Raw genomic sequence first — 72,089 nt, 5'->3', positions numbered from 1 at the left:
TTTTTATGAAATATCACCATTAGAGAAAAATTTATAAAAATGTAATGTAAGTTACTTAAAAATGATGTGGTATAATGAATCTCATTTAAAGTAAAATAAGAACATTAATAAGTTGCTTATAAAAATCATCATTGGAGATGAATACATATAAATAAAATGACACCCTATACCTAGGAATACTCTCCCTTTTATATGTATTGTAACAAAATGTAAGAAATATTTACTATATATATACATTGTTATTTTGAGCGAACCATTATATTTTATAATATATAAATGAAGTAATTGGAATTATTATAAAAACATTATATCGCACTTTTGGCCCATCTAATTTCGTTAGTTTGTAATTTTGATCCTTCTATTTTAAAATTAGAGATATTTAATTTTTCTAATTTAAAAAAAATGAAATTTGTCCTCGCGTCAAATTGACATTTGTTAATGATTAATTTTAACATTTATTCATACTTAAGTGATATAATATTTAATAATATAATATTTGAAAATATAAAAAAAAACTAAAAAACATGAAAATAAGATTTATTAATAAAATAAATATTAATTATTCGTGAAAATATATATAAACAAAGATAATTTTGTATGTTATTTTTAATTTTCATCTATATACATCACATCACTTAAGTAATGACAAATCACTAAACAAAATTAAAATTTAATGTTCAATAAATATGAAATTGACGGTAAGACCTGTAACGACCCACCATGGCCGTCACACTACGAACACTACACACTACTAAAATATATATACTAAAATAGTATAATAAAATATTTACAACATAAGTTGTTAATCAAGTAACCAACGTCAACCAATTATATACAACAAAATATACTACTATAAGGTAGCCTACAAAAAAAATCTATCTCCAGACACCTCCTGTAGCCTCTAGCAGCTATCTCCAGGCTATCCCTGCCCTGCTCCCATACAACGTATAATCATCGCAGTCCAAACCACATGGAAACATGCAAAGGTAAGATAGAGACAATAAACAACTCATAATAATTTAATATGCAACATAACAACTATATAATCATCTTCGCATTCGACACATGAGGCAAACAACATATATACTATACATCTTAACATCATTTCAACTTACAATATAACAACACTATCATCATCCTCAACAAGATCAACATACAACACAATCACAGCTTAACAACACAACAACAAATATACAACTCATATCAACAACAAATCAACTCATCAACAACTTATGCGTCGTCACACATTTCAACTCGAAGATCTCCAATAACTGAGGTTTGAGCAGTCTAGGTGGCATAAACCCTACCGAATCCAACGTTTGACCTATCTCAACCAGGTCAGGTATAGAACAACGTTAGGAACTCCAAAGAGAACCAGGTATAGACAATAATAGGCGATTTCTCAGGTGTGCCACTTAGACTCGGAGGTCCAGTACTACTGTCAGGACAGAAGGGTTTGGGTATGAGCCTACCACGGCCTTGGCTAGCATCACCAATCCACATATGGAGTTAGCCCACCCACTGTCCTCCAAGTACCACGCACCCTCCAGTACCTAGTCAAAGACTACATCTCTAACTAGATACCTTACTCAAATTGGTCATTCAACCATGACATGGATCGACTACTTCCATGTCGCCCACACAGTACTAAGGGATTCAACTTTAAAACAACTTTCAACTTATCACCTTAGTACTATGTATCTCAACATAGAACATATATCTTCACCATATGTCCCTAACTTTCTAACTTTACAACAATAGACATCTGGCCGCTTGTAATCGGTATAGCTCGGCCTGGCCCCTATACTGTGATCGCTTTATACACATGTGCCTCGACCTTGCCCACACACGGGATCAACTAAGTTTTAGAAGAGAACAACACAACGTCCACTCCAAGGGACAACTTCCCAAGGAGGGTTTTCAACAAATTGGGCTCTCAGAGTACCACAACTATCTCAATCCGCACAATGGGATGAGCAATTTCAAAAATATCTTCTTTAGTCCTAGTGATCAACAACTTATCATCACAGCTTAATCAACTTACAACTCGACTCAACAACTTAAACAACGTATAACTTTTCAACTCATCATCTTAATCAACTTTCAACTTAAACAACATGGTATATCAGCATAACAACTCATCAACGTTATTTAACAACACATTTTAACAACACAACATCTCATTTCAACTTTAAACAGCACAATCAACTCAATCATCATAAAATAATATATTTTCAACACATGGCACAACATACAACTTTATAGCAACATACAACTCCTCTCTAACAACTTAACAATATTATCATCATGCACTTCACAATATATACATGTCCACACATAACATATAGCAACTTTATCAACTTAATTTCAACTAGCTTCAACAATATCATAGATCAACACACAACTTGTAAACAACTTCACAACTTAACTACAACATGCATCTCATTTACATTCCATTTTCATCATGAAAGCATCACCAACAACATCATTAATAAATATTTAATCATATATTAGCAACACACAATATTTTCATCACATAACACAACTCATACTAATCAACCTAAGTACCCAAATGAGTTCCCAACTAACATACAACCAACAACTTTACAATCTAGCTTCCCTTACCTGAAGATTGGCTCAAAATAGTCTAGAACTGAGAAGAAGCGGAATCCCCTTTCCGAAGCTCAACCCGGGACTTCAATCCACCCAAAGCAAGCTTCCTAATACAGAGTCTTTCTCTCTAAAACTTCTCTCTAAAAACCCTGCATTTTCCTCAACTGCCCACCACCTCTATTTATAGAAGTCTGAATTGGCCAGAACGGCCCGTTCCAAATCCGGAACGGCCCGTTCTGGGCTCCTTCATTATGTGTAAAATTCACATGCAGAACAGTCCGTTCTGGCATGTTTAGAACGACCCGTTCTAAAATCGGAACGGCCCGTTCTAGAGGAAAATTTAACTCACAATGACCATTTTGGAACGGCCCATTCCAGTCCAAGCTTCATAGGCCTATTTAGTAGCTTGGAACGGCCCGTTCCAGTTTGGGAACGACCCGTTCTAGACTACTAAATCACCCTTGTTTTAGTAGTTTGGAACGACCTGTTCCAAATTCGGAACGCCCCGTTTCAGTCTACTAACTACGTTACAAGACCAAAATTTCTTATTTTTAAAAATAAAGGAACTAAATGTCTCTATTTTAAAATAGAAAAAACAAAAATCGCAAATTGAAAAAAATAGAGAAAAAAAGGGTGAAATTTAGCTTTATAGAAATTTGTAAAATAATATGAGGATAATTTAGTCCAAATATATATAAATTTAATGTTTTCTTTAATCTTGTGTGTAGAAGAACCAAAGTTTTAAAACAGATGGAGTATCATTAAAAATGTAATAAATAAATACATATTTTAAAATACATACATTATATTTATAATTCTTAACAAATAAATTATATTTTAATATGAAATTATTTTAATTACTGATATTTTAAAATATTAAAATTCAATTTAAAATTAAAAAATAAATAAAATAAAAAATGAGAGATTAAAAAAAAATCTTTTAAAAACACTAACATTTAAAAAAAAATCCGTTCAAGATATTACTTTAATTTATAAATACACATGGACTTTCCTAAGAAAGGAAATAAAGAGAAAAAAAATTCATCAAAAAATTTAGAAGAAAATTATGTTATTTTAGGAAGAAGAAAAAAAGTATGATAAAATTATATTTAAAAATTTCTTGAAATTTTTTTTATGTTTCCAAAAAACCTTACAACAATTTTTTTATCATATATTTTAATTAAAAATAACATTTTGCTTTGAAATACAGTGAGCACAAACAAACTGAGGGTTTGTGACAAGTTGAAATTTTCAATTTATATGCAATGAGAAAAATTGATTGAAAGTGCGAAACCTATAAGCTTCTTTACAATTATAGTGTTCCTTATTTTGATTCTGCATTAATTCTTCTATTTTGATCATTCTTCTATTTTTTAATTTTAATAATTTAAAATTTATTCTATTAATATATATATATATATATATAATTAAAAATACTCTCCGGGAAAATCTACAAAATAAATAATTTTCATCTGTAGTGAATTTGAATTATTATTCTTTTCTCCATATTCACTATTCATTATTCATTAGTACGTTTTTATTTCCTTTTATTTTTAATAACCACCTAAATCTTCATCTACTCCACCCACTTTATTGAAAACCTGTTAACTAAAATATAGTTTGCCATCTATTTAATACACCTAATCCTGTAATACCAAACACGTCATAATGATAAGATGGTGATTGGCGTGAGACTTTGAGTTGAGAGTAGTCATAATGGAACACTTTTAAACGACAATGAATAAAAGTGGATCTTGTGGTGCTTAAATAGTGTTCTGGTCAAAGGGTGGACTAGGATTTCTTCTTAGGTTAAGTTTTAGAGTCAGAGCATTCAAAAGTATAATCTGTCTCCTTAGCCTTAGGATTTTAGGTTTTATATTTTCTTATTCATGGGCCTCATAGGCCCCGTAAACGCGGGGATTTCCTTAACCGTTTTTATTTCGAAGATATTTGGCAAACGCATGAATGTTAGATCAGGCCCTGACCGACTAGGTCCATCCCAAGGGTCCAGTCGGGTATTGGCTGAGTGGGCTCTTATAGGCAAGAGGGATCGGAATTGGGCCGATCTAGCATACGTAGAGATGGCCAGTCGGACATAGACCGAGTGACCCTTAAAAGGGAGGGGGGGTCGGTCGAGGTTGTAGTCGGCCTACCGCAGGTAGAAAGGTCAGGTCGGATTCTGACCTAGACGGTCCACTTGCCTTCCATCCCTGAGCCTATAAGGCGAGAGGGCTTGAGGCCTAGCTCTCATGGTTCGTATCAGAAATGAACCGAGATGTTCCGACCTGGATGGTCCAAATAGTATTTTCGCTCATTCTAAATATAAGGAAAAAAATAGTAACTTTATGTTTGTTAGTTTTAATTTAATGTTTCAATCTTTAAAACACTTTATTATATAATTGATATTATATTTTTAATAATTTTTTTTTCTTAATACAAGTTCTAGAAAATAATAGTATAAGACTATTTTTTTTAAAAATAAGATTACCGCAATTAAATGATATTAGTTAACTTTCTCAATCCGTTAAATTACTTTTCTTTTGTTGTTTCTTATATTAAAAATAGGAGAGAGAGCTTTCATGACATATTTTTGATAAAGATAGGAACTTTCGTGACATATAACTAAATGAAATTATTTTTTTTATAAATTTAAAAATTTAAATATATATATTAGTTAAAATTATGGACAATTAGTGGTCTTGGACCACCTAATAATTCCTCTTTTTAAATCCTACATTTGTGTTAGGGTTAGAAATTAACTTGGGATTATCCTACTCTAGTTTTGAATACAAGTAAAAAGGCAAAAAAAAAAAATTATTATAATCTTCTTTGAGATTTGTCAAAATGACACTAATTTCTATTTTATTAGTTAATAACAATCTTTTTTATTTTATAATTTAGCTTTCATATGTCATCCATTTTCATAATATTAATTTATTTAAATATTAAAACTCATTCTCTTACTATTTGAATTTTTCTCTATGGTTGAAAAAGTTTACAAGATCATTAGTGCATATTTCTACTATTGACTTTATTTTATTGTGACATAGTAAAAATATAAAATGGGTGTCATTTATTGGTGAACAACACATACACAACTGATTAATTATTGATAAGTGTCAAATTTGTCTAATAAAAATATTGAATTAGGACACTTATCTAGCATAATTTTTTGAATAGAGTGATAAAATCATGGCAAATATAAATGGAATAAAAAAGAGCCTTTAATTGAAGTGATTGTATGGAGTGATGATTTTTATGATCAAAATTTCCCTTTTGTTTTGTAGATTTCTGGAGATTGGAACAAGAAGAAGTTTCTAGAAGCAAACGGCTCAGCCCTTTTAAAGGGCTGAGCGCTTTAAAGGTATCAAGCAACCTAAGTGGAGCAGAGACAAAAGGGCTCAGCACCTCAAAAGGGCTGAGCGATTTGGCCACTGAAGAAGGAGCAATATTGGCCTCTAAGGTATTTAACGAATTTAAAGGGCTCGGCCCTTTGAAATACTTAAGGATGAAGGAGTTTCCCAGGTACTCAACAAATTAAAAGGCTCAGCCCTTTGAATTTCTTCATGATGAAGAATTCTCCAATCTGCTCAGTGTTTCCCAGGTGTTATGCGGTTTCTTCTCTCTCCTGCCCGCTCTGTTTTAATTCCAGCACATATAAAAGGATCGAAAGAGAAAAAAAGAGACATTAAAGGTTTTATGAAAGGAGAACACAGGGAGACACACCAAACACAACACCTTGGAGCTCGTGGGAACAAAGTTCTTAGGATCAATCTCTTTCTTCTACCCTTCTTCTTGTTATTTTCATCTTGTGATTTCTTCTACTATGGAGAGCTAAAACTCTTTGGTTGGGATTAAATGTAATCATCAAACTCCTGTGTATTCCCTTTTGATTCATATATATATTACATCTATTATTCAGTGTTAGTGATTCAGATTCTATTTTTAATGCTTTGTTAAACTGATCATTTATCGTTGATCTTAGATTTAGATTTCGGTTGGGAAACATTTTTTGAGTCTAGTTTTGAAATGAATCACCTATTAGTTTTAAAAGCTAGGAATGGTTTCAGAACTGATAGTTGTAATAAGTTCTGATTCTTATAATGTGAGACATTTAACTGGATGAAGTGAGGAATCATTCATTGAGTTAAATATCTTAGAATTTCTAATGTCAAGGAATTGGTTTAGAATGAATATGGAGAACTCAATGGCAATGAATAATAAAATTATTTGCAAGAATCCTAACTGCTTAATATATTTGCGTTCCTTAAGTTTAATTTGGTTTTGGCCTACTTAAGTTTAGTTTACTGTTCATATCAAATATTTAATATTTGTGAACATTCAAAAATTAGATTTAACAAGTAACAATTTAGTATAATAGAAATCAAGTTCTACTTCACAAGTCCCTGAGGATCGACAACCTTTTACTATACTATAGAGGCTTGGGTGCGCTTGCTTAGAATTCCAACAAGTTTCTTGGTGTCGTTGTCGGGAACTTGTGTCAAGATAGTTTGTGATTTCTATTATTCTTGTTGTAGCTTGTTTGTATATATTTGTTTTTATTTTCTTTTCGTTATATATTCTTTACTTTGCTATTCTAACTTTTTTGTTTGAGTTACTCCTTGTATAGGTAAAACTCCTGCTGAGCATTTACTATTTGTCCAGAAATCAAGAAAATAGTTGGGAAAAATAACTGCAGAAAGTGTGACACCCTTTATCCCAATATACATATATAATAATTATAAAACCATCTTCTTGGGTTAAATAAAATCTTTAGAATTAAAACAATGGTTCCACTAACATAATAGTAGAGAATTCACATTCGTAAACTTAAATCATGGTCAAATGCAAAAATTTATAAGAAAATGAAACATGAGTTTTTCCAAAACAAAATAACATTAATGAAATCCTAAACTAAGCCTAGCTACGCCTCGATCACTACAAGAAATGACGATTTTACGATAGTTATATGACCTACATTGCGACGGTTAAAACTGTCGCAAAGACACAATTACGACGGTTCACCAACCGTCGCAGAAATGTCCGTCACGAGAGAATTTTGCGACGGTTACTGAAACCGTTGCACAAACCGTCACAAAATTGGAATTGCGACCCTTACAGCACCTGTCGCACCAACTGCCTCTAAATCAGTCGCTAAATATTTTTATTTTATTTTATTAAATTTTTTAGACGTCTCAAATTCGGTTGTTATTCTTCTCAAGGATTCTATTTCATAATACTTCACTTTTTAGCATGTTTTGTCCTTACTTACACAATTTCTGGGAAACTTCCCAGAAAGTCACCCATCCCTGTATTACTCCAAGTCAAGCACACTTAACTGTGGAGTTCTGATGAGATAAGCTACAGAAAAACATATACATGTTGTCAGTATAAGTAGTACAAATTAATTCATTTAAGTTATTCTCAACTATACAATCTCATACTTATACTATTTTTGGATCCCTCTCATTTCGGTGTGTCTGAATCGTTATAAATATATAATAATTATATTACTAATAATAATTATATTATATTTAATTAATCTTTATTTATATATATACTTACTTTTATAATTAACAATCTACTTATTTCTATTTAAAATTAATATTATGATATAATTTAAATTATTTATTATAAATTTAAAAGTTTAAATAATAATTTATATATTTTAAAATGAGAAAGGTTATAATATTACTGGTGTAACTTTTACTAAGTATTACACCGCTTAATAATCTTATATTAAATGTGAATTTTGTAAATCAACCGTTGGATTGAAAGTTCATATCACTTTATATGTTTATATCAAATTTTGTTAAAATTGAACAACTTGAAGATAATCAAAGTGTTCATATTTTAGTATATTTTGAAATATATATATATATATATATATATATATATATATATTACGTCATTTTTTTTACAAGAATGAAGTATCAAATCATCTTGAATTAATATAAAATTTTGTATATATGATCTAAGAGTAAAAACCTTTCAATCTAACGATTGAATTTATAAAATTCACATTTAATATAAAGTTATTGAGCGGTGTAAGTAAAAGTTACACTGGTATTATTATAACCTTTCTCTTTTAAAATATTATTTTATAAATTAAATTTTAACATTTTAAATAAATTATTAATTAACTTAATTTATTTATTCATCTTAAATCTAAGATATAAAATTCAAAAAATGTATTTATCCTTGTTTTATTTTCTAATCAATTTTTTCTATATTAATTATTAGTAAAATTTAATAACTTTTAATTTAATAATTGGATTGATAAAATTTAACTTATACCAAGCAGAGTAACTTTATTAAGAGTTACTTTGTGAGTCATTTGATTTCTCCTCCTCTCTCTCTCTCTCTCTCTCTCTATATATATATATATATATATATATATATATATATAATTTTTTTTATGATAATTGTGTATCTTATATTAAAAAAAATATATATAAAATTGTTAATAAAATATAAGTTTATTAAGATAATATAATACTTCCAAAAGAAAAATATTACTTTTGGTCTAATCTACTATTAAATGTATTTTTAAGCCTAAATTTTAACAAATTTTACCGTAATTTTTGAACAAAATAATATTTATTTTGTACCAAAAATAACTTTTAAATTCTAATTAATTAAGTTATATATATATATATATATATATATATATATATATATATGTATGTGTGTGTGTGTGTATTATATTCAAACCTAGAAGTGATTTTTAAGTTATTATTTGTGAAAAGATAATTAATTTATCAAATATCTCATATTTAATTAACTATTAAAATAATAAATTTCATAAATTATTTATTATTTTTTCAATATTCTCGATTTAATCCACAATTAAGATGTATTATTAATTTCACTAACACATAAAAAAAATGTAACATATATATATTTTTTTAATTTTTAGCTTCCTAGGATTAACATAAAACTTTTTTATTCTAAATAATTTAAAAGATAGAGAAATAAAATTAATATAGTATATTAAAATATTTTTTCCTTTTTAACATTTCTAAATATAATTACATGTCATTATTATTTTATTTTTTATTTTTTATTGAAAGTAAAATTATATAATTTTGGAGTGTGCATGACTTTGTATGAATTTTTATTTTAATTTTTGTCTTGTAAATTGCGACGGTTAGGAGGAACCATCGCAATGTTGGAAAATTTTGCGAGGGTTTCTCCCAACCGTCGCAATGTTTGAAAATTTTGTGACGGTTTTGAGAAAAACCGTCGTAATGTTGTAAAATTTTGCGACGATTGGGAGAAACCGTCGTAATGTTAGAAAATTTTGTGACGATTTTGGGAGAAACCGTCGTAATTTTAAAAATTTTGCGACGGTTGGTAGAAACCGTCGTATGAAGGGTCGCAATATCAAAGCGACGACGGTTTCAGGATAACCGTCGCAATTTGTCTATCGCAATTCATCATTTTTCTTGTAGTAGATGTCACATATCCTATCAAAGTATACAACAAATATGAATTTTAGGGACTAAAATATAGTGACGAAAGTAAAACTTGTCACTAAAAATATATTTTTTTTGACTAAATTTTATTTCGCCACTAGTATTATTTATAATAGTGACAAAAAATAAGTCATCACTACAATTCTAGTAATAGTGACCAAAATATGTTTGTCACAAAAAAAAAATTGACATTAATGTCTACAAAGTTTACTTTTTATTTTAAAATCGTCACTAATATATTTTACTAAACATAAAAAATATATTTGTGACAAAAAAAATGACTTTATCATATGTATTATAATCCATGTTCAGTGATTATACTATTGAAGTTATCATTTATTTTTAATTATAGACAAATTATTCATTATTCATCATTTAAAATTTGAAGTATTTGTGTCTATTAATTCTTATATATATTAAATACGAACCTTTATATGAGAGTGTTTTAGGGGCTTTTATTATCTAATTTAGTTTTATTAATCATAATTATTTATAAATTAAATATTAATATTTTAAAATAAATTATTAATAAATAAAAATAAATATTTTGTTACAATAAAAATTATTTATCATAATTTTAAGATATTATTTATATATTTAAAAATATTATATAATTTATTGTAAATTTTAATCAAGTCCTATATATTAAACATGAACCTCTAGAATATTTTAAAGATTTCTCTTCGACGAGAGAACTTTTATGCATTCTTTTAACTTCTTGTCTAATTCAATTTTTCTTTATTCTAATCATTTATGAATTAAATTTTAATATTTTTAAAATAAATTATCAATAAATAAAAATAATATTGTGATATAATATAAATTATTTATCATAAATTTTAAATATAATTTATATATATTGTATATTTTATTTGTTATAAAATTTAGTGCATATAATAAGTATTTAACATGTGCATTACACATGCCAAAATACTAGTAATAATTAATTATAAATATTTAATATTAGTGTATTAGTAAATTATTAAAATCAAATCCGAGCAGTTAGTTTGACATGAGAAACATTTGGTGGTGAATTTTTCAACACTATAAAACAACTAATCTTAAAAATGGTGGAAAAAAAATTGAATTGACTCGATTAATAAAATCATAAAATTAAAACATATGCAAAAATTTGTTTAAATTAGTCTCTTTTCACTCATATTATCCCACAAGCGCCAAAAAATAATTTCACCAATTATTGATCTCTATTACTCCTCTTTGTACCTCTATAATAATTAAATAAAAATTAAATAAGTAACTAATGTTTGATGGTTCAATTGGTATTGTAGTTGATTTTTAAGCTTCAAGGTCTTAAGTTCAAGTCTCAGGATATATAAATATATTATTTTTTTAATCTTTTAATAATAAAAGGATATAATAGTCTACTAGATGTGGAGACCAACTAATTACTTAAAGAGGTATCCCTTTTATATATACTAGTGGAATCAAGGCACTTCGTGCCTCTGTTAAAAATAAAATAATAAAAGTATATTGATCTAATTGGTATTATGCTTAATCTATTTGTAAGGCTCAAAGCTAGGGATAACAAATATACCCGTACCCGCGGGTAATACCCGAACCTGTCCTGACTTTGATGGGGAATACCCGGTTTGACCGGCTATGGGTACGGGTACGGGTATGTACTTACCCGTCCCGTACCCGTCCCCGTTTTCATTTTTAATTTAATACCCACTTTCAATTTAATTATATTAAAGAATTTTAATATTTTTTTATGTGTGATTATTTATTATAATATGAGATAGAGAAATAACCTAATTATAGTTATAATATAATAAAAAAATATTTTAAAAATATCATATTTTTTTTATAAAAATAAAAAATAAAAAAAATTGATGGGTACGGGTATACCCGATACCTGACGGGAATGGGGATGAGGATGAAAATCACATACCTGACGGGTATGGGTACGAGGACGGGGATGAGTTTGACTCGCGGGGACGGTTAAGGATAAGCTTAGGCTATCTCTTAACTTATATAATCCCACTAAGGTCTCAGGAGCTCGGAGATCTTTTATTAAGAATTCCCCTTGTCCAGGCATAAAGCGAAAGCCTATCGACATCATATAACTGCTAGCATTTTCGGTTAAATTCTTAATAGGGTTATGTATATCAAGAAATGGTGCTTTAGTCATTTCAATAACATACCGAGTAAACGTCGATGGATTAGTACGAATCTTAAATCTTTCTAAAATAGTAGCAGTAGGAGTAAGAGATGAAATAAAACTAATATTATTTAAGCTTGCGCCACTAGAACTGCTAGAGCTAGAACTGCTATCATTCAAAGAAAGATTACGTAATCTATCAGTTATAGTAAATACATCGTAGTTCTTCTCAACTATAGCTACAACTTCATGATAGGATGGTTTATTTAATGCATACATAGCTGAACTCTTGGCCATTAAGCATGATATTGAATTAGCTTGGAACCTGGGTTACTGTAAAATGGTGTGTGAATCTGACTATTTAGAAGTTGTGGAAGCAATCATTCATTCTACTTTGGCCTCCATGGCTTTCCCTTCCGTGCGAGATCTCTTGATAGATATTTGCCTTCTTCTTTCTAGGACGTGGCAAACTCGACTTTTATGTATTCCTCGTGAAACTAACATTGTTGCAGACCCACTGTTGCAGACCACTTAGTAACTTTTGGAAGTCACAATGTGACACGTGAATTTATTGTGCCACTGCCATTTGTTATGGAGACTTTCTTGCATGATTTGTCGGCCCCAATCTAGCTGTTATTCTTTATGGGCAATTCCTTATACTACCAAAAAAAAAAGAGATGAATTTCTTAATTTTTTTTTGTATTTTCATGAATTAATCCTTTTTGGAATGCCCTCAGTTAAAAAAATAAATAAAATCATAGAAATCCTACTCTAAGGTTTATTCATTCCACACATGTGGGTCATTAAACTTAATATATATATATATATATATATATATATATATATATATATATATTTAAGTGAAAACCTATCGAAACAAATAGTTTCTTTTTCTTCACACATAAAATCTTGTTGGGATCAAATACAAGTATCAAGACAATATGACCGTCATTTCCCCTACTAATTAGGAAAATCTAATAACTTCTATACTAAAAAGCGCCTTTTGAAAACCATCATTTCCCCCACAAATTAGCACCCAAAAATAATTTTGGCTTTTGGTTCAGTAATAAAATTAGCAAAAATCTATAGTCCCAAAATAATCCAAATCTTCATCATCAATATATCTCTAGTTGTTCTCTTCCCTCGAGAGCTAGGCCATGGCTGCTACCAAATCACCATCACCAAATTACTCTGCCACCAAGTCCAATACAACCATCAACAACCTTTCCGAGGATTCCCTCACCGAAATCTTCTGTAAACTCCCTTGCAAATCCCTTTTCACATGCAAAAGCATCTCAAAGCGTTGGTTGACACTCATTTCCAATCCCAATTTTCATTCCTTATACCTCACTCACCAATACAACCTTTTCCGAAAAATTCAAGCCCAAGGAGACGACCCCGACCAACCTAGCTTCATCCTAAAGCCGTACAACGCCCTCGTCATAACACCAAATTTACCCTCTCTACAACTTGGGCCTCTTGAAAATCACCTCTCTCTAACTTTCCTAGGCCCAGATTTTGAACCCACTAACATCGTACCACAATTACGATCTGTCTTGAAGTTTGTCTTCGCATGTTCCAACGGTTTGCTCATATACGGAAACCCGCGTCCACGCCATAAATGCATATACCACATTCGTAACCTACTTACAAAGGAATCGTTGGAACTCCCATGCGCTCTAACTCTTTGTGACCACGCTGGGGTTCTTGTGGGTTTCACGTGCGACCCTTATTATCGCGTTGAAACTGAAAAGGTTAAGGTCTCTATTGTTTCCACTTCTCAACGTAGGTTTAGGGTTGTTCGCATCCCTGCCTTTAGTGACACGAGGTTTGCGTTTGATGTTGAGGTTTTTTATTCCGAGACAAGGAAATGGAACCGGTTTTTAGTGTCGTGTCCAAAGGGGTTTGCGTGCGGGTTTTTTCTCACAGCATCGAGTGTTGAATATGAAGGGACGTTGTACTTCATGGGTGGAGGAAGGATCCTTGTGTACAACCCTTATGATAACGAACGAATGGCTTCGGTGATTGACCTTCCTAGGGGCTTTGGTGAAGCGTATAGAGGGTGCCTTGGAGTTACCTCTGGAAAGTTGCAATTATCTGAGTTCCCGATTTCACCCTCTAGTGCCTTTGGTGAAGCGTATAGTGGGAAGGTTTGGGAACGGAAACATTGTTATTGTGGGAAGGGAGAAGAAACAACAACATGGGAATTGGTGCATGAGTTTTCTCTCTCTAATATTATTGGGGCAGGTTTTGAAGAGTTAAAAGCCTCGGAGGGTGAACACGTGAAGGGGTGTAGTAGGATTTTGGCTTTCCATCCGTATGTTAAGGATACCGTGTTTTTGAAGTTTGGTGATAATATCCTATGTTGCAATTTGATTACACGAAGGTTCAAGGTTTCCAAATATGGTGGTCTCTCCTTGCTTTTTTACCCAGTGATCCCAGTTGTGCTACCTTGGTGGCCAACTCCGATTCCTTCGCCACCTTTATTGATTAATCGCTTTGTATAGCTTTTGTTTTGCATGACGGGTGTGTTTAGAATTTGTGTATAGGGTTATGCAATTCTTGTTCCATGCATGAGAAAAATGTCATTTAGATTCACAAAGTTCTTTAAAGTTAATTGTATATAAATAAAAGCTAGGAACAGATATTTGGAATGTCATGTGTTAATATTCCTATATGAGTTAGCTTTATGTATCCTTTAGCACTGAAACACAATCCATATATTTTGTCAAGTTGGCACACTTGTATTATTTGAAGTTCTAAACAATTTTAATTTGCTCAATAGGTATTTTTGCGACATCAAGATGGTTTCTTTTCAAAATTTTCACATGGCATCCTAGCACATATATTTATATTTTTAAAATCAAGTGAACACAAACTTTAAAATCAGATGTCGTAGACCACTTGCTTCACTATTGGTTCCACATTATGAATTCCTTGTAAATTAGAGGTTGCTTCTTCTGATCAACATAAGATGCAAAAAAACAAGTCATCTCACATGTTAAAAGTAGAAACATGGGCTCTACAAGGCAAATATTGGGAAACAAGCTTCAGTTACATTTCAGATTGGACTTCAACTTTTACGAACAAAGTTTTTTTCTAGCTTAACTAACTTTGTAGGCAAATATAGGTATTTTATCCATTTTGACAATAGATCGGATGTAGCCAACTACACAACGTTAACGTACATAAACAAAACATCGACAAATTTAGAGTAATGATATTAGTGAAATAGATAAATAAACAAAATGCTTATTTTGTTTCTTAAATAATTGTTCTATATAATATAGAAATAGTAATCTATATATAGTTATATAAGGTTTTGAGCAAGGACCTAAGGATTTAATAAGGGTTTTTGCCTTTCTAGCTAGTCCTAAACTACACCCTTATCCACACTAAAATTCAAACACGAATCTTAGAAAAGAGGGAGAAACAAAAAAAAGAAAAAGAAAAGACGAGAAATGACGAGAAGAGAGAAGAGACACACTCACCTAATAATTTTTCACGAGTGCATCCCCTTAAAGTATAAAAAAGAATATCACAAGAAGGGTTGAATTGTAATTTACAAAAACTTCTTTTGTTATAGATCCTTTTGAGCATATTTTGATATGCAAAATGTAGAGTATAATTTTTTTTTAATTATTTTGAAATAGTAAGAGAATTTCTTATTTATGTATTTAATATATTGGAATCCTATAGGTGCACTACTAGAAATATAGGTGCACTACTAGAAATATAGTATTTTCCTACAAAATTTTATGCAAAAAAATATTCGCATGAAATTACTACGAAAATTTCTACCAAAAAAGAATTTTCAAAAATTGTTATGAGTATTTTTGTGACTTTGAGTTCGCAGAAAATTCTTACAAAATTTTCTACCAAAAATTATTAATTTTATGAATTTTTTTGCCAATAAAAATTTCTAGAAAAAATGGTAGGAATTTCCTTCAAATTTTATTTAGAATATAAATTTGCAAGAAATGTTAAATTTTTAAGTAATGTCAAAATATGTTTTCTGTAATTTTTCTTATAAATTAAATTAGCAGGAAAATATATTTAATTTAATTTATTTATTTATAGTTTTTTTATTAATTTAAAAACTAAAAAAAACTCATTTTAGTATGAAACCCACAAGAAATCCACCCACAAGAAACCCACGCACAGCACGTACGTTTCAACAAACATATACAAAAGCTGATTTGTGTTTATTCAAAATTAATTTCATTCCTCCTATGCAATCCACCGCACCGTACCCACCGCATATTAAAAAGTTTTAGTTGTGTTAATCCACCGCACCGTACCCACCGCTATCGTACCCACTGCTTAGAGAAACACGAGAAACCCACCGCACCACACTGCATACAAATCCACCACGTAGAGAAACTCATTCCTCCGTCACCTCTTAAGATCGTTCCTCCGTCACCTTTTAGATTGCATCGCACCAGTGACTTGCTCAAGTAAATATAATGATTTTCTTTTGATTTTGCGGTGATTTATTTACTCTTTTCGTGCTTCTTCGTTGTAATTTGTAATTTATCTTATTTCGAATTCTATGTATTTTCATAGGTTAAAGAAGAAGACAAACTCTCCTTTTGTTTTGTCTCTCATTTTCCTAATTTATCTTTTGTTTTGTAATTTGTAATTTGTTTTTATCTTATTTTCCTTTTACCAAGATTTTGGGTGTTCTACTCTGTGTAGTGTAATTGATGTTTTACTTTACTAATTTTCAGGTCAAGGAATGTTTTGAATGAGCATGCAACTGATAATACAAAGGAGATTGATTCTACAGTTAATGAGTAGTATTTCTCTCATGCAGTTTCTCATTCTCTTTTTTCTTTTTCTTTTTTCGAAATCATTCTATAGTTGAAAAATTGTGTGCCCTCTATAAAGGTACATGTACTGTAGTTTGCTTATGTGCATGTATGTTCGATTGTCTTATTTGTGGTTTGTAGATTAAGCCTCTGGTGGAACCAACGAAGGATATTATAAAAGAGACTAGAATAAAGTACTCTTGGCGTGATTTTGTCTCTAAAAGTAAGCACTGGTGTGATTGTGTTTTGGCATTGTTAATGGAAGATTTTTCTCCTCTTGTAGATTTTGCATGTTTATTCACTTCTAGACATCAATTTCAGCTTTCCAATCTGTAAACAGTGACACATAATGTTTGACAAATTTTAATCATTATCAATTATTTGAGAACTTTTCCATAGATAATAAAAAATACTTTTCGACAGAGAAGTTAGCAAAACTATTTATAAACTTATATCCGAATAGAATCTTATAACACACATTAACATTCTAGTTCCCATCTCTCACATTTTTTAGTTGGTTACACGCAACACCCTTCATTTTCAACAATAACTGATTTAAGGATGCTATGTTTGTTCCTTAATTATCTGTTTTTAGTTTATATGTATGCTAGATGCGGTTCATATTCAGATATGCTCAGCTCTGAAATTTTTAAATCTCTTGGAACTTATGAAGTGGCTATTCTTCTTCTATGTAGGGATGAAGTGATACAAAACTCATAAATTTCATTAACGTGAACTTAATTATCTGTTTTGAATTTGTATTGTTGATTCATCTCCTCATTTAGCATTTTTAAACAAAACGGATATAATACATGATGATAGTTCTTGCATTTTTTCTGTCTGTTCAATGATGTTAATAGAATGGATTATCGTTTATGTCAATTTTCTAGGACGGTGATGTGATTTCTGTAATGAAAGGCGGGCAGACTAAGGTTTCCAGAGCCTAATAAGTACTGGGTTGAAAATTCTCTGAAGAGGGTGAGTATAATACTGTGGTCATGATCTATCTATTAATGTGTAAAAGCGTGGCTTTGACTGAAATGACAATGCTGATTTTTGACTGTTAGTGGTTAATATGCTTCTTTCTCACTGCCATATGAATTTACTGTCAAATTGCTATAAGTAAATGCTATTAATATGCTGATTTTTGACTGTTAGCAGTTTGCATTATTCCAGAAAACTTATCTCCTAATGCATATAAAATTTTGTTTTCTTCTGTATTCTGATTTATTTTGTTTTACTCAGTATGTGCTACATGCAGAGGATTCTGTTCTAGGAATTGTTGTAGACTCCAGATCTGATGTGAGGAAGTTTTCTATTTTATTTTTTGAAGCTTTCTTGCTGACTTCCAAGTTTTATGTAGGCTCTAGTATTTAACTGTCTTAAGTTGTTCTAGTATTGGCCTGAGAGTTCTGGATAATGGATCACGGATGTCCCTCCTTCATACCACTTCTCTTTTGAAAATTTCATGTTATGTTGATTAGACTTTGACGTACATAAAAATGTGGTTCATAATGGCACATGATATGATCATCCATTCAATGTTGTTTCTCTTCTTATCTACACTGATTCAGAGCTATAAAGTGAAATAGAACAGGGCCTTATGCGCTTGTTTCCCTGTTGGTCCCATGACTCCTACAATAGTCCTGCACCATTTGTTCAAGTAGCCAAATGGTTTCTGTCATATGCTTTTATCTCTATATATATATTCAGGAATGCAAGCACTTGGGGCCAACACAAATCACGGAATCCTGAAGCATTAAAAGTTAAAAAACTTGCATTGTATTTACTTGTCCTATTTAAGACGAACATTCTGTTCTCAAATCCTAACTCATACAATAAAAAAAGCATCATTAGTAGCAAACTAAGAATCTTCAAAAGCATCATAAAGTTGAGTAATTTTTGCATCTATCAGTGTTATTGTTCAGGAAAGTAGAGCACTGTAATCCATTTACTACTCAGATGCTTAGATTTATAAGAACCCTCCCCCTGCTTCATGGACCGCTTTTTGAAGAATGAATTTAGCATCTGATTAAATGACTAGAGATATTAACTAAAGTTTTGCACTCACTTCAGTAATATAAAATATGATGTTAAACAGAAAAAAAAAAGTTTAACTTAAACAGAAATTAAATTCTTTCTTTTACATATTTGTTGACATCTTAAACGCTTATTAATCAATTAAGGACAAATGTTTGTAGCGAATGTCAGTTTCATGTAGAATAACACAGAAATGTTGCATGATGCAGACAAGGAAATTTAGTGTTTTTGGTGCAGCAGGCATGTCATGATGGAAATATGGGCATCTATTGAAGAAATTAAGACCTTTTTGTTACACATTTTCTACCTTTCCAGAGTTCCTTGATTTTCTTTTGCTTTATTTACCAGCAATAGACATTGTATGGATGTTGATCATGCTTACCTGTCCGATCTTATCCTTTGAGGCATCCATTTATGGAGGCAATTGCCTAGTTATCTGGAGTAGTTTTTCTTCTAATTAATAGCATTCTATATTAATCCATTTAACTTATGCTTTGTAAGCCCAAGGCCATTCTATCAATCCAACTCTCTTAAATATATATTTTTACCGAATTCATTGATTAGTTCATCAGCTGATCATGACGGATAAATATCTATAATGCATATGCACATATGTATATGTACTTAATTAAGGTACAAATTGTGGATTTATGAGAGCTCCTATTAGCTAGAAGACAAGGTCTTTTATTGAGATAGATTTGGATTATTTTTTAAAATATTTTAAAATTTTAGGTTGTTTTTTCCCTCGAAGCTAGTATTCATGCATGTATCTGCATTGTATATATATGGTGATGATTTTGTTTTCCTCTTCTATGGGACCCAAATCAGCTTACCATATAGTGATGATATATAGACCGATCGATCAACGAATAGAACGTTTCATCTTCAGCGGTCACAAGAACAACTTTGAATAAGCTGATATTAGATCCTCCATATCAAGAAAATTCTAACGAAGAAAGATATATCAGCAACCATGATATAACATTTTTTTTCTCATCACATGTTGAATGGAAGAGATTCGTCTCGTGAGCCTGTAATGTCTACAGTTATAATTAATTGCAATATTACAATTAATTATTCCTTGGCACATTTTGACTGGGATATTACAATGGTTTACATGCTTTACTTTCTTAACATGGTGATCTACGTTAGTGTTGCCATTTGTTTATTTTGTGGTACGTGCATTATTGTTGAGTTTGGTGATCTGAAGAGGGTACTTTTGAATTGGGTTTCTTCAGTCCAGGAAGTGGTGCAGAACGTTACTTGGGAATATGGTACAAGTCAATACCAGTGAAGACAGTTGTGTGGGTTGCCAACAGAGCCAACCCAGTAAAAGGCAACTCTAGCATGTTGCATATAAACAGTGAGCGGAATCTTGAGCATTCATCTAATTTTAGTCCCTCCAGTACGGGGGAATTTGGAGGGGGAAGAAGAGGTGTAAACCATTATAAAAAAATTACTTGCAATTTTTCCTAGGAAATTTACTTGCGAATTTGAAATTTTGCAGAAAATTTACCTACAAAATTTTAATTTTGCAGAAAATTTACTTGGGAAATTTTAATTTTGCAAGAAATTTACTTGCAAATTTTAATTTTCGTGGAAAATTTCTTGCAAAAATTTTGTGGATTTTAAAATTTGTAGAATATTTTTTGCAAATTTTTTAATAATTTTTTTTCATAAGAAAGTTTGCTGCCATTTTTTTTGCAAGAAAGTTTTCTATAGATTTTTTTTTTTAGTAAAAATCTTAAGAATTTTTTTTGCGAATTTTGAAATTGGCAAGAAACAATTATCCACGAAGGTATTAGTTGCGAAAATAAATTTGTAGAAAAATTCGCAAAAAACTTATTTCCTACAAATTTTAATGAAAAATTCCTAGGAAAATCCTTAGGTAATAGAAAAAATTCTAGTAGTGGTGATTGTATTGTTATACAAAACTTTGAATAAAATTTCATAAGATCATATATTTGTGCCTTAATTAACTATTTCTGTATTCAGAATGTGTTCTCATTGTTTAACAAATGTCATTCTCACTATTTTCAAAATTTTTAAATAAAAAAATCTTTTGTTTATCAGTAAAATTTAACAAATTTTAAGAGAAAATAATATTCACTTTTAACTTTTGAATATAAGATTTTTGTTTTGAAAATAATTTTAGAATATAATATTCCATATTTTTGTTTTTTGTTTTTTTGCATAACTAACCTTGTGAAGTTCTTCTTCTATCCATATGTTAAAGTTTGTAAAGATCGAGTTTAAAGGAATAGAAAAAATAAATAATTTATCTCAGTTCACCTTTTACTTAGGCTACACCTAGTCCTTATACACAAGCTGGTTTCACTATCAAAACAACTATCTTTAAGTCTCTTCAGAGTACACCACACAATAATTTTAGTCCTCTTAAGGTTTTTCTTAACCAGGTAGTCGCACTACTAGTCTTGGGAGGCTAACACAACACTCCAAAACAAAAACTTTGGTAGCCATAACGCCTTGGTTATTATAATCCAACCACACCTTATCCACCAAACACACACAAAAAAAAAAAAACTTTGGTCAAGCAACTTCAATGATTTATCTCTATATATATCGATACCTAGTATATAAGTTGCCTTGCCTTCATAGGGAAGCAATTCAGTAGCATGTCCTAATAACATTTTGTAGGGTAGGAATGTTGTTTCCGATAAGCATCATTTCATCTACATACAACACTAGAAAGATAATAATGCTTCCACTAGCCTTCAATTAAATACGGGCTTCATATTCTTTTTTAATGAATCCAAATTGTGTCACAATTTTATTATAAATAAAGATTCCATCTTCTAGAAACTTGCTTTATTCCATAAATAGATCTTTGCAACTTGAGTATATTTCTAACATCTTTTGGAGTGACAAAACTCTCAAGTTAAGTGATGTACATCCTTAAGAATTTTTCCATTAAGGGAAAAAGTCTTGACATCCATTTGTCAAAACCTCGATCATAATCATGATATGTTACAATAGCAAGCAATATCCAAATTGATTTAAGCATTGCAACACAGGGAAAAAGTTTTACTCATAGTCGATACCATGAACTTGCTTAGATCCTTTTGCAACTAGTCGTACCTTAAAGGTATGTACCTTTCCATCCATAATTTTCTTTCAGGAAACCCCATTTGCACGTTGTGGGCTTAACCCCTTCAAGTGGCTTAACTAAAGTCCACACTAGGGATGACAAATAAACCTATACCCGTAGGTAATACCCGAACCTGTCTCGACTTTGATGGAGAATACTCAATTTGACCGGGTTCGAGTACGAATACGGGTAAAACCCGATAAATTAAACCGGGTACGGGTACGAGTATGAGTATATACATACCCATCCCGTACTCGTACCTGTACCCGTACCCGATTTAATTATATTAAAAAAATTTAATATTTTATTATATGTAATTATTTATTATAATGTGAAATATTTATAGTTGTATAATTATTAAGAAATCTCTTAATTAAAATATGAGATAAAGAAATAATCTAATTATAATTATAATATAATAAAAAATAAATTAAAAATATTATATATTTTTTTTGCAAAAAAAAAGAAATAATTTTTTACGGGTACGAGTATACCCGATACCCGACGGGGACGGGGATGGGGATGAAAATCACATACCCAGCGAGTACGGGTACGGGTACGAGGATGAGTTTGTGTCGCGGGGACGGGGACGGGTATCATAAAACCCGTACTCGACCCGCCCCGTTGCCATCCCTAGTCCACACTTGGTTCGTGTACATCAATTTATTTTTAAATCTCATGGCTTCGTGCCATTTCTATAATTTTAGGAAGATAATGAATTCTTGGTAGGTTATAGGCTAATTATTTCATTGTTTCCATTGGTGTGATAATTGTTTTATTACTATTGGTGTATTAATTATTTTTTTTGTCATTGGCATTACAACTTTTTCATAAATATTTGTCACGGACTGGTTTCTTGTACATTATATAAAGAGTAATAGAGTAGGTCTTAGAACAATGCGAGTTACATATTTATTTTCTACTTTGTATTCTTTTAGGCATTTGTTTGTGAAACTCTAATGTATTTTAGCTTTGAGTGCACAAGTTCATATACGATGTTGTGTAAACCTTAGGAAACAAACTAGATTTTGAGTTGTATTAGAGGTTCACCAAAATTTGTTTAGAGGATAATGGCTAGTGCCACCACACAATATTATCTTTAATTTATTCTTTACTAATATTTTCTAACAATCTAAAAAGAAAATTATTTCTCTTTTAATTGTGTTGTTCTAATGAATTACTAAATGTATTTTGTCTTGTCTGGTGTGTTGAAACTCAAATCTCTTGATGGAACCGACTACAAGTGATGGTCTCAAAGGAAGCAAAATGGTCATGACAATTGTAATCAAGATACTATAAAAATATCATAACAAATTGGTATGTGATCATTTTCTTAATCATACTCCCTGATAATTAATTATGGTATGATTGTCTATATGTGGGGAAAACTATTTTAATTGCATATTATATATTGAAAAAATTCGCTTAGGGAAGTTATATTATATGCATGTTGTATAAAATTTAAAGCTTTAGTAAATATGTCAACCTATTGGTAATCAATATTAATAAACTTTATGTCAAAAACTTTATTTTTGTACATAATCACGAATGAATGATATCTCATCTCTGTGTGCTTAGCTTTGGAATGTTGTACAAGATTTTTAGAAAGATTAATAACACTAATATTATCATAAAAATAGGTATGTTATGTTTGAGACTAAACTAATATTTCAATTGTTACTTCACTTATTGTAATTATGAGCAATAGCTAGCAGTAGAGATGTATTCTGCTTCTGTAATGGAGACAACAATGGAGTTTTACGTTTTGCTTGACCATGAAATGAGACAAGGATCCAAGAAATGACATCCTCCACTTATACTTTTTCTCTCAATCCTATCACTAACATAATCTACATCATGGAATCTTGGTAACCTAAAATTATTGTTTTTCTTATAGAACAAACTTAGGTTATTAATAGAACCTATAAGATATATGAATATACGCTTTACAACTTTAAAATGAGACTTACTAAGATCACATTAAAATTGTGCACATTGGCATACACTATACATAATATCAGATCTACTAGCAATAAGATATAGGAATGAACCATTCATACCTCTATAAATCGTTTGATCTACTGGTTTTCTTGATTCGTCTTTTGACATACCTATAGAAGGATGCATACTTAGTTCTAGTATTATGTAGTAGTTGTGGTAGGAAGGTCATGTTAAAGTTTGCAAAAATATTATTATTTTAATCTAAAATCCATATTTATATATCTATTTTTCTTGAAATTAAAAATGATAGTAAAAATATTTTTTAAAACTAAGTTAAAACCGTTTTAACTTCATTTTAGTTGAATGCGTTTTATTTTGAAAATTACATTTAAAATAAAATAAAGGAAATCCCGCAACCTAAATGGATCCAAAACAAAATCCCCTATTTAAAAATTTCACCAAAATAACTTTCCCAAATAAAGTCTTATTAAATAAAAAAAGTCGCACTAAAATATTTTTTGTAAATAAATTCTTTATTCACTAGTACAAAAGAGGTGTACTACGTCGGATATTTTGAGCTTTTTACGTCAGAAAACATACCGACGTAAAAGTAGGAGACGTAAATTTTACGTCGGATCTGCAAAACCGACGTAAATTTACGTCGGACATTAGGACATCCGACGTAAAAAAGTAGGAAACAAAAATTAAAAAAAAACATAAAAATGCCAGTAGAACGGGCCGTTCTGCTTGCAGAACAAGCCATTCAGCTTCGTATAACAACCCAAAAGAAAACGCCCACTACCTATACAAATAGAACAACCAAAAAATCAAAGAAAACAGATAGCCAGAGTAGCAATGCGAAGTAGAAAAGTGCTAACGAAACCTTGATTTATACCTGAGGAGCAGCAACAATGTGCAAATGAGTAACAAAGAGTTCATCCCTCTGCAAAAGACAAAAAAAACAATTCAGTAACAAAGGAGAGGGAAAGGGTTTAGAGAGAAAAAAATGAAAAGTGATGAAGAGTGAATGCGTGCGGTGTGCCTCGCGCTCTCTTATTCAAATTTGCGTCCTTTTTTACGTTGGACACAACACACCTCCGACGTAGATTGGACTTTTTACGTCAGACCCTACCAGGTCCGACGTAAAAAAGTTCGCAAAAATTACAAAAATGCCACCGCATTTTTTTTACGTCGGATTTTCGTATTTCTGACGTAAAAGGGGTGACGTAATATGCTGATTTTCCACTAGTAATTTTAGAATCATGCTATAATATAATATATATATATATATATATATATTTCTATAATCTGACCAAAATAACTTCCTTTTTTATGTTTACCAAAATAATGGTTTTTTTAAAAAATATGTTACTATTATTTTAATTAGTATTAGAATTATAAGGTCCTTTATGCTACAATGCAATAGCTTTATATTTTCCTATTCTTTGTCTACAAATACCAACTGAATTTTCCACTCACTTCACATAGAAGAACAAAAAATGATTGACAACTCTTTTTCTCATGACTTTCAAAATGCTCACGTGCTTAAGCTTTCTTTGCTCTTATTTATTTTATTTTTTATCAGTCAAAAGAAAATTTTCTTAAACATGGTACAAGGAGTACCTAAACCCTTTTACATACTTAACCAAACTTTTACAAAGATAACTATAGCTTACAAAAAAAACTTAATCTGCAAAGCTCACTTTACTCTGTTAGCAACATATCCCATATTCTGACTAATTTTCCATTATCTCACATTTTGTTCGACTATCACTTTATACAATCTATAGGATTCATGGACCATTCAAAGAAAAAAAATGGGAAGTTCTTCAACCTGTTGGACATCCATAACCAAGATCTGTATCTAATTAATTCAAGCACACCATTAATGTTTGGCATTTCCTGTTTAAAAATAATATTGTTTTTATGTAGCCAAATGGACCAAATTGTCGCAAACCAAACAAAACACCATTTCTTGTTGAAGTTGTTTCCTATGAAACCGTATAACTATGTTGCAAGAAATGTTGTTTAGTCTCCATTGGAAGCACTGTTTGAACCCCCTAGCTAGCCATAACAACAATACCATATTTGGGTTGAGAACTTAAAAGGAAACATGATATGTGTAGCTGTCTCTTCCTCAATGCGGCAGAATGGGCAAAAGTTATTTGGATCTTGTATCATAATGCATGTTTCTCTTTCTCAAATTGTTTTTAGTTTGAATTTTTTTAAGTACCAATTTCCATCCAAATGCTAAGACGTTAAAAAAGGTAGAGTTTGAATGCTTAGTTGCAATACTGCATAAATAGACTTAGTTGAGTAAATTCTCGCACTTAACTTCTCCCATGTCCGCCAATCATCAATTCCTTGTTAAGGTTGGATACTATTAATCACTTGCATGAATTCTATAACTAGAGATTTCTCTCACTCAAACCATTTACTTCTCCATCTAAAATCCCATCTCCACACTCCTTCCTCCCAGCAAACCGTATCCATAATACAACACTTTTTTTTATTTTTTTTATTTGAATTCATATACAACCTATTATATTTTTTATACAAACATTCCCCTCCTACCCATGTGCCCTGCCAAAACTTCACCTTGAACCCATCCATTCCAAACCAAATTATTTTCAAACCAACCCTCTTGATTATCACACTCCAAAACTCTTGTTACATCTCTCCACCAAATTGACCACTTGTTTGATAGCATTACCTACCTTAAATCATTAACCCATATTTAGATTCTAATACTCTGCACCATAATATGTTATTTTCATTTAACATTCTCTATCTCCACTTTCCTAAAAGTGCCACATTGAACTTTTGTATATCTTTTATCCCCAAACCTCCCCCCTCTTTTGGGTGACACACATTATCCCAACTTACCCAAGCTAACATCCTTCCACTTTCCCCGTTCTATCAGAATCTAAAAAATTTCAATCTTGTCCACAGATGGTTTGGACTTTATTTTGAAAATCTCAACGACTTTGGATTACCCTAAGACCAAACTAATCCTTTACCGATGATTTTTTGAAAAGGTTCGAAAGAGCCGTTACCAATATTTTACTCAAAATATCAAAAAAAGAAAAAAAAGGTTTTCAAAAATTAATTATGGCCTTCAAAGCCAAAATCAGGTTCGAGGGACGGTTACATGTGGGGAAGATATTAGACACCCCACAATGCCCTAACTTGGTACCTTATGATAAATTTAGCATAATACCAATCATAGTTAAATCTTTACCCGTTTTATTTTATTAGTCATTTAAACACTTATTATCTACATGATTATTGGCTTACCGCATGCGAATAGGATTGTGAGTAAAGCAATTAAAAAGAAGAGGGAAAATAGAGAAAAATAAAACCTTCTAAGCAAGCCTTTTATAAGAGAATCTTCAAGAATGCGTACAAGGACATGTTTTGGTAGCCTTTTGCTCTACAAAAAGCCCCACAGTCACTCAGAACAAAGAGGGGGAGTCAAATCTGACAAGTATTTGCTTTGTGTGTCAAGTGTTGAAGAATGAGCTTTGGGCATGCTTATATAGGCACCCAGGAGAGGGGAACGACCATTCCATGCCTTAGAACAACATTAAATTAGGTCATTGGGAATGATTATTGCCAACCTAGGTTTGATGTTGAAAATTTCTATTAGGAACGATTGTTCTGAGGTTGGAAATGACCGTTCTAAGCCAAAACTAGATTTTTTTACTCTTTTTCTCGTGCACCAGGACGAGGCCTAACAAGCCTAAAAGGAGTTTTTTGCACGCTTTGTTCCAAAAAGAATTATATTTAAAAAAAAACATATCTTATCAAAATTTACTATTTTTTTTTGCATAAATGCTGGCATCCTTGCTTGCATTGATGAAGAGGTGAGGATCAATGGCCAAGGACACCTTTGACTCCTTGGATCAAAGCTATTCAAGGGCATCTTGATGGAAGATTGGGCAGAAATGGAGAGTGTGGGTGAAGTGTTTGATGAAAGGTTTGAGAGGGGTACTCTAGGTTTGGCTCACTCCATGGGTGATGAAGGCCACTTCTAGGGTTTAGTCTCAAGGGAGGAGATAGGTATGGTGGTGGCCGAATTAGCCAAGGGTGACTAAGGAATGATATAAAGGCATAGAGGCTCTCTCTATATTCAACATCCAAAGTATTTACAAGGAGTGGTGCCTAGGATATTTATAAGTGTGGGGTGACATCACAAAACCCTAGGGAGGGTGGCGGCTAGGTCATCATTGGATGATCATTCCTTCCCTAAATGGGAAGGAAATGCACATCAAATGACATACAAATTAACCCTAGATAGGTGCCGCCCACCTTCACTAAAAATTGGATCTTTCTGGGTTAAGCTTGGCTACTTCTAGGTGCATGATAGGAGAATGCAACCTAGGTGCCCTTCCACTTGGGCCAATGCTCTTCTTAGCCCAAAAGACCCATTTTTGTCACGCCCAAACACTTATATCACCTAGGAAATAAAGCCCTAATTTCTAAGTGCCCCAAAAATACAAGGCAAAATAGGAAATACAAAGAAAATAAATTCTAAAGTCCTAAGAACCCCAAGATACAAGGGTAAAAATGAGAAATACAAGTAAAATAATTCCTATGTCTAAGATACCCAAAATACAAGGGTAAAATGAGAAAATAAAGACAAGGCCAAAATAGACATAAAAGATAAATTCTATGCTAACAAGGCTTAGGAGATTGATCAATATCCTTTAACCACAAGAAGCATGTCTCTAGGGGTGTTAGCTCCCCCTAGGACCTATTGATAGGTCCCACATGAAGCTCCAAGGATGGTCCTCCATCAATAAAAAAAAATGTTTTTCTAAATCGGACCAAGTTTCACTAATGAGCCTTAATGTTAGCCCACAGTCCAATAATCACCATCGTCGTACATGTGGAAACACAAGTACGCAACCAAAAACATAAAAATATCCTTTTCCATCATCACCTTCATTTATTTTTCTTTCCATTGGAACCATTAACCCCCATGTGCACACACCATAACACTAAACCTTAACCATGGTGTTTGTTGTATAACCTAACCACAAAACCTTCATCGTAGACCTAAACCCCAACACCACCACTCTCCACCTCCTCACTCTCAATCCAACAAACCCTAGCCATTCCAATTTCCTACCAACGCCTCTTCCTCTCCCACAATCACCGATTAACTACCAACAATCACTACTAGAAAAATTAAAATTAGAGAGGGAACAAATCCGTCACTAAATTTGATAAAATCCGTCACAAATCAATTAGTGACGGAATTTGTGACGGAAATGATTCCGTCACAAAATTTGGCGTCACAAAATATTTAGTGATGGATTATTTTCTCCGTCACAATTAGTGACGGAATTAAGGCATCACAAACAGTATAATTTCCGTCACTAATTTCTAATAATAAATGTTTAGAAATTAATAAAAATCCGTCGCAATTTGTGAGGGATTAAATCCGTCATAAACTGTGATGACTTTAATTAAGTAGAATCCGTCACAATTTGCGAGGGATTAAATCCCTCGCAATTTGTGAGGGATTAAATGCGTCACAAACTGTGATGACTTTAATTAAGTAGAATCCGTCACAATTTGCGAGGGATTAAATCCCTCGCAATTTGTGAGGGATTAAATGCGTCACAAACTGTGATGACTTTAATTAAGTAGAATCCGTCACAATTTGCGACGGATTTTATCCGTCACTAACTGGGATGAATCCCTCACTAACTGTTGATGACTAAATTTGAGGAAACACCTATACATGTAATCGATTACTAGACAATGAAAATCATATGTTCGAAATTTACTTATTAAAAGGTTCTCTGGTAATCGATTACCCATTTCTTGTAATCGATTACCAGAAGATGAAAATTCCAAATTTGAATTTAAACTTTACAACTTGAAACTAAACCGTTGTAATCGATTACCAAGTCTTGTAATCGATTACCAGAGCCTATTATTCTGGACTAAACAATAACATTTGTCTTTTGAAATTTAATAACAAGTAACTAAGTGTGCTATATAATCCTATCAGATGCAAACAATCATTGAAAAATGCGTTTATAGTATGTTAATGGAACAATTATTGATTCAAGATCTTGCGTATTTAATTTGTACAATTAATCAACTGTATATAATAACTCATTACTATTGTCCAACATATTATATTTTATTCTAAGACTATTCATGAACAATTGTTGACTAAAATATATTTTTTTTTCATTCGAATACAGTGCAGAATAAAGTTTTTAGTAATACATAATACAAAATTATAATAAACTAATTTTTAAATTTATGTACATTATCACATTAAAAAAACTGTATGCTAATCTAAGATAGAGTTTTTTACTCAATGAGACAAGGAAGTTAACACTCAGTTGTACATTTTGGAAGATTTGTTTTTCCTCCATGCTAACATTCCCACAGCTACTCCCATGCAGAGCACCTTCTTAAGATGGAATAGCCTTACTCTCATTAACCTTTGACTCGAGAGTTTCTTGGTGAGTCACAAGTGTTGGGAACTTCCCTGCAAAGTGGTGCAAAATATCAGAATAAGGTTCAGCTAAAGCAATATTGAAATCAGAAACCCAAAATATAACAATTCTAAAAAGCAGGGAATCAAATTAAAAGCAAGGGATAGTAGAGCCAATTCAAAAGGATAACCAAAGCCACTTAAAAAAATTATGTAGTTAGTGTTTAAAAACATCCAAGTAAATAAAATATAGCGCAATGTGACCAGAAATTAACAAGAACACAGCAATGTATTATGTGAACTGATCAGAACAAGCAAATCTCCAAGTACACTCTAGAACATCCAAGAGGATCAAAATCGTAAGCCCAAAACAATAAAACGTGCCTGCCTTGTTGAGACCAGGTCCCAAGAGACGAGGAATTTGCTTGATCCTGCCACCATCTTGTTAAACAGCTGCTAGCAGTGCTATAACATTCTAAATTCTTGCATAAATAATCATTTGAAATGACAATAGTACTTGAAAGCAAACCAGAGAATAACTTGGAGTTCAAATTAGGTTAATAGGTGAGCTTCCAACACAACAAAAGTACCAATCCAATTGCTAGATGTTAAAAAAATTGAACTTGACAGTTAACTATGTGTACGTTTCACTTTTAGAGATGTTGCAAATATAGTTACTCGATCGTTAGATAATTGATATGCATAAAGGCCAAGAATTAATCATCCAAGTACCTAAAGTTACCTTTGAAAAATAAGCAATTTTCTAAATTTATGCTATCACAAACAAGCACATAATGCAACTGCTAGTTGTAGAATAAACTACAATGATACTCAACTCGAAGCTATAGAAAAAAGGAAAACTGTGTGAGGATGTATCTAATGAAAAAGTTATTTTGACTAGTGAGGGAAACCAATTTTAACCATACAACTACAAATGGATGATTGAAATTAATAGGTCACATGATCATCCCAAATGTACATGATTTTTATAATTTAAACTTAATCACTCATGATAAAGATTTAATGGCCAATACCTGTTCCTGTCAATCACACACACAAAAATATCATCGATGTCTCTCATACATAGATGTATAGTTTACTGCAGTATCATAAGCTTGGCGGTTCAATATCTTAGACAAGTCAATTTCAAAATATGAGGCACCACTAGGCCCTAAGGTAACTACAATAAAGCACGGTGACATAACAAGAAATTTTACCTCCATAATCCTTCTCCTTGACATTCAAATAAGAATCAGGAACCACCCACCAAACTCCCGGCAATTCTGCATTTCCAAAAAAACCACAAACCGAATAAACCCTCACTAGCACAAAACACATGCAAAACACTTAAAGCTCAAAAACAACATATACCTTTAATCTTGTAAGAAAGCTCTTCAGACACAAGCGCACCAAACGCAAAGTAGTGCCTAGTCGAAACAGAATATATCTTCATCCGGGCTTCCTCTTCACTGCAAAAACCAAACCAACCACACTAAATAATCAAAATCCAAAACCCACAAGATGCATATTTTACATCGGTTCTACATCGGTTCTCTCGCTATTAGCCAAATAGAAGTCATTTTCAATTTTTAGTTTTCTATTTCTACCTAACCCATGATTTTTAAAGTTAAAATACGAAAATTTTTGAATGGATAATTGAATTATAATAATAGTACTAAAAATCAATTTCTATCTTAGTACTGATTAAAAGTTTCCTCTGAGTATTATTTACCTATAGTTCCACCCAATTTAATAACACAAACATCAGCTGGCCCTTCTTTCCCATCAACTGGTATCTTTGCAACACGTTCTATCCACTCTTGGATAGCATCTGTAATGTGTGGAACAACCTACAAACAAAGGAAAAGCAAAATGAAATCAAGGTACCAACAACAATTACAAAAGCTTCAAAGAGGAGAAATCAGAATCAGAATGATTAAACATACCTGAACAGTCTTTCCAAGATAATCTCCTCTTCTCACCTTCTCAATAATAGACTACAAACATTCATAATAAAATAACCATTAAGAAACATCAGGAACAGCTAGTTAGAAATATTAAATACGAATCATTCATAGCCTTCTAAGTTCTACTAACAGTTTAAGCTTTTGCAAAGTTAGGCCTTTCAACCATACAGTTAAGTGTCCAATACTTTACACCCCTGTTCTGCAGATTAAATTAATTTTCATCTCAAGATAGAGAGCCACTGCTTTGTGCAAATTTCAAGTTCAAGCCCAAAAAATAGCTTGTGTTTCAGGGTGTGCTCGAGAAAATGAAACTTTCTTATAACCAAATTGGTATGGTGGGTGGGAACGGAGATGATAAACTTACGAGTCAACTTTCAATACAACTTCACTAAAAATTATCTATGAATTTTTTTTCTCCATTAAGATGTTAACCATTTTTTGAGAAAGCTATTAAAGGCATGGTAGATCTAATTAACAAGCACCCCGTTCTCCCCATTCCAATTTGAAAAATATCAACATAAAATTTACAAGTGAGTTCTTTCCAAGAAATTACCAATCAAGGAAATAAGATCGGTAGCTTCTATTTCTACTGCAGAATCAACAAGCAAATGTATGTCGTACGTTCCATTTTACACTGATTCAAGAAAGAAGAACGAAAAAAGCAAACATATAAATGACATATGCTACCTCAAGAAAGCCAAGAACTTAGAGTGCAAGAACAAATTAGGGCAAATGTCAGCACCTGGTGAAATTATATAAAAAAATCCCAAAATAATTTGCAAGTTAACTTACAAATATTTTACTTTTCCCTTTGGCGAAGAACTCGTGCAAGACCAATACCACATTTCGAGACAGCTCCTCGGAGAGGTTTGTGGATTTGGTGCACCACTCGCGAGAGCTCCTTCGAGACTGCGCGTTTGTGGATTTGGATGACTAGAAGAGCCTACGAGAGTGTGTGTTGAATGTCGCGAGAGAGATGCTGTCTCGAGAGGTTGTGTGCGTTTGTAGGAATCGATGATTTCGTCGTGGGTGGGGTCGCCTTCGGGCTTCTCCATGACGACGAGCCAGTGTTCGAAGTCGCAGCCGTCGAGGAGGATGGTTTCCTTGGGGGGGCGGTTGGACCAGTTGGGGTTGGGGTCGTTGAGGGAGGAGGTGGTGGCGTTTGTGGAGAGGGCGCGGATGGAGGGGGTGGCGGGGAGGAGGAGGCAGCGGAGGGAGGGGGAGGCTGCGAGGGAGATGCGGCGGAGGAAGGAGAGGGCGGAGAGGGAGGGAGGAGCGGTGGCGGAGAGGGAGAGGGAGCGGGAGAGGAAGGGGGTTAGGGTTAGGCTTTTCTTTCAGCTTTCACTTATAAAACACTCTTGCTTCTAGAAAAATACTTGCTTCCTTACCACAACCAAAACTAAAGTGTGTAAAATATCTTATCTTTTCTACATTTTATTTTTCTTATAGTTTTATAAATTTTATTTTTAATTTTTAATTTTTATATTTGATAGCTAACTCTCTCCACAGGGATCTCTCAATGTTTAGGGATTCATTTATTAGTTATAATTAAGTGGAATTGTTTATGCTTTAGGGAAATTTTATTAACTTTACCTTTGAAGAAGCAAATTTCACCTAGAGTGCCCAAATATTTTTCTCCACATTGCTAACTGCTAACTGCTAATGTCTTGTTCTACGGAAGCCGGCTGGGATGGAAAGATAGTGAATGAGTCGTACCAATGGGTAGAGAAGGTAGTGGCGTTCCAGCCAGAGGTGAAGCAGTGGCAATCCGCTGTCAGGGATGGGCTACAGGCACACCGCTGCTGATCTTCTCCAATTTCACCTAGGGTTTTAGAGGGAAACTAAAAATTAATTAAATATTTTTATCAAAGATATTGATACAGATTTTAGATTTTATTTACTATGTTTTATAATCAAAATAAATCCAATATTAAATCAAAACATAATAAAAATTATAACTAAAATCACAATAAATTTTCTAATATTAAATTTAGTCTATATTAAAATTAATTAAATATTAGTATTTAAGAAATTGTTACAGATTTTAAATATATATTTTAAAGTTTTTAATTTATTAAATTAATTGAAAATAAATTATATTTGATCACTTTTTAATAAAATAAGTGAATGATAATGAATTAACTAAAATTTTGAAATATATTTTAATTAAAAAAAATTATCAATACAATGACTAAAAGTATTATAATAAATAATGAAATTAAATAAATTAAACCTTAAAATGATTATTTTTTTATGATACTAAATTAAATATTCTAATTATTTTACAATAAATTAAAATGAAAAGATAATAAAATATTTTAACTGATACTTCAAATAAAACACATTAAAATATTATAATCAAAAGAAATCCAGTATTAAATCAAATATAAAAATCATAATTAAAATTATAATAAATATTCTGATATGACTCAATGAAGGGTTTCAAGATATCTTGTTTTCTTACTTTTTTTTCCTTCATTTAGAAGCAATTAAAGTTAAAAAAAATAATTAAAAACTTGTAAATTATCCTTGTCACTTTTAAATCTAAATTACATTAATTTATAGTTTGTTTTTAAAGATAAAAATAAAGAAATTAAAAGATATTATTTTATTAACATAAAATAAGAAACTTTTAATTTTTTAACTAAAAATTTACACTTTAAAATTATAAAATTATGACATTAGAAAGACATTTTTCAATAAACAACTAAACTAAAAAATAACAAATCAATAACTTAGAAAAATAAACTGACACTTCTGATTTCTTTACTTTAATTTATAAGTTTTTTTAAAATTTATTATATTATAATTAAATTATTAAATTAAAAAATAAATATTTTAAACTTTTCTAATTACACATTCATTTTTAACTTTTTTAGCTAAAAAATTATATGCTTAATTGTATTTTTGATCTTTCAAGTATTGCAATTGTGCAATTTTGATCCCTAAGATTTTAATTGGGTAATTTTAGATTGCAATTGTGCAATTTTAGTCCTTCAATTTTTAATTGAACAATTTTAGTCTATTAAATATCATAATTGTGTGATTTTAGTCTCTCTCATTAATCAATTCTAACTCATATTTTTCACAATATTAGGATACTTGAAAACACAATATCGAGTAATACCTGTCATATTAATAACTTTCATGCAATGTTTTAAAGGTATTTAATAATTATTACTATTTTAACAATGATAGAAATTGAAATCAAAGTAATTCAAATACCAAGAATTTCAAATTCCTTGAATTTGTAAAATTATTCATCCAAACACACCATAAGGGAATGCAATTGTAAGAGACAATTATATGAGTAAGATGTTTATTGTATGGATTAGAGTACTCTGTGGGTTCTTAAGAGAACCATGAGAGAAACAAATAAACTATGCAAGTTTATATTTTGCTTTTTGATTGTTCTGTTGTATTCCTTGTTGCGTGAGATGTATGAATATCTATTTAATTCCACAAATACATGAGTTTTGATTTGAATTAAACATGTTTGGTATTTCAAATATGAAAAAGATTATGTTATTCAATTTTTTTTATTTGTGTTATAGTATGTGGGGTAGAGGGTGTCACACAAATGATACATATTTATTATTAATAAATACATAAAAATATATATATATATATATATATATATATATATATTATAATTTTATAATATTATTCATAAATTAATATCAATAATATTATTAGTATATTTAAACATAAACTAATAATTTGATAAAAACTTATTATATATTAATATACTTTTACAAAAATATAAATATACATATCTTATCTACTATATTTATATTTTTGTAAAAGTATATTAATATATACTAAGTTATATTTATCAAATTATCAATTTATCTATAAATATACTAAAAATATTATTGATATTAATTTATTAGCAATATTAAATTATTAATAATATATAAATTTTATTTATTTAGTAATAATAAATATATATCATTTGTTACATTAATAAAAATTATAGTATATGTTAACTTAAATAAGCAAATAATGGTATAATTTTAAATTATTATATATATATATATTGAAATTTTAAAATTATTAAATTTTTAATGGGAGAGATTCAAATTGCACAATTATGATTTTTGAGAGACTAAAATTGTTCAATTAAAAATTAAAGGACTAAAATTGCACAATTACAATTCTTTAGGGACTAAAATTATCCAATTAAAATCTTAGGGATCAAAATTGCACAATTACAATACTTGAGGGATCAAAAGTGTAATTAAGCCAAAATTAAATTAATTTTTTTTTTTATTTTAACAAGTTTTTTTTAAAATATTTTTAATGAATGTCTTAGTTTCTTATGTTCAAAATTGACAATTTTTTATTTAATTAAATGAATTTCATAATTTTTTTAGTCCTTTAATGAAATAAAATATTTTTAATTTTATTATTTAAAAAAAAAAATTAACATATTTTCTTTAATTATGCATAATTCTTAAATATAAAAGTTTCATAAATAAAATTTAATATTTTGAGAGGGAACAATTTGTCACAAATTTTTTCACAAAATATTTTAACCTATTTGTGACGGAATTTTGAGAGGGACAAATCCGTCACTAAATTTTTTCATTTTAGTGACGAAATTTGTGACGGATTTTTTAGAGACGAAGTTCATTCCGTCACAAAATCCGTCACAAACATTTTTTTTTATTTAGTGATGAAATTTGTGACGGATTTTTAGGGACGAAAATTTTTCCGTCACAAAATCCGTCCAAATATTTTTTTGTTGATTCAGTGACGAAATTTGTGACGGATTTTTAGAGACGGAATATATTCCGTCACAAAATCCGTCACAAAAGTCAATAAATTCTTGTCCGTCACAAAACTTAAAATTCCCTCACAAAATGCGTCACTATTAGCGATGCTATTTCTTCCGTCACAAAATTCGTCACAAATATTAATTTTTCTAGTAGTGAATGACGTCACTGACGATTCCCTTCTCATCTTCGATCTTGGTGTTGGACCCTACTTCGCCCTAACCCTCCATGTTCCTTTCTTCAGCAACACCAACCCTTTAGTGGTTCCCAAATCCCGCTTTGATTTCCTTAACTCTAAGACCCTTCCCAACTACGTTGCCGGTCTCGGCCGTGGCGCCACCCCTTCACCACATGCAAGGTAAACGCCTTTGTCTCTCTAACCCTTGTTGTGTTCATTGACTCCATCCACAACCAAGGCTGCTAAAGGAAAATGAACAATTGAATGATGCACCCCTTCTTGATTGAAATTGAAACTCCTATAATTTTTTTCTTTCTCAAAACTCAAGAAAACCCATTCTTGTTAAAATTCTTGAATATGTATTTTATGTTTTATTTTTTCTTTGTTCGTTTTTTTTTATCACAAAGATAGTGAATTATTTTTGCAAGTAAGACCTATTTTATTCTCCCAATATTGATTATTCTTTTTTTTTTTTTTAATTTTCTTGTTCATTCTTTTATTATTTCTCAAGTCTTGGACGCTTTTGGTATTCAAGATGATTCGCAATTCAATTATAAAATAACGGATTCAAAATGCTTGAATGAATTGGAATAATTTCAATTCGATGGATTAGTAATACTAGTTGTTATTAATGTTATTGTGATTATGATTGCAATGATGTTCCGTGGGAGATACTGACTTGTGACAACTTAAATTTGGTGGAAGATAAATGAAGAAGAAGGTAAACAAGAGAATCATAACTCTCATCGAAAATGGAGTCAAAACAAGGCATAGGTCCATGTTTATCATTGTGGGCGACAAGTTTCATAACTAGGTATCTTGCTTTCTAAAACAAACACCATTGGACAATTAGGTATGATATATAGGTGATATCCACCTTATTTTTAAACCATCAAAATATTAGAACATATTATAATTCTTTTCATCTTTCCAACATAAACATTTTTAAAACTTTATTTAATGTTTAAAGAAATTAGGCTGGTACAATTTAAGTGTTAAGCAGTGCAATGAGGAGGAGGTTTTACTACGTGTGCAGGTTGTAAATCTTTATTTCGTCCTTTGCAAGGCACGAGTCAAATTCAGTCCAATAGTTTTATGGTGTTCTAGTACGAGCTTGAACTAAGTAGGTGCAGTATATAATTGTGATACCTTGTATTGGTTTTTTTTAGGGATAAAGGTGTACATTGGTTTGATTAAGACGATCTTGAATACAATGATGAGAGGAAACAAGAAAAGTAGATTCAAAAATTGAGGTAGAGGGGTCTTTTGGATCACAACAAAGTTGAATAGTTTGAATTGTTTATGAATAATACAACTCCTTGTTTCTATAAAGATTCAGAAAGAATTCTTGGTAAAACTTTTGGAATGTGTATACTCTAGGTATCTTTACACTTCCTATTATCTCAATCTCTTTATCTTTTTCAAATTGTCCTTTTCTTTCCATTTTTTTCCAAGATAAACCAGTTTTGCCATTTTTTTTTCATTGTTTTAGGATTTTGAGGCATTGACACCTAATCTCCTAGAAAGAATGATAAAGACAAAAGGGGTAGGAGGATTAGTTTTTTTGGTGCTTCATTCTCTATCCTCCTTAACTAGTTTGTACACCATGGAGATGGTATGAACACAGATTCATCTGCATTCATATTTTTTAGACCACTTTTTCAGGAGAAATTTAATTCATTTACTTAATTATAAAAATACTTAGTAGGCTATAATTATAGTTCCATCTTTTGTTGATGTTTGAGCAACTATGACTTGAAATTTGAATTCAAGATCTTCTTTTTGTCTCCTCTATTCTCTTTTTTACTGCTTTTGTTGGAGTTCATAAAGCTCTTGCCGTAGATTAGTCATCCTTGTCATAATTATTATTTTTATATAAAAAAAGGGCGCTAGTTATTATCTGAGGTAAATCTTATATTTGATAAGTAATATTGTTCTTGAAATATTTGGTAATTTGGAGCATTCTCAATTATATATCATAAGAATATTTAATAGTCGTAATAGACCAAAAAAGCCATAGCTGTTGCGACTATAAGAATAGTTACAAAGTTATCCTAAATTCAAATTGATGTGGTAGATATTTATAAGTTGTCCATGACTCCATGTGTTTTACTTTTAGGTGTTTCTCTTAGGAGGTTCACTACAAAAAAAATGATAAATAGTGGAGGTTATTTTGTGGAGGTTTTAAAACCCTCCTTAAATTATTAAAATATGCAAAAAAAATTCTTTAATTTACAGAGGTTTATAACCTCCTCTAATTAAAATATTATTTTAATTTATAGAGGTTTATAATTTACTCTAATTAAAAAATATTTTCCCGCTTAAATATTTTTTTTCTAAAAGATAAAACAAAAAGAAATTAGTACGTGGCTCTACTAGTACATTCCCTCTCAAAAGATAAAACAAAATCTTTTCACTTCCTTCTCAAAAGAAATCCTTAAATCCTCTCTACCAATACGTGGCTCCCTAACGTACGCTAAATCCCGTGATGATTCCAAGTGCCCCCTAAAGTGAACCCTAAATGTCATTTGCATCGTTTTGATTCCTTCTGCCTTGGACACTCTTCCTTTGCTTTGCATTTACTGCGCGTGCAACTCAACGAGGTCAACTTCACCTTTCCAAGCTTCATTTGCATAGAGTCTTGATTTTTTTGGAGCATTAAATTACTATTCATATATTGGCCTTGATGGAATCAAGAAGAATGTGGTGATTATTTAACGTTAGCTATGCTATATCAATACGTGCTTCACACCATATAGGAACTAACTTTTTACCCTGTACTATTTTTCTTTATTCAATATAACATATAATATTAGGGAATTTCGATCATTACTCTTCTTGTCATTACATCACCTCTGATATTGTCCGATCCATGATTAAGTATGAACTTAGGTTGAAACATGTTGATATTAATATAATATTAGACAAGATGAATTTATCATGATTTATTATGTACTTCCATCAAAATTATAACACATTATGTATATTTATTACTTATTAAGAATACATTCAAATTCTGAAGAATAATATGCCATTAATAAATAAGTTATGGTCATATGTCATTATCAGTGTAAAAGTCGATGACCAAACAAAGTTGCTATTGATAGAACTTTGAAGATAAATTTGTAAAATTCAAAAAATTACACATAAACAATATATTGTAATCGACTGTTTTAAACTTTTAGTTCATAACCCTTTTTTTGTTAAAAAAGTTGGCTGCCAAAAATTGAGTTTTTAGTATAAAGAATGTGCCTTTTCTCTTGTTGTAGGGTGCTTGTTTTGGAATATGTCACTTCAAGTTTAGTCCTTCAAATTCACCTCTATTCCCCATTTGGGTCACCCTCATTTGGTCATATAATTTTGGCATGCATCCTTAACTTCACCTAAAAATCTATTGTACCTAGGAGTCATTTTGATTTGTAGTCCAATTTTTTATGCTCTGAATATTTTGCTATTTATTGTAACTAAAACATTTGCATGTCTGTTGTGCCTCAAGATGGAATGCTTGCATTGCAGTAGTCTATGGCAACTCTGTTGTGTTGTAAGTCTATACATCTATCTCTGTATATTTTATGAAATTACTAAACTAGCCATATTTAAGCTAGATCATGATTAATTTTGTTAATATATCATGACCTGTACAATTTTTTTTCTTCTATTTCCATGTGATAATCAGCCATGATTGAGATATTTCATTTGATAAATTGGTTGGAACTTGGAATAATGATATATGTAGACTTCACTCATTGGTCTTGTGTTCCTCCATTTTTATTTTACTTAAACTAGTGTAGGAATTTAGACTTCAGTTAAACTCTCAAGTCTCAATTCCTTTTAATCAATGTTTCAGTTCTTGATGCATTAGTGTTTAGTGCAAGTATTTTATTATCTCCCAATTAGTATGATTGTTTAGAAACAGAGATATGGTGAACATCTTGACTTTTAGGCTTCCCTGCTAACTACACATTTTGTTAGCACAATCCATCTCCCTGATGAATCTCTAACCAAATTTTATTTGTATTAAATGAATATATCTTAGATGACAATGTTGTTGCAGGAGATAAAATGCCTTTCAGCTTCTCCAATTGCACTTGATGTGACTTTTTGATTATCTTAATAATGGTTGCATACTTCATGCTTATCTCTATGGTGCTCTTTGGCTACACATTCGCACCCACCCACACACCCCTCCCCTAATAAGTTTAATATAATATACACAGCCAAGAAAGGCCTATCCGAAAATTATAGAGTGGCTTGTTTGTTGTTGGAAAGGTAGTTAACTACTTAACTTTAAAAGTAGGTCTTTGTCTAATATGTGTTTGAGGTTATGGACAAGATTGAGAAGTTTATTTGGGAATTTTTATGGCCTAGGCTTGGGGTTGTGAGAGATATCATTTAGCTAGCTGGGAGGTTTCCTACATGTCTAAAAGAGATTGGACCTTGATTTTTTTAATTTGGTTCTAAGAAAAAGAACAACTCTCTAGTGAGTAATTAGTAATGATCGTTTCTTTTGAGACATTGTCCTTTGTGGAAGAGGATAATCAGAAGAAAATATACACCAAAATTGTTAGGATAGTAAATTTGTAATGATGCTACTCTTACACCCTAAACTTTCATATCTCACATGCAAGCTTACCAAATTCACAATAGTTAAAGTAAACTCATGGGGGGTTGGGAGACATAGACCAACAAATTCAAGATTTTTTACTGTTATTGTCCAACTCTTGACTCTTGAATCAATGTTCTTTATTCTCATCAGATTCATTTCCTTTGTTTACTTTTTGTAGCCGTTATACTAAGAAGGATTTCTTATCGTCTATATTTGTTTCATTCCTCTTAATAAATTCATTTTACATGTATAACAAGATTTGATAACTTAAATCATAACTTGATATTTAAGTTAGTTTTGTTCACCTAAACTTTTATTCTGAAGAAAATAGAAAGACTATTTTTGATGGAAGAAGCACAAAAAAAAGAAGATATTCTTGATTTTGTGCAAATGGAAAATGAACAATTGAATGTTGCACCCCTTCTTGAATAAAATTGAAAAGCTATTATTAAATGTTTCTAAAGTTGTACTTTTTTCCTTTCTCAAAAATCAAGAAAAGTCATTCTTGTTGAAATTCTTAAATGTGTATTTTATGTTTTAGTTTTTCTTTCTTCGGTTGTTTTTAACCGCATTTATAAAATACATTCTTTCTAGCCTCTGGTGTACTTGGTAAACCATATTATGATTTTTTTATTATTTACATTGTTGAAGTTGTTTTTTAGAGAAGTACGCTTTTATCTATTAAATTAGGTCATTGGGAACGACCATTCCCAACCTAGGTTTGATGTTGCAAAATTTCTGTTAGGAACGGTTGTTCCAAGGTTGGGAATGGATTTTCTAAGCCAAAACTAAGTTTTTGGCTCTTTTTTTGTGCAAAAAACTCCTTTTGGGCTTCTCAGGCCTTGTCCTGATCCACTTTTGTTCTTTGCTCAGTCTTCAAGGGCTACTCTTCTTGTTCTATAGGTCTTCTAACTTTAGTAGGAGTAGCTCGGATGAAATTTCGTGTTTACACCTTCCCCATAAGAAATTTCTCTAAACATTTATGATTTTTTAAAAGCACACTTTAGCATTTTGAAGAAAGACAAAAGGAACAATGGTAGGGAGGATAAAATAGACTTAATGAGACACACCTACCCACCAAATGATAGGTACCTCTTTTTCCATGAAGACAATTTGTTGTGTGTTTTTTGAATAACTGGCTGCCAAGTAGTTTCTTTCCTTGGATTCTCCCCTACAGGGATACCTAAGTACACAAATGTGCCTTATGATGATCTACAATTTAACAGTGCAACAAATCTTAGCCTTATCTCTCACATATTTGGATACCCACCAGTATGCTTTTATGAAAATTAATTGAGTCTAGACACTAACTCATAACACCTAAAAATGCTCTTCATAATAATAACATTTTGCATTGAGTTATCTGCAATGAATAATGTGTCATATGCAAATTGCGAAAAAGAAATCTCAACTTTTTCCTTTCTAGATCTTAAACTCTTTTTTAGGCTCCCATTTACGAATACGAAAATTGTTACTATTTCAATGTAGGATTTTATCCAACTGATCCATTTCTTGCAAAATCCTAACCTTTCCATCATGCAATGCAAAAACTCTTAGAATACTAAATCATAGGTCTTCTCATAATCAAATTTAAAGATAAGACATGGATTTTTATTTCTCTTAGCCTCATCCACCATTTCATTAGCAATGAGTACTCCATCCAAAATATTTCTTCCCCCAATAAATGCACACTGTAATTCACCAATTACTTTTTCTAAAACCACCTTTAACCTTGGATAACACCTTGGCAATTATTTTATACATATACATCCAACTAGGGAAATTGGTCTATATTCCCCAAACTTTTTAGGGTTCTCATTTTTTTTTGGAATAAAGGTAATGAACGAAAAATTTTCACCTCTAGGAATTCTCCCATTAACATAAAACTCATCCAAGATTAGCACTATGTCTATCTTTAGAATATGCCAAAATGATTTGATGAATTTAAAGTTATATCCATCTGATCTTGGACTCTTGTTATTACCACCGCATGCCCAAACCACTTCTTTAATTTCCATTTCATCAAATATTGCAATAAGCTTCCTATTCTCATCCTCTCCAATTGTTTCAAATGGTACCCCATACACCCTAGTCTTTCTTGGAGATTTTCACTAAACCTAATTTGGAAATAACTCTTTATTCCTTCCTTAACCTTTTGCGGGTCTTCTTCCTATCTACCAATTCGTTAAAAAACCTTTCACTACATTAGTACATCTTTTCCAATTCACCATCAAATGAAAAAAACTTGTGTTACCATCCCCATCCTCAATCCATTTATTCCTAGCTTTTTGATGCATCACAAATTCATGTATCATCGATACCTTGTAGAATTTAGTCAATAGGTTCATTCATTGTTGTGTTTTTTTTAAGTTAACCCACCCTCTTCATCCTTTATGTCCAACTTGTTAATTTTACCCACCAAATCTTCAGTCATTCTATCTAAGTCCCCAAAAATATATTTATTCCATTTCTTCAAGTCACCTTTCAAAATTTTCAGCTTCTCCTTGAACATATAAGCTGCCCACCCATGAATCTCAAATCTCTTCAAAGTTTTATCCACATAATCTAAGAATTTTTCATCTAAAAACAAACAATTAAACACCCTGAAAAGCTTTGGTCCTTAATTCATATTAGAATTCCTAAATAGGATTGGAAAATGATTATAAATGTCCCTATGCAAGACTTGTTGAACATAGCATGTCCATACATTCATCCAGGCTTGTGATAGTAGGAATGTTGTAAATATCCTAATTAGAGAAAATATCTATAGAATCTTCCTATTTTTTTTTTCAACATATTATAGTTTCTTATTTCCATATTTGGGAGGATCAGATTGTTACAAATAGATGTAATGAGAATGTAATCCGTATGAATGAAATAATAAAATCATTCTCTCTTTTCAAGTTGGTACGTATCAAAGCTCCCAAGATTTTTGCTGCAACAGTAGCCACTACCGCCACTATCTGGCTACCACGATTGTTGCCATAGCCTTTGGGGTCATTGATAAGGGCAAAAAAGGTGTGTCCTACTCAAGCGAACACAATGCCGAAATTCGTTTCGTAAAAAATGTTGCCATGCGCCGTCATGCGCAACCACCAGCGTCGGTGCGTGTAGCCTACACACTTAGCTTCGATGAGACTCACTCGCTACCGCCATCGCAGAATCGGTCATCGGAGCCTCCTAAGTCCATTCCATAGGTCGGTGATGTTCCATTTGCGCTAGATTCTAGTAGATCTGAGTTTAGAGTTTTTCCCTCCTTTTTAGGTATAGCCCTCTCGTCATCGTTGCCACAAATAGAGTCATGGGAGACACCTAATTACATTCCAAGGGATGTCTACCATGACAACCAAAAAGTGGGTCCACAAGGGATCAAATGCTAGGGGAAAGTCATCTGGAAAAGGTAATCGTAGAGACTATTGTTCATATTGTAGAAGATTTAGACATACCAAGGAAAGGTGCTTCAAACTCTATATAAGAAATAACTTTCTTAAGCGCATGGGAAACAACAAAGGGTCTACTTAAAGATGGGCAAATCATACAAGTATTCTTTAAACAAGTCATTTCTGGCTCAAACCTAACTAGTCTTTAACTTGTCTCTTCAAGTAACTACCCAAGTATTCTTTCAACAAGTCTCTCCAGGCTTAATCACCGAGTATTCTTTTAAACCAAGCTTCCAAGCTCAAACATTAAGTATTCTTTCAACAAGCCTCATCAGACTCAACCTTTACAAATAGAAATTTGAAAAAAGTTATAAAGGTAGCTTCGTCTCTTCTAAACGTGATGCTATGAAATTTAAGCACAAATAAATAGTACAAGACATAATTTATCTATAAGGTATGCACTTCATTTTTTTTTGTAATTTCCCTTGCTATCTCGTGTTGTATGTCTATATCCTCTCTTTTTTTTTTCTTGATTCAGAACCCCTTATATAGTAGCTTGGAAGAAAATGATCGTTGAGCAATCTTCTTAGGATGCTTTGTTTGTCTTCTCTTCAAGATCAGAGAGAGAGAGAGAGAATTAGTCGTTACTATAAGCATTTAATACTTTGCGTGAAGATGTCCATCTCTTATCTGATCTTGGCAGCTACTTATCATCATTTCATTAGGTAAGGTGAAAAGCAGTTTCTAAATTAGAGCAGTGCGACATATTCAAAGTTCCTATCTTCTTTTCCGTGATTTTTGGGATTTTTTCCTTTCTGACGCAAGGATTTGATTTTCCATCTTTAGCAGTTTTTGGTGTCTTCAAGGAAGCCATCTCATTCGATTTCGTTTGATGTCCTTTGTCTTACAGACAAAATAAGATACTTACTTTGTCTGGAATAGTTTCTTAAAATTTTTTGTTTGTTATCTTTAAAACTTATAATCTTTCAAGGGATCTAAGATCGTCTTTTGATTTTACACAACTCTCCATAACTTTTAGGGAAATGAGTAAAGAAAAAGGTTGTGATGGCTCCGTGATTAGTTTTGGATCCTCTTGTACTATCCCTTCTTTGCTCCATGTTGTGAACCTTAAAAGGCCATTTTTTTGAATAAGGTTATTGACAGCGACACCATCGTAACTTTGGTGATTCCTTTGCCGACACCATTGTAACTTTGGTGATTCCCTTGCCAACACGGACAACTTGTTTCTGAGCTCGAGACCACCCTCACACCACCAACGATTCCATGAAATCTAGTCTGTTTTCATTTAAGTGTGTGTTCTCTTATTTATTCTTTATAATATAGCCATAGAAAATGATACAATTTACACTTTAGACTTGTAAACAATCCCCATATACCGAATAATTACTACTTATAAACTCTTTGTTTAACTTAATTTTAGTTGACGTAGAGCTAAAAAATTTTCTAATATACAACTCTAGCTTATAAACCTTCCACAATGATGTCCTCGTGAAAGCCATGAAGAAGCTCATATTGAAGGACCTTTGTTTTGTTTCCATCTTATTTCTTGAAGAAATGTTAAAGAATAAGAAATCAGCTATGATGTTTTTTTTATTGTTAACCGTACCAATATGCTTTGTGTGGTATTTTGTTTAAAAATGTCGATCTTGGAATATTTTAAGTTATTTTCTCTTCCTCTACTTCTTATATTTTACAACCAAATTTTACCATTTAATTCTCCTCTTTTAATATTCAATTCGTTCAAACTTCTTTTAATGTGCGAAACATTTTAAAATTGATGATTGATATTAATTATATCAAGTCTTTAAGGAAAAAATATTTAATATGCCTTATATATATATATATATATATATATTATATTTTAATAAAATATTAAATATAATTGATATTTGGATATTATACAAGAAATTTGATACATTTATATTTGTTCGAAAAAATTGATCTCCTAACACTTAAGTATAACTCTGTCCTTGACTCCAACCTCACCATTAAGTGAATCCTAATAATTAAGTATTATATATATATATGTAATAATATAAATAATATATACATTACTAATCACTAATTAAGTGTGGTTACTTTAGTTATGACATATATAATTATATTTTTTTTATTACATTCCTATAGTGTATTTAATAATTAAATGATAAAAAAAGTTATGTATTAATTAACATAGTAAAACAGTTTTGGATTGTCAATCACCATGTATTTTAGAAGGAAAATTTATGTTGGTTGTGACCTCACCCAATAGTTTATTAATCAAGTTCGTTAAAAAAATTAAATGTTAATAAAGTTGATAAATACGTTATCACAATAATATAACTAAATGAATATATATATATATATATATATATATATATATATATATATATATATATATGACTAAACAAATAAGAGTTTACTATAATTTGATCCTACTATAATTATTATTAGCATATTATATACATCAACACACAATTTTATTCAGAAACGTATACACATGCTTTGAAGTGAATGCTAGCAACTCACAAATCCATATTTCATACAAGCAATAATAGGTTCTTCAATTAATATGATACATTTGTTTTTCAATTAAGCCCCGAAATGAAAGCAACCCCAGTGGAGGGAATCCAGGAATTTCCAGCGATGAAGGTAGCAACAGTGAACTTGAGAGCCTCTTGAGCCCCAAGAACACGAAAACCCGGCCACTGCACCCTCTTGCTAGTTCCAGCACCACCTCCTTCGTTACCGTACTCCGCAAAGTACAAAGTCCTCAACACGGAGCTTCCACACCCTGGCCACTCCACCCACCCCGTCGGAGCCACAGCATCGTCGATGGCACTCTGCATCACCACCGCCCTCGAGTACTCCTTCCAGGGCCTCCCTAGGAACCACCTATGGGACCGCTTCACGCCGGAGAACTCCGCGCTCGGCGCTATGCGGCACTTGTGGACGGAGAAGCCCGTGTTCTGTCCGCCGTCGGTTCTTCCGTTTGCCAGAATGACGTTGTAGGCGCCGCCGTGGGGGCGGCGGAGGAGGAGGGTGCATGATTGGAAGAGTGCGGCGGCGTTGCCGAAGATGAAGTCGATGGTGCCGTGGATGTCGCATTCTCTGTAGAAGTGACGGAGGGCGTGGGCGTAGAGGGTGTCTTGGTATCCTGCTAATGGTTTAATTTAGTACACTTTTTTATAGTTTAGGGCATGTTTAGTTGCGACAAAACGTAAAGTAGATTTCCTTAAGTGTAGTTCATCTTATCACCATTGCAAATTTATGTGCATGGTGTCCATAAATGTGTATAATTATTTAGGAGTGTATTGGTATGATATGTATATAATTATTTAGGAGTGATGGGTATTATTCTTCCATTAGAATTGTTTAAAGTACATTTCTTTAATTACACTTGATGTTATTTTCAATCAAAATTGAAGGTTTATTTTAATAGTATAAGTAAATGTATATTAATATGATGTGTACTATCCGTACTTCGCAACCGGGCTCCGAGCTCGGGTTATCAACGCGGGGCGACCCCGGACAACTAGTTGTCTGGTATCAGCCCGGTATTTGAGCAAATCACAATTGAAACCCGGGATCCCGCCCCAGACGGGCTCCCTCATCTAATTACATCACAACATATCCTATCTCAGGCCCAAGGCCCAAGACAAACCTAAATCATTTCAAGGTACGTGCATTATATATACGAGACTATTATTCATACAAATCCTAACTTTGGCATCGGAGTCTCTTTTGCAGGTATCTCCCGCATCTTGGAGCACCAATACATCAAGCAAAGGAGGCTCACCGATCTTACTGGACGGGTCACCTCTACGGCCAAATTCCAGTAAGAACATTTGGCGCCCACCGTGGGGCCGATCAAGACAGCTCTTATCGTCCACCTGCATGGTTTCTACTAGAAGCCATATTAGACGAACGACAGACGACGCAAGCCACTCAATCACCATGGACAGCAACGCTGCAACCCTAAGGCGGCTGATCGACCAAGTCGAGCAGATGCGACAACAGCACGACGCCGACCTTCAAAATATGCGCATCCAACACGAAAACGACCTTGCAGCGGTGCGGACCGCTAATGAAGCAGACCTCGCAGCGTTACGTGCCGAGAATGAGCGCATTCGCGCCCAGCTCCCTCGACACCACTTCGAACAACCTCCGCACGAGAGCGACACTCATCAGGAAAACAAAAAGATTCGCATTCAGCCCCGACGGCGGCACCTTGACCACCCCTCCAACTCTCAACTCGACCCCGGCGGGGCAGCACGAGATGAGGAAGGCCAGGAAGCAGGGTCAACCCCCCTAAACCGACTAGTCGGTACGATCGCAGGAGGCTTCGCAGGAGGCAGCGCCAGCAGCTCGGCCCGGAAAAAACACCTGCGCAAGGTCAACCGCATACACTCCGCCACCTACGCTTCACGCCAGAACTCGCCAGTGATCACTTTCACCGACGACGACTATGTCGGGGTCAGCCCAAATCAAGACGATCCCATGGTCATAGCGGTGGCATTGGCCAATTGGGAAGTTCGCAAGACCTTGGTCGACCAAGGAAGCTCGGCCAACATCCTATACTGGCCAACATTCCTCAGGCTAGACATCCCTCACTCTCTCATACAATCCCATACCGAACCTCTAGTTGGTTTTGCAGGGAAAAGCATTCACACTCGGGGATATGTAGACCTACTGACGACTTTCGGAGCATCCCCGGTTTCCAGACAGGTCCTGGTTCGATACCTACTCGTGGAAGCCGACACCTCCTATAACGTCATCATCGGCAGGCCAACCCTAAATCAACTCGGGGCGGTGGTGTCCACCCCGCACCTCACCATGAAATTTCCAGCGCACGATGGGAAGATCATCTCCATCAGAGCAAATCAGCAGGTAGCGCGACAATGCTACGCAGAAAGCCTGGAAACCGCCTCACTTGGCGAACAGCGCAAGAGCGATCTTACCGCTCTGGCTCACACCGACCACGAAGAAATCACCGATCTCGACCCGAGATCCGACGCTCATGATGAATGACCCAGCCCCGTCGATGAGCTCAACGACCTTCAAATCGGGAAACTCCCCGGATAAACCACAAAGATCAGCAGGCAACTAACCCCCGAACTACGACAACAACTCCAAGCGGAGATCCTCAAGAACGCCGACCTCTTCACCTGGTCTAGCGCTGACATGCCCGACATAGACGCCGACTTCATCTGCCACAGGTTAGCAATACACAAGGAGGCAAAACCAGTCGCCCAGAGAAAGAGGAAGGTCGGCGGCGAAAGACGGGAAGCCATCATCATCGAAACGCAGAAATTGCTCAACGCCGGCTTCATCCGCGAAGTCAGGTACACTACATGGCTGGCAAACGTGGTCCTAGTAAAGAAGAACTCAGGAAAGTGGCGTATGTGCGTCGACTATACCGACCTCAACAAAGCATGCCCCAAGGACTCATATCCCTTGTCGAGCATCGACAGGTTAGTCGACGGAGCCTCCGGACATGCCCTCCTCAGCTTCCTTGACGCTTATTCCGGGTACAACCAGATAATGATGTACCCGCCTGATGAAGTGCACACGTCCTTCATCACCGACCACGCCAACTACTGTTACCGGGTGATGCCCTTCGGCCTCAAAAATACGGGAGCAACTTACCAGCGGCTGATGGACAAGGTATTCCACCACCAGATTGGGTGAAATATGGAAGTTTATGTGCACGACATGGTGGTTAAAACCATCTCAGCAACGGACCACGCTGCCGACCTAGCCGAGGTGTTCGCCCAGATCAGGAAGCACAACATGCGCCTCAACCCGGAGAAGTGTGTCTTCGGCGTCTAGGGGGGTAAGTTCCTCGGCTTCATGATCACCAGCAGAGGAATCGAGGCCAACCCCGAGAAGTGCAGAGCCATCATACAGATGCAAAGCCCACAAACGGTAAAAGAGGTCCAACGCCTGGCCGGACGGCTAGTCTCGCTATCCCGCTTCATCCCCAAACTCGCGGAGAAGGCGGGGCCAATCTTCACCCTGCTAAAGAAGCCAAAAAACTTCCTATGGACAGATCAGTGCGAAGAAGCTTTCCAAAGTTTCAAAAACATCCTCACAACTCCGCCAGTCTTACAGAGGCCAGATCACAACACCGACCTCCTTCTCTACTTGGCAGTGGCAGAAAACGCCATCAGCGCCGTCATCGTACAAGAACACCAAAAGATACAGACGCCTATTTACTTCATTAGCCGAGTCCTCCAAGACGCGGAAAGAAGATACCAAATGATTGAGAAGCTGGCGTTGGCACTGGTCACCGCAGCCCGGCGGCTCCGACCCTACTTCCAGAGCCACCAGGTGGTAGTCAAAACCGACTACCCCATCAAACAAATTCTACGAAAACCTGAGCTCGCCGGACGCATGATTGCCTAGTCGATAGAACTTTCCGAGTTCGGCATCTAGTACGAAATTTGCGGACCCCTAAAGGCCCAATGCTTAGCCGACTTCGTAGCCGAGCTCACGCCAGCTACTACTGAGGAATCCCAGGCATGGACTCTACATGTTGACGGGTCCTCCAACTCTAAAGGTGGGGGTGCAGGCATCATTCTGGAAGGGCCAAACCAAGTCACCCTGGAGCAATCCCTCAAGTTCGGCTTCAAAGTGACCAATAACCAGGCAGAGTACGAGGCGCTCCTCGCCGGATTGAGGTTAGCCCACGATCTCGGAGCTCGAAGGGTGAACTGCAACAGCGACTCGAAGCTCATGGTGGAACAGCTTAGTGGGACATACTAGGCAAAAGACACCTTTCTATAGCGGTACTTCCACACCGCATCCCGACAGATCTCGTATTTTGACGAATTCTCCATAAAACACGTACCGCGAGAACAAAATGCCAGAGCAGACCTCCTATCAAAACTCGTTAGTACCAAAAGGCCCGGTCAACACCGAACCATCATCCAGGAAACCCTGCACTCACCCAGCCTGGACGACAAAATCGTCAATGTCAGTGACAATGAAGAACTGGGGTGGATGGCAGACATCTGGAACTACCTGAAAGAGGGGACCCTGCCCAAAAATAAAGACGAGGCACGAAGGGTGAGAATGAGATCAGCCAAGTTCATCATCATCGATGACGAATTATTCAAGCGAGGGATTTCCACCCCACTGCTCAAGTGCTTGACCACGTCTCAAGCAGCCTACGTCGTCAGACAAATCCATCAGGGGATATGTGGAATGCATTCCGGAGCACGCTCAATGGCAACCAGGGTACTCCGAGCTGGATACTACTGGCCCACTCTGAAGTCGGATTGCCAAAATTACATCCAAAAATGCAAAGAGTGCCAACAATTCGGCAACGCACACCGACAACCCCCCGAAGCCCTTCACCACATGATGTCAGCGTGGCCTTTCTCCCAGTGGGGAATGGACATTCTCGGGCCATTCCCCCCCGCGAAGGGTCAGCTAAAATTCCTCCTAGTGGCAATCGACTATTTCACCAAGTGGATTGAGGTGTGCCCACTCGCCAAAATCACCACTGAGAACGTGCGGAAATTCACCTGGAAGAACATTGTCTGCAGGTTCGGGATCCCCACACCATCATCACCGACAACGGACGACAGTTCATCGCAGAAGAATTCGAGAACTTCCTCCGAGAGCTCGGAATCAAGCATCTCCCAACCTCAGTGGAACACCCCCAAACCAACGGCCAGGCCGAAGCGGCCAACAAGGTCATCCTCCGAGAGCTTAAAAAATGGCTTGGGAACGCAAAAGGTTAGTGGCCCGACATGCTCCCCAGCATCCTCCGGGCATATCACTGCACCCCCCAGTCAACCACACAAGAAACACCTTACAGGCTAACTTACGGAGCCGACGCAATGATCCCAGTTGAAGTCGGAAAAGCGTCCCACCGACGCCAAGTCTTCAATAGCGAGTAGAACGCCCAAGAGCTGGCAGCCGACCTCGACTTGGTGGACGAGCTCAGAGACGAAGCCCAAATCCATGAAGAGGCCTACAAGCTCCGAGCTTCCCGGCGATACAACTCCCGGGTGAGACCCCGCTCCTTCCGAGCGGGCGACCTGGTATGGCGACTACTAGGCGAAGCACGAAAAGACATGTCAGACGGGAAGCTCGCACCCACTTGGGGCGGCCCATTCCGAGTTGCAGAAGACCTGGAAAATGGAGCCTACCGACTAGAGGAGCTCAGCGGAAAGCCCGTACCGCGAACTTGGAATGCCACGCATCTCAAGTTTTACTTCAGCTAAGTCTTGTATAAATAAGCGGTGTACTCTTTTCCCACCTCAGAAAAAAGAGATTTTGACTGAGAGGGTTTTTAACGAGGCACACATCTTTTGTCAATAAAATGGCTCACCCCTTCTCTTCTTTTTTACTCCCACTCAATTACTTTCAACACCTCGTTACGTTTATTAGAGGTCGAAAACGAACCTCGTCCCACTTATTAGAGGTCGAGAACGAACCTCACCATCATTACTAAAGGTCGAAAGCGAACCTCGTCATGCCCATTAGAGGTCGAAACGAACCTCGTTACGTTTATTAGAGGTCGAAAATGAACCTCGTCTCACTTATTAGAAGTCGAGAACGAACCTCACCATCATTACTAAAGGTCGAGAACGAACCTCGTCATGCCCATTAGAGGTCGAAAACGAACCTCGTTACGTTTATTAGAGGTCGAAAACGAACCTCACCATGATTACCAAAGGTTGAGAACGAACCCCGACACGCTCATTAGAGGTCGAAAATGAACCTTGTTACAATTAGCGGAAGTCGAGAACGAATTCAAAATAAAGTACCAACACCTATGCAATGGGCACCGAACGCGTGCCCTAAACCTCGAGAATAACCCAAACCAAGCACAGGCGCAAAACTCATATATACAAAAGTCATGATTCACACATGAATACAAATACACAAATAATAATAAACCAAACAAACACAACAAAATTGTCCTATACAGAGGCGTTGTCGCTAGAACTCTCCTCGACGTCGTCCTCCCAGACTAACCGCCCGAAGCGAACAACCTTTTCCAAATGCATACCGGAAAAGTCGAACCCCGGCGTGAGGAATCTAGCCTGACGAGCAGCCTTGAGGAAACCTCTCTTATGTTCCACCACAACAAAATGCTCGATTTCCTCAAGTCTCCTCTTCAACGCCGCATTCTCGGCCTCCAAAGCCAAAAGACTTACCCTCTGGGCGGCCACCTCTTCCTCCTTACTACTGAGAACCACTTCGTCACGAAGACACTCCTCAGTTACGGATACCAGCTCGCCCTTCAAAAATGCTACCTCCTCTTCCAAGGAGCGAACCTGGCTCGCATAACCCTCATTAGAGCGCAAGGCGGCCTCCAACGACTTCCGGACCTCGGCGAGATCCCCCCGGGTCGCCTGGAGCTCAGCCCCCTGCATCTTCGGCTCAGCCAGGGTGGCGACCAAAACTTTGTTCTCCTCCACCAGGGGCTGCACTCGGCCTTTCAGCTTCGCCAGATCTTCCTGCTGCCTGGACCACTTGTGCTTCCAGTGATCCACAATGGTTGTGCCCCTCTGTAGGAAGATCTGAGCGGCATCAAAACTCCACATGGGCACGGCGGACTCGAGCATCGCCTGGTCGGCCGCGCTCAGTGACCCCCTAGGAAAAAACTTCTCAAGTGTCAATGAAGCGCTCCACAGGGAGTCAATCTCCTCCGACGCACTCAAATGCTCCAATCGCGTCGGAGCGCCTTCCTGCGCGTAGTGATAAGCAAGGTAGGGACGTTTTGGAGGCCCCCTCACCGTCGGAGCAGAGGCCGGAACCCCAAAACTAGGACCCTCCTCACGAGGGCCGGCCGAAACAGAGGCAAAAGCCCCCGGCTCTGTCCTAGGGACATCGACCCCTGCCACCGTCGACCTCGGAACCTTCAAAACCTCGGTGGTCCTGCCCGCCTGCAAAACAAGTATAGGAAGAGGCATAAGCCCCGCAAGACAATAAACAACCCGGGGAATAGCGCATCAAAAGATCGCAAACACACGCTGCTTACCTCAACAGCTGGGGCAACTTGTCCGACGGTCGGAGCCACCGCCCCGAAAGCCAGGCCGACTTGACCAGCAGCCCGGGAGGCTGACTCGGCAACAGCCTCCACCTACAATAAACAATCCCAACTTAGAAAGACGGGAAAGAGAGCATAAAAAGAGAAAGCAAATAATCAAGCGAGGCACTCACCATAGCGACCCCAGCCACTCGCTCAGGAGCCCGGGTAGACGCCCCAGCAGGACGGACGAGAGGCTCGGCAGCTGTCACCGCCCCCTGGGAAACCACCTGAGTGCCCCTCTCAGGCAGAGGACTCCCAGACAAGCCCGCCACCTCAACGCCGGCGGCCCTGGCAACAACCTCCTCCATATCGCGAGAAGCAGAGGTCCCCCCAACCTCCCTTGGGACCCTCTTCCTCTTCCGATTAACCTTCAGGGGAGAGACCTCCTCCTCCCCCTAGGTCCTAGGAGCCTCAAGCTCAACGACATTATAGCGTTGCTTCAAATCGCGCCACAAGTCCTTTCCCACAATACCTGAAAGCGAAGGACAAAGCACGTCAGCAAGCACAAAACCCTAACGCGTAAAAGAAGTACCAGATACTCACCCTCCAAACCCTTTTCCCTGTGCGCCGAACGCTCGAGCAACATGATGAGCTTGCAGTCTAGCGGGCGAGGAAGCGCCTTCAAAGCCTCGACGATGGCCGCCTCTGAAGGCGTCAACTGCAACTGGTCCACCCCATGAAACCCAGACGGGTCAGGGCACCAATAGAAGGGGAACCTCGGCAGCCCGCCAAAATAGAACCCCCCGTCCTCCAAAGGGTCGACATCAACAAAGGTAACCCGGAAAAATACTTGCCTATAATTTTTATAAGATTGGGAGTAAGGAGTAAATAAACCCCCATCCTTACCCCCATTCAAAGAAAGGACGCCATACGGCGGAGCGCCCGCCTTCAACTGGTAGAAAAAAAGAAAAACCCGAAGGGACACCTCCATCCCTAGAACCGCGCATGAAACCTGAAACGCCCTCAAAAAGCCCCAACTGTTGGGATGCAGCTGACTGGGAGCCGCATTAACGTAGTTCAAAAAGTCACATTCGAACTGCGTAAAAGGAAGGCAGACACCCAGGTCCCTGAAAAAACTTTGATATACATAAAAGGAGGGGGGACCAGCAGACCTCTTCATATACACACCTTCACCAGCCGGACAGGGCTCCAACCGGATCATTTGAGAGATAGAGGGGTCACAAATCCTATGCGTCTCCCAGAGCGCATCAACCTCCAAAGTCGAATCAAAAACGCTCGCGACCTTGGCCATTTCACGTTTTACCCAATTATAGCCAAGAACGCCTGACTCCGAGTCCCTGGGCGGAGGCATCTCTTTTCCCTCAGCAGCGCCCCTTCCGGTAACCACCGCTTTACCACGTGCCTTGCCCCTAACAGGGGCGGAAGAGCCGGCGCCACGACCACCAGCCATCAAGAAGAACAAGAAAACTCAAAGAAGCACAAGAAAGACGGAGAAAACAGAGATGGAGAGCAGAGGGGAAGAGGCGCGAGAAAAAGAAAAACCTCTCCCCAAATTCAAAACGGTCAGGCCACGTGTCGGCCATGGGGGCACGCCTGACGACACATTAATTGCAAATCATCATTGCATAACCGTCATTTCCCTTAATGCGCCACGCGCACGTTTCCGGGAAATGAACAGCTATGACACATGGCAGACCTTCAGATAACGTATGCGAAAAGCCACTCCCCTCTAGCGAGCCCGGTCTTAACTCCTCGACCTACGGCCTTCAGAGCTCGGGGGGCTAGTGTACTATCCGTACTTCGCAACCGGGCTCCGAGCTCGGGTTATCAACGCGGGGCGACCCCGGACAACTAGTTGTCTAGTATCAGCCCAGTATTCGAGCAAATCACAACTGAAACTCGGGATCCCGCCCCAGACGGGCTCCCTCATCTAATTACATCACAACGTATCCTATCTCAGGCCCAAGGCCCAAGACAAACCTAAATCACTTCAAGGTACGTGCATTATATATACGAGACTATTATTCATACAAACTCTAACTTTGGCATCAGAGTCTCTTTTGCAGGTATCTCCCCTATCTTGGAACACCAATACATCAAGCAAAGGAGGCTCACCGATCTTACTGGACGGTTCACCTCTACGGCCAAATTCCGGTAAGAACATGATGTATTAGTGTGACGTTATTTAATTGTGGTTGATATTATTTTTTAAATATTAATATTAAAATTTTATCTTTATAATATGTATTTTCATTTAATACATGTCATATTTATATATATGTTATTGAGATAAAACTTTAATTTTAATATAAAAATAATAATACTAATTATACTTAAAAAATTGTATGAAAGTTTTATAAATTGTCAGAAAAATACATTTTATTTTAAGAAATTACACTTTCAATGCGTATGTTAGTTCAAAATAGGCTACCTGCTATGCTGCATCCAATCATGCGTATTTTAGTTCAAAATAGTGCTACCTGCTATGCTGCATCTGTAGAGGACAGAATGATCGGAAACTATGTTTAGTGCTATGGCTTGTTGGCCCTCGGGACCTGCGTTGTTTTGGAATCCAATGTCTCGTGCGAAGAACCCATCGCCTGTGATTGCTGGGAAGGAAACGAAGTTAATTGGTGTCAGTTACTCAGTTATCAGTATGATATTGGAAAAAAGTTTAGAAAATGAAACATGATGCTTTCGTTGATAATGGGAGGACGATATTGTTTTTTTCATGGTAGGAATCCAATACGGTATTAAAAGATTACAAATTTACAATTATTCACACATTGTTAAACAACAGAGCTAAATTCATTCGGTGGTGTAAGTAGATATATGGGTGAGCATGGTCAAGTTCGACATGCTTATCTTTGTCTAAATTCGACTCAGGAATTTTGTTTGGACCATTTTTTAAAATTTAAATTTAATCCGATCAAGACTTCAGAAATACGTATACAACAAGATTTAGTTTATTTAACTTTGTTATATTATATTATGTATAATTAAATAATAAATATAAAATTTAAATTAAGGTATAATTTACCATATATATATTAAAATAAACAATTACATTATATTATCATGTTATGAAATGTATTATTAAATTTTTAATAAATGCATAATAATTAAAAAATACTTACATTTTATAAGAAAATGTTATATGTTAAATCGAGTTACACGATTCGAAATGTAATTTGAACTTATTCTAAAAAGTATTAGATTTAATTTAAAGTTCAAATTTTATTAAGATATATTAATTTTGGAATAGGTTAAATCAGGTTAACAAATTGAATATTAGGTCATACTCAACCTCTAGTTAGATAAAAAAAAAAATAGAAAAAAAAAGTGAAAAATATATAAAAGTGATTCGATAAAAGTTACTAATGAAAAAGATAATAAAATGTTGGAAAATGCTGTTCAATGTTCTTAGTACATTTGTGAGCAATAAAACTAGTATATTTAAAAATGAGATGAAAGAGACAGTAGAGGGGTAACCGGGTAAGTATTTTTGTTCATCCATTATGCTCAACTAATAAATTTGTTTTTAACTCAATGAACCAAAAATTTGCACATGTGGGAAAAGTCTAATCATGTGAGTCATTGACTTAAATATATTCAAGACTTAAATATGAAGCATCCAATCGTGAAAATATTTTAGTTATTTGGTTGATCGAGCTGTTGCTATCAATGTATCGACACTCGGCATCATCGCAATGAATTCAGACCAATAAAATGCTGCTAGTTCATCAATTCCCTAGACCCCCTTGTCGATACATTTGTCACTAATCATTCTATTATGACTATTACACTTTTTTATACAGAATATTGTGCACTTTATGTTTAAGTGAACCTCAACAAGTACTTTGAAAAAAAAAATATTTTTATTTAAAATATACATATTAAATATTATATATATATATAATTCTTTTTAGTTTTTAATATGTACATATATGGATTATTCTGTATAAAAATTTCTTTATGCTGTTTGGGAGCATTTAAAGTAAATATGCCAAAAAAAAACATTTTAGTATGCGTAAGGTAGATATTAAATATTTATTAAATGTAATTAAAATTTATGATAAATTATATATATAATACTTTTAAATATATAAATTATATTTTAAATTTATGATAAATAATTTATATATATTATAGTAATGTATTATTTTTGTTTATTGATGATTTATTTTAAAATATTAAAACTTAATTAATAAATAAAAATTAAATTATATAAGTTAAAAAAATTTAAAAATCTTTTTTTCGACAAAATTTTTCTAAAAAGGTTCTTATGCAAAATAAAAGTTTATGTTTAATTTATAAAAGGATGATTTACGAGCTATTCAAACTTACTTGCATATAGGTTACGCTTGATGGGATATACTAACCTGTTCCTTTAAAACACTTGTTAACATTTTTCTTATGTAATCAACAATTTGTAACAAAGGTTTTTCAATTATATATTGTGATATCAAATTAGTTGTTAAAATTAACACCATCGCATAAATGAAAAAATTATTAGAGTACGTAATGCTATATATATAGATATAATTATAGTTGTCTAGGGCTATAAGTACTACTAAATTAATCATCTATTTGTAACAATTTTTTAATTATATATTATGATATCAAATTACACGTTAAAATTAAAATCATCACATAAATGACAAAACTATTAGACTAACGATATCCGAGAACTTCTCCATTATTAACAATTTATTAACACTTTTCATTTTTTTTTCTTATAGTTGTTGTATCTCTTTTTTCTATATCATTGTATCACCTAGTAAATACGCTTAATTGTTTTTTTCTCTTATATATTTCTTTATCTTTTTAGGTGGAAAGTAGCATAAGAGTGTCGATCCATCATTTTCTAAATTATTATTATATGCCCAATTTTCTTATAAGAAAAATGAATTTTATTATAAGATATATATTATAGACCACAACACAAGATATGCTAGAGCTCAAAGATAATCTCAAAGGGTGGCTTTAACAATTGAGGACCAACTAGTTACAAATGTCACATTTAGTGAAAAAGCCATATTTTGATCTTGAATTTTTATATTTATAAACACTTTATAGTTTATATGATACTTCTTTTTGGATTTATATATTAAAAAAATGTTTAAAATTTTTTAACTGAAATATAAACAAATTTTAATAAAATTAACGTACTTAATTCAAATATACTCACATAATAATAAATAAGAACACTATATCATGATAATAACAAGTTATTTTAGAAAATGTAGTATATATTTTATATGAAATAGTGAAAATTAAAAATGTATTTAATAAACTTTTTAATCTATCTAAAATTAATTATTTTTATTTATTTACAATTCATGATAGAGTAAGTACGAGGAAAGTGAGAGTTAGAGAGGAAGAGAACTAACTAAATGTGGCGGTGTCAGGCATGCTGGCACCCTTGGCAACGCTGTCATCGCCAACAATAAGAGTAGAGTATTTTCCATCTCCAATCAACGTGATACCATCCTTGTTGGTGCGAATCTTCTCCTTATAAACCCCTTTCTTAACATAAATCACAAACCTTGCTCCTGAAGCAGCCTCAATGGCCTCAGAAACCGTTTTGTAGTTTCCTGAGCCATCTTGTGCTACTACTGCATTTGCTTTTATGGTGCCTCCTTGAAGCAGTTTTCGTCCTTTAGTTGATACCCAATGAGGAAATTCTTGCTCCTTTTCATTAAGTTTGTGGTTTGATGTTGTGCTCATCATGTTTACAAGAGCCAATGAGTTGCTTCCCAGTTGAGAAAGATAGTCCATTTTGTTGAACATCTTTTGCAAAAGGTTATCTGCTGAGAAGACTGTGGTGTGTGCATGTACATGGTCTTTGCATGATTGTTGGAAGGTTAGAGAAGCACTTAGCCATGTTTGGATGTCATGGTAGTTTCTTCTAGGGGACGATGTTAGTGCTCTAAGGGATTGGTCCAGCCTTTTCAGTGACATGCTCATTAGCTCTTCACAGTAGTCTATCAGGACATAACACATTGTTAATTAGTTACTACTTTCAAAATGGAGAAATATCAACTATACTCTCTAAAACTCTTTCTATTATTATCGTTATTATTAGTAAAAATTTATTAAAAATAGTAAATTTTGTGATCTTGTATATTATTAATTAATGAGTCTCTTTTATAATTTAGTCTTATCAAAATTTATAAGTTTTAACACATAGTAAATAAAATATTAAATAAAAATGTTATAGAAAATTTTATTGATCTTATATTTTATTTAATAAGTCTCTTTTATATTCTAGTCCTATTCAAATCTGTAATTTTCAAATTATAATAAATATAATATTAATTTTTAACCAATATTTGAATGATAATGTACGTTGTTTTAATAATTCCCTTGCTGCCACTTGTGTTAAGGGACAGTTCTAAGGTAAAATTTGGGTTGATTTTCTCTGTTGAAAAATAGAAACAATTCCTCAATAATACATGCAATGGAGAATTGAATAACTGCAGACTGCAGTATTGTTTGTTGTCATAAATAACTATATTGAACATGCATGATAACAAAGAACGATCGGTTTGTTTTTGGGATAAACCGCAGGTATTTTTTTGTTGTACATGTTTGAGCCGAGTATATATATTATTATTGACGTACAACGTAGTTCTCCCTTCAAATATTTATATTGTATATTTAGAAGTTAAACTCAACATCATAAATTAAGCCGAAACCATTTCATACCAGTTGATTTGATTGGTCGATAGCTTAATTTAATGTAATATTCATAAATAAAGGCAAGATACTAAATTATACCTGAATGAAAATGTATAGAAAGATATCAGTTACCTGCAACAACAGAATGGGCTAGATGAGCATCCTCAGTCCTGAATTCTGCAAAATATGAACTTGGCAAGTTGGTTTCAAATATGGTTTTGTTAACAAGAGCCACAACATTATCAACATTATGATTCCCTGAACCCAATTCCATCAAGGTTTCAGCACATAGATTGGGGTATCTTGTAAGACTGCATTCATCGTGAGCTAGGTGACCACCTACGACTGCATCAGACATAGAGACCAACGTCAGTGCGCATGCTAATACTGAAAAGGTTATCACCAATTTTTGTGTTCTCATTCCCACATTTAGAAAAGAAAAACAATAGTTGGTTTTATCCATCACCCTGGTATTAAAGAATATCCCTTATTTGACAAATTTGAGACGAAGGAATTCTCTATTTATAATGTGAGGAGGATTCTGACGTCATGTCAAGGATAACCTTTTTGTGTACATTGTAGAAATAACAACGTCTCATAATTTCGCGTTAAATAAATAAATGTTTTGACACGTATCAGACAACTACTTTAGTTATATTATAATAACTTAGTTGAAATATATAAATGTGGAAGCTTTTCACTCGTCCAATTATAAATTATCATGCTTGAAAATTATTAGATTTTATAATAATTAATTTATAAGCTATATTTAAGAAGACTTTTAGTGAATAATATAAATATTTTTACGCTGATATTGTGATAGAATTAAACATCATAATAATATAATCATGTCTCACATTTTATTGGTTTTATTAATTAATAGAATTTCTCATGTTCATAGCATGGAACACTTGTGGATGATTATTGTTTGGTGGTCTATTTTAGGGTTGTCAATGGTGGTATGCTATGTCTATTCGAGCTAAACAGTAAGAGGTTGGCCTAATGCAAGTCAGCCTGTAAATAGTTATATAAGGAGTATTAGAAACAATTATTTAAAGATGTGAAAACGGCTTATATATGATACTTTTCTATTTTTTTTTTATAAAAAAAAAACTTATGAGAATAAAATTAATAAAAATAAGTTCCTATTAATTTATTTCCACCAGTTTTATATTTATATACACAAGTTTATGAATCATCTCTCGTTCAATAAATACTCTAATAAATTATTTATCTAAGTGCACCTTAATTAGGTGTTACCCAAGCCGATTGAATGCTTACTCAAAAATAAATTATTTATGAAAAATAATTGTTCTTAATTCCTTTTTTTTTTAAAAAAAAAACAAAAGAACTTTCAAGATGTTGATACAAGTTGAAAACTATTTATTTTTATAAAATGATTTATCCAATATCTGGCTTTATTCAAGCGACAATTTTACTCAAACTGTTTTGTAATTTTATATTTTAATTATTTTAATAATTATAGTTTTAAAAATGTTAAATATTTATTCAGTTAATTTTTATGGGTAATTAAAAATTAATTTATATTAAAAATTTAATCTAAATAAATATTGCTGACAAATCTTTCTTTTCATTTTTTTAAATTCTTGATTAACTAACCACACAGCAATCAAACTCTACAATAGTTTTTACCATATAGCAATTCTGTTATAAAACCTACATTGCAACGTTAATTCTACACTTGCAACTAAACTAAAATAGTTGTTTACTTTAATATTATTGACTAGCAAACTTAGTATGAATAATTCACGCCACATATAAAACAGGATTTTGTTTGGGCAATTAATGAAATCTTATCTCTTTAAATTTTGAATTTCTTTTTTCAGTGTATATAAGGAAAGAGAAATATTCTAATTATGATAAATGGTAATTAAAAATACGGGTCACTTAATTATATTTAATTTTTTTAATGAAAAATACATTATTTTTTATTATTAACTAATTTTTAAAGGTTAAATTTATTTTAATTCTTATAAAATAAATAAATTTTAATATTAATCTTTATAATTTTTATTTTAGTTTTCATACCGAAAATTTGAAATTATTGGTTTTTTTCTTACCACATGATGCAATAGTTGTTAATTGCATGCTTATGAATTAAATAAAATATCAAATGATTATTTATGTATATCTATAAATATTTGTGATACAATATAAACATATGACGCTTTAAAAATAAAATAAAACTCATAAAATGAATATTAGAAAAAAATGATTTTAAATTATGAAAAAATGAAAAATATTTTTTATTTTTTATTATAGGGACCATAGAAAAAATTTATTCATGTTATAGACATCCTTTATCCTCATGTGCATATATTCAATATCATAAAATAATAGTTTGAAAAATAATTCATCTAATTGAAAACTAAGGGTAAAAGATATCACATTCAAAACTCTTCCAAAAATAACAATACTACAACTAAAGCAATTAAAAGGAATAGCAAATGTTGCGAAAACATCTTCCAAGAAAAGAAACTAAAATCCATAATGAAATAAAACAAAATAATCTCTATACTAAAGTCCTGATGTTACATCCTATTAGATCAATCTCATCACCGATTCAATTTCCTTCAAACTTAAAATCATTTACATAAACATACCAAAGACACAAAGGACAAAGGGGAGCGAGAACATATTTTACTCTAGCTATCGGTGTAGGAAATGATTAGGTAGTCACACTCATACAAAATATTTAGCATGATATAATATAATAAACAACAATAATATATCCATAACAATGTAACAGTAAACATTCATTCATATCCTATCATACCTGATGGAGGACCACCCTTGGAGCTTCATGTGGGACCCATTACTAGGTCCATGGCTAGGAGAATGGAGGAAGATGAAGGAGACACCATGCCTAGAGCCATACTCATCATGAGTGTGGAGTATTGATCCATCTCCTAAGCCCATTTTGAGTAGTATAGGATTTTATTGCTTTATTTCCTTTTTTACCCTTGTATTTTGGGGAACTTTAGATGATAGGATTTTATTATGTATTTTCATTTAGCCTTTGTATTATGGGGAAAATTAGCTTAGGATTTATTTTAGGACTTAAACCTTGACTTGTGAGGTCAAAGTCCAATTTTTCTATTTTTAAGCCAAAGGGTATTTTAGTCTTTTAGGAGGAAGGAACCCACACATCATCTAGGGTTCATTTAGGTTGCATTTAGCTTGCATTTGGGCTTGCATTACATGGCCATGCAACCCTAAATGCAACACTAGATGCATTCCTACTCCTATAAATACCCTTAACCTAACACCTTGTACACACTTTGGAATATATGAATTTAAGTGAGCATTTTTGTCTCAAATCCTCTCCTTAGTCACCTAGGTCTACACGTACAGCCTAACCCTCCCCTCTCCTCCTTGAGTGAGTTTAGGTTATTTGAGTGGCCTTCACCCTTGCCTAGTGAAGTGAGCCAACCTTGAGCCTTGCAAACACCTTTCTCCTTCATTTTTCCCTAATCGCCCACCTAGCCCCTCACGCCCATTCTCTCTTTTCTCCACCCTTGAAGGAAAGTCCATCACTTAAGGTCATCATCTTGGCTATGGCAAGGAGCTCCTCTTCACTTTGGACGTCTTTGGTCCTCCCATGGTGGAAGGAGTCCATCAATACCACATGTCATCATATATCAATAACACAATTCAATATACAAATGCATGTTATGCTCATGTAAAGACAAGACTCGATCTCCTAACTACATGCATGTGACATTAGTAAAACACTTTATTACCGTCTAAAGGTTAAGTAATCTAAGAGTACATGCTGGGCCAAACCATCACAACACTTTACACTAAAAGAAAATACACCAGTGACATGTAATTAGGATAACTATGTGTGCATGCCAATTAAGTTTCACCCCATGCACATGAAGTGACGAGATTGAGGCTCCCAAACCTAATTGTCCCCAAAGTCACGAAATTTCCAAGCTTTTACAGAAATGCATGGGACCTTTCTTGATAGCATATTTCACATTGTACCCATTATACAAAAATACATTTATGCAAATGATGAATGACATATAAAGTCTCATGCATGGTCATAGAAAGCATAATCACATAGTCTCTCAATTCACAATTTACATCACTGCTAAATTATACTTAGGCTTGTTCACTTAATCACTTATCACATAACTCATGTTTCACAATATCATAGGATTCCAATATTTCTCATACATTCTCATTTCTCATCCCTAGGCACATCACATACTGTTCATTTTCTTCACATTACACAAATTGTAAGTTCTATGATTTTCTAATACATCAATTATAGAAAATTAAAGGATCTTTGAAATTCATGATACTCACATGATAATAAGAAAAATGAGTACCTTTCTCCATAATGGAAATCTCCTTGATCCTTAGAGTACTTTGATCTTCTTGAGAAGAGAACCAAGATTTCACTCCCTTTGACTTTTCTTTCTACCCTCTCTATCTTTCGTGATGGCTAGGGTTTGAGAGAATACTTTCTGTCAAGGGTGTAGACCTTGTTTCACATTAGTGGATATTTATAACCCCTAAAGATTGTTATTCCCATCAAATAAAATTTATTCTCAAAACTGCTCCATTAAGTTTATTTATGATTTATTCCCTAATTATTTAATTATTTATTTATTAGTCCCTTTATACATCACATGTTTCTCACATGAGACATAATTATCTTAAATTCTTCCACTTGACTCATGTGACATTTCTCATAACGGACAAATAAATAAATAAATTAAATTAACATAATGCCCATTAAAATGGCTAAATCATTTTATACATTGGGTTCATCATAATTTCATAATTAAAAATATGAACTAATTCGAGTCATGGCAGTTGTATATCAGTTTAATCGACATAGTCCCTTCCATGTACTACAAACAAGTCTTCTTCTTAATATGATCATTAATAAGGAGCACATACTTGGTCCAACATTATATCTTTATTCAAGATAACACTTGTTTACATTACTCTAACACAAATATGCATAAAACCATAGAAAACATGTACTTAAAAACATATCATTAATGAGCTCAAAATGTCAATCACATAAAATAAACATGATACTCAAAAATCATTAGTAACAATAATGCCCATATTTTTAACATGCTCAATAAATGTTTTGGGCAGTAATCCTTTTGTTAAAGGATTAACTATCATAAGATTTGTGTTAATATGTTCTATTGACACTCTTTGTTACTTCCTCCTTCACGACAAAGTACTTTAATTCCATATGTTTAGCACCCTTAGAGTACTTGTTGTTCTTCGAAAAAAATACTGATGCAGAATTATCACAATACATTTTTAGTGGCTTAACAATACTGTCGACAATTTCAAGCCCTGAAATAAAGTTTCACAACCAATTAGCCTGAATTGTAGCCTCAAAACATGCTACAAATTTAGCTTCCATAGTCGATGAAGCAACAACTATTTGTTTTGCACTTTTCCATGATATTGCTCCTCTAGCTAAAAGAAATACATAGCCAAGAGTGGATTTTCTAGAATCCACACATCTAGCAAAATCAGAGTCTGAATATCAAATCACCTCAAGGTGACTAAACCTCAAATATGTAAGCATGTGACACTTTGTTCCCTGTAAGTATCTCAGAACTTTCTTTGCAGCTTTCCAATGTTCCATTCCCAGATTACTTTGATATCTTCCTAACATTCCAGCTTCAAAACTTATATCTGGTCAAGTACAGATCTAAGCATACATAATACTCCCAAAAAATGGTGCATACGAAATTGCTTCCATTTGTTTTCGTTCCAAGTCATTTTTAGGACATTGAGTGAGACTAAACTTATCTCCTTTTTGAATTGGAATGGGTGATGTTGAGCACTTTTCCATCCTGAATCTCTCTAGTACTTTATTGATATATGATTTCTAAGACAAGCCTAACAGTCCTTGTGATCTATCTTGGAATATTTCTATTCCTATCACATAGCTTGCCTCGTCCATATCTTTCATTTCAAAGTTACCAGAGAGAAACTTCTTAGTCTCATGAAGAAGACTAAGATCATTAGTTGCAAGCAACATATCATCAACATACATATTATCGTAGAGCTTAAATGATGACTTGTGATGGTGATAAGTGAATACATATGCATCCGATGCACTATGTATGATGCAGTCATGCTCAACGTAGTCATGCTCAACAATGGATATTTTTTTCTCTCTCTCGTGTAACAAACTAGATTCTATTTTTCATTTTCTTTTTTTCAGTGCTGCACGTTTTTTGTATTCTCCTTTGTCATCTTCTGCTTCATACGTTGGCTATATATATCCTTTCGTTTGTATCATTTGATAAGAGTGAATATTATACAAATTATTCCTTCCTTCTATGGTTCATTTACTGTTATGGTATCAGAGCTCTTGAAGTTCAAGAGCTATGTAGGTTTCAATTTCCATGGCGAGGAGGTGGTGGTTCAGGCAGTGGACGAGCACCTTCACCTCCACCTTCGGACCTGGCTTTGGATCGAAGGTAGGAGGTGCCGGTAAAGAATCATTTACAAATTTGAACTTATTTTTGGAAATTAATGACCACTTAGTAAGCAATGGTGAGACTAATGGTGTTGAGGGATGTTCTCTTGGATGAATGTAATACTCACTGAGGGGATTTGAAAGAAGATATCTACATGACTTTTCCACAAGGCATGACTGTTACAAGTCCCAATCAAGTTTGCAAATTCACCAAGTCTCTATATGGGCTCAAACAAGCCAGCAGACACTGGTTTGAGAAGCTATCAACTTTTCTACTGAATTTGGTCTACTCTCACTCTTTTGCATACCATTCTCTTTTCTTAAAACATAATGCATCTTCTTTCACTGGCCTTTTAGTCTATGTTGATGATGTTTTATTGTTTGGAGATTGTCTAACTGAGTTTGACTTTGTTAAAGGGAGTCTACATGTAGCTTTTGGCATAAAAGATCTTACTCTCTCGAAGTACTTTTTAGGCTTAGAAATTGCTCATTCATCAGTTGGAATTTCCATGTGCCAAAGGAAATACTATTTGGAGCTTCTCACAGATACAACTCTCTTAGGCAATAAACCATCCTCTACACCATTAGACCCATCCATTCATCTCCGACAAGATACAAGCCCCCTTATACAGATGCCCCTTCCTATCATAGAATTGTAGGGAGATTGCTCTATTTAACAACAACACGACCAGAAATCACCTTTGCTACTTAGCAAGTCAGCCAATTCATGAATTCCCCAACACAGGCTCATTATAAAGCTACCACTAGGATACTGAGATACTTAAAAGGATCCCCTAGTCTTGGGTTATTCTTTCCTAGAAATTCTCAACTTCAAGTGAAGGGCTTCTGTGATGCGGATTGGGGAAGATGTTTGGATACTCGTAGATCAATTACATGGTATTGTTTCTTTGTTGGAGATGCTCTAATTAGCTGGAGATCCAAGAAATAACCCACAGTTACCAGGTCTTCTGCTAAGGCAGAGTACAGAGCACTAAGTATTACCACTTGTGAACTTCAATGGATTCATTTCTTGCTACAAGATCTCAGAGTTTTCTTGTCAAAGTCTCATTTGTTGTTCTGTGACAACCAAAGTGCTTTACATATAGCACACAATCTTGTGTTTCATGAACACACAAAGCATTTGGAAATGGATTGTCACTTGGTCAGAGAAAAGTTGCAAGTTGGACTCATGCATCTTCTTCCATACCTTCCAAAGCCCAGTTGGCTGATTTCTTCACCAAAGCCTTGTTTCCAAAGTTCTTCCATGACGTCCTAACCAAGCTTGGTGTGCTTGATATTTTTCGCCCACCAATTTGAGAGGGGGTATTATCGCAGATGTAGACCCCTAAAATTGTCCGGGTCGGAAATAAAGCTTGAAGACTCTCGAAGACTGAAGGAAGATCAGCCAGAAGGACTCCTGGAAGGCCCTAGGAGGGTTCTCTGTAGGTCTAGAGGTCTTAGAATAGCTTAAAATAAGGAAGTGGAGGGAATGAAGCCCAATACGGCCGTACTAAACTTAAAACGGCCGTATTGAAGCTTCAATATGGCCGCAGTGAACTCAATACAGCGTATTGAAGTTTCTGAAACTTCAATACGGCCGTACTGAAATCAATACGGCCGTATTGAAGCTTCAATATAGCCGCAGTGAACTCAATACGGCCATATTGAAATTTCTGAGCTTCAATACGGCCGTATTGAACTCAATACGGCCGTATTGAAGTTCAAAAATTTCAATACGGCCGTATTGATTCTGTAGCCCGTATTGGGCCTGTTCCCTATAAATATGACGTCAATTGGACGTCATTTCACACTTTGGAACATAGTTTCAACCCTCTCCTTGAGTATTCTGGGGTTTTTGAGCAGTGTTCTGCCCTAGAAATCACTCGGAGAGTTGATCTGACGAAGTTCTTGAGCCCCGAGCCATTTTGCTTGAGGATCGAACCTAGTCGAAGGGAAATCCTCCGGATTTCCATAGTTAAAATTTTATAGGAGGGAGCGAGCGGGCTTGTAGAGCGAGGGAACGCCAAAAAGCTTCCCAGTTTTACGAAATATATAAAAAGCACGCTTCAAAGGTTTCTTCTTCAAAATCCTTCCTTTTATTGCTTTCTGTGTGCATATTTAACTGTCATCATGTAGATAGTTAATTTATAATTGCTTATAATAAATAGGGGTAATTTAGTAATTTTTGCGCTATTATTTTAGAAATAATCTGTCATAGGGAACCCGAAAGGGGCGCTGTGGGGTGCTAACACCTTCCCCACGCGTAACCGACTCCCTTACCCAACTCTGGTTGTAATGGCCGAAGTTGATTTATAAAATCAATTGCCTTATCCCTTTTTCCAATGTTTTGAGTAAAACATTGGTGGCGACTCCATGAACCCCTCCTTTTGCGAAAACCACTAATCCATGGAGGGTCCCGCTTGGGATTAATATGGATTGGTGAATCATTTTAATAAAATTGCTCGTTTGACGAGGTCTCAGTTTGAGAATAAGTCATTCTAGCAAACCATATTTTTTAAACAAATAAACGAGTCCAACCATCATTCGCGAATGCCGAAAGCCCGTTTCGGGCCGGTGGCGACAGATGGCGACTCCACTGGGGACGCTTCGAGAGTCAGTCCCATTTAGTGACAGATTATTTTAACAAATAATAGTTAAAATTACTTCATTACCCCTTGTTTGTATAAACATGCTTTATTTATATGGCTTTAATAACTGTTGTATGTTTAAATTTCCGCAATTGTTTGAAATAAAAAACTGCACACAAACCTTTGCACACAACAGTTCCCTCTATACCCGGGGGCATGAGTGATAAGCCATAGGGAGTGGATGTTAGTACGGCCGGTTGTCGAATGGGTCTATAGGTGCCCGTAGACCGTTGTCGGAAAGCATCACTCAAGGTGATAACCATGAACTTAAGTCCGACGGTGCGTTGGAACTTTCCATCGACCCACGACGAGAGGAATTGGGTCCCTATAATGGGGGCACCTTGGGGGCCTTGGACTGGTGAGAACAGTTAGAACCTACCTTGAATATGCACCTTTCTACAGGATACCCCTACCTCGTGATTCGCTCGTGACTGTTCGTGGATGAGTGAATTGTTTGTGTATAGGTTTATGTGACATTGTTTGTGCATTAATAATAAACCTCGTGATAAGGTCTAAGAATAATCCCCATGCATGAAAATACCATGACATGAGAGGAAAAACCATGTGTGAAAATATAATAAAAGTGAGGAGCATGTACATCATTACCAATAAGACATCATGCATCCTCATAGACTATGCATTTTAGGTTCACCAATACCTCTTGACATGAGTAAAAGAGACCCATAATTATCGAGATTCTCCGTTGAGGAGAGATCATAAGTCAAGGAGGGTGGTAACACTCTGTTTTAAAAAGGCAGCG

The 72,089-nt window shown here is 34.1% G+C and overlaps 2 protein-coding genes and 2 long non-coding RNA genes across 7 annotated transcripts; 2 read left to right on the top strand and 2 right to left on the bottom strand.

Moving 5' to 3' along the window:
- The first annotated feature begins 13,370 nt into the window (after positions 1–13,370).
- Positions 13,371–14,720, top strand: LOC109819231 (F-box protein At5g03970). The gene has a single exon (XM_020384875.1). It carries the CDS (start codon positions 13,371–13,373, stop codon positions 14,718–14,720), a length of 1,350 nt encoding a protein of 449 aa, XP_020240464.1.
- A 1,648-nt stretch (positions 14,721–16,368) lies between these two features.
- Positions 16,369–21,039, top strand: LOC145949609 (uncharacterized). Of its 4 annotated transcripts, XR_014427980.1 has the most exons (6): positions 16,369–16,670; positions 16,944–17,009; positions 17,166–17,247; positions 17,915–18,002; positions 18,270–18,326; positions 19,274–19,603. It is a non-coding gene; the product is annotated as an uncharacterized LOC145949609 (long non-coding RNA). The 4 variants fall into 4 exon arrangements; XR_014427982.1 differs by lacking the exons at positions 18,270–18,326; positions 19,274–19,603 and adding an exon at positions 20,303–21,039 and having other exon boundaries at positions 16,375–16,670; XR_014427979.1 differs by lacking the exon at positions 19,274–19,603 and having other exon boundaries at positions 16,377–16,670; positions 18,270–19,267.
- Positions 21,040–29,944: 8,905 nt separating this feature from the next.
- Positions 29,945–32,672, bottom strand: LOC145949607 (uncharacterized). Its single transcript, XR_014427976.1, has 4 exons — positions 32,524–32,672; positions 31,949–32,427; positions 30,962–31,860; positions 29,945–30,631 (listed from the first exon to the last, which is right to left on the bottom strand). It is a non-coding gene; the product is annotated as an uncharacterized LOC145949607 (long non-coding RNA).
- Positions 32,673–47,947: 15,275 nt separating this feature from the next.
- On the bottom strand, positions 47,948–63,672 carry LOC109819232 (Plant invertase/pectin methylesterase inhibitor superfamily). The gene is made up of 4 exons (XM_083060064.1): positions 62,318–63,672; positions 60,895–61,488; positions 57,982–58,110; positions 47,948–48,643 (listed from the first exon to the last, which is right to left on the bottom strand). The coding sequence occupies exons 1-4, from the start codon at positions 62,646–62,648 to the stop codon at positions 48,075–48,077; spliced, it is 1,623 nt and encodes a 540-aa protein (XP_082916190.1). The 5' UTR covers positions 62,649–63,672; the 3' UTR covers positions 47,948–48,074.
- Positions 63,673–72,089: the final 8,417 nt, after the last annotated feature.

The sequence above is a fragment of the Cajanus cajan genome, chromosome 1 (assembly GCF_000230855.2).
Source record: "Cajanus cajan strain Asha chromosome 1, NIPB_CcT2T_4, whole genome shotgun sequence".
In the NCBI taxonomy this organism is placed as follows: domain Eukaryota; kingdom Viridiplantae; phylum Streptophyta; class Magnoliopsida; order Fabales; family Fabaceae; genus Cajanus; species Cajanus cajan.
The sequence above is the reverse complement of the archived record's forward strand: the minus strand, read 5'-3'. Positions and strand labels throughout refer to the sequence as shown.

Bases quoted from the DNA above. Each gene is read 5' to 3' on its own strand.
- LOC109819231 (XM_020384875.1), top strand. From the start codon at position 13,371: ATGGCTGCTACCAAATCACCATCACCAAATTACTCTGCCACCAAGTCC.
- LOC109819232 (XM_083060064.1), bottom strand. From the start codon at position 62,648: ATGGATAAAACCAACTATTGTTTTTCTTTTCTAAATGTGGGAATGAGA. The intron at 61,489-62,317 runs GTAACTGATATC...ATGTCCTGATAG, and splicing joins AGCCCATTCTGTTGTTGCAG to ACTACTGTGAAGAGCTAATG. The intron at 58,111-60,894 runs GTTAGTTCTCTT...TTTCCTTCCCAG, and splicing joins GCCTGACACCGCCACATTTA to CAATCACAGGCGATGGGTTC.